The sequence below is a fragment of the Schistocerca nitens genome, chromosome 3 (assembly GCF_023898315.1).
Source record: "Schistocerca nitens isolate TAMUIC-IGC-003100 chromosome 3, iqSchNite1.1, whole genome shotgun sequence".
Classification (NCBI taxonomy): domain Eukaryota; kingdom Metazoa; phylum Arthropoda; class Insecta; order Orthoptera; family Acrididae; genus Schistocerca; species Schistocerca nitens.
In genome coordinates, this window is record NC_064616.1 from 723,062,490 (window position 1) to 723,134,578 (window position 72,089).

A 72,089-nucleotide genomic window follows, 5' to 3' on the forward strand; every position below is an offset into this window, starting at 1 on the left:
AAACATCCATGCCCGAGGCAGGATTCGAACCGGCGACCGTAGCGGTCTTGCGGTTCCAGACTGCAGCGCCTTTAACCGCACGGCTACTTCGGCCGGCTATAGGTCTATAGTTTTGCGCATCTGCTCGACGATCCTTCTTGAAGACTGGGACTACCTGTGCTCTTTTCCAATCATTTGCAGCCCTCCGTTCCTCTAGAGACTTGCGGTACACGGCAGTTAGAAGGGGGGCAAGTTCTTTCGCGTACTCTGTGTAGAATCGAATTGGTATCCCGTCAGGTCCAGTGGACTTTCCTCTGTTGAGTGATTCCAGTTGCTTTTCTATTCCTTGGACACTTATTTCGATGTCAGCCATTTTTTCGTTTGTGCGAGGATTTAGAGAAGGAACTGCAGTGCGGTCTTCCTCTGTGAAACAGCTTTGGAAAAAGGTGTTTAGTATTTCAGCTTTACGCGTGACATCCTCTGTTTCAAAGCCATCATCATCCCGGAGTGTCTGGATATGCTGTTTCAAGCCACTTACTGATCTAACGTAAGACCAGAACTTCCTAGGATTTTCTGTCAAGTCGATACATAGAATTTTACTTTCGAATTCACTGAACGCTTGACGCATAGCCCTCCTTACGCTAACTTTGACATCGTTTAGCTTCTGTTTGTCTGAGAGGTTTTGGCTGCGTTTAAACTTGGAGTGAAGCTCTCTTTGCTTTCGCAGTAGTTTCCTAACTTTGTTGTTGTACCACGGTGGGTTTTTCCCGTCCCTCACAATTTTACTCGGCACGTACCTGTCTAAAAAGCATTTTACGATTGCCTTGAACTTTTTCCATAAACACTCAACATTGTCAGTGTCGGAATAGAAATTTTCGTTTTGATCTGTTAGGTAGTCTGAAATCTGCCTTCTATTACTCTTGCTAAACAGATAAACCTTCCTCCCTTTTTTTATATTCCTATTAACTTCCATATTCAGGGATGCTGCAACGGCCTTATGATCACTGATTCCCTGTTCTGCACATACAGAGTGGAAAAGTTCGGGTCTGTTTGTTATCAGTAGGTCCAAGATGTTATCTCCACGAGTCGGTTCTCTGTTTAATTGCTCGAGATAATTTTCGGATAGTGCACTCAGTATAATGTCACTCGATGCTCTGTCCCTACCACCCGTCCTAAACATCTGAGTGTCCCAGTCTATATATGGTAAATTGAAATCTCCACCTAAGACTATAACATGCTGAGAAAATTTATGTGAAATGTATTCCAAATTTTCTCTCAGTTGTTCTGCCACTAATGCTGCTGAGTCGGGCGGTCGGTAAAAGGAGCCAATTATTAACCTAGCTCGGTTGTTGAGTGTAACCTCCACCCATAATAATTCACAGGAACTATCCACTTCAACTTCACTACTGGATAAACTACTACTAACAGCGACGAACACTCCACCACCGGTTGCATGCAATCTATCCTTTCTAAACGCCGTCTGTACGTTTGTAAAAATTTCGGCAGAATTTATCTCTGGCTTCAGCCAGCTTTCTGTACCTATAACGATTTCAGCTTCGGTGCTTTCTATCAGCGCTTGAAGTTCCGGTACTTTACCAACGCAGCTTCGACAGTTGACAATTACAATACCGATTGCTGCTTGGTCCCCGCGTGTCCTGACTTTGCCCCGCACCCGTTGAGGCTGTTGCCCTTTCGGTACTTGCCCAAGGCCATCAAACCTAAAAACCGCCCAGCCCACGCCACACAACCCCTGCTACCCGTGTAGCCGCTTGTTGCGTGTAGTGGACTCCTGACCTATCCAGCGGAACCCGAAACCCCACCACCCTATGGCGCAAGTCGAGGAATCTGCAGCCCACATGGTCGCAGAACCGTCTCAGCCTCTGATTCAGACCCTCCACTCGGCTCTCTACCAAAGGTCCGCAGTCAGTCCTGTCGACGATGCTGCAGATGGTGAGCTCTGCTTTCATCCCGCTAGCGAGACTGGCAGTCTTCACCAAATCAGATAGCCGCCGGAAGCCAGAGAGGATTTCCTCCGATCCATAGCGACATGAGCGACCACCTACAGATGGGTGCACCCTGTACCCTTCATGGCATCCGGAAGGACCCTTTCCACATCTGGAATGACTCCCCCCGGTATGCACACGGAGTGCACATTGGTTTTCTTCCCCTCTCTTGCTGCCATTTCCCTGCTGGTAGGCCCATCACGACAGTATGCCCTCACTACGAAAAAGGAGGACAATTAAAGTTTAATGTCTCTCTCTGACAACGAGGTCATTACAAAAACAGCACTAGCTGCTTTTCAAAGAAATCAACCTGTCATTTGCCTTAGGTGATTTATGGAAATCATAGGAAACATCTGGATAACTAGAGAGAGATTTAAATCGTCGTCCACCTAAAGGCTAGTCAAATGTGCTAACCACTCCGCCACCTTGCTCCGGACGTGACATGATGGACCTATGTTTGTTATTATTTATTCAGTAGATGCTACTCAAGTTGCACTTGCATATCAGTAATTTTGTTATGATGAATGATCGCGAATGTGTAAGCTATTCTGTGTGCAATAACATCAGGAGCTCTAACATCTATGCCTATTCAGGTAAGCACATAGCTCATGACGTGTACTGCCCCCCCCTCCGCTCCTTCCACCCCCCCCCCCCCAGATGTCCCAACGAGCGATGATGCGGCAAACTCAGTATCACCGTTGAGCTGTGCATGTGGATGTGTATGAGCTGTAGGGCGCGTATATGCATCCTTCTATTGAAATAGCAATGCATTATACAATTTGTACATTATACAGCAAAATTAATAACTTTTTAACGTTGTTTCTTTTCGCTGATGTAAAAAAATGTTTCATTCCCTACTTCACCCTCTTTGGGGTCGATTTTTTTTGTAAGTTTTTTTTTTAAGTATCTTCTGCTCTTTCTCAGCATTTAAGGATTCAAGGTATCTCCATACCATATTTAAGCAAAACTTTTTCAGCAGTTAAGTCGTGAAAAGATAACAGACACACACACATTAGCATTTATAATATTAGTATAGATTTGCTAATACTGAGTTTTGACCTACTGTCTAGGTACTATGGCAGGCAATGCTACATCTGTTATTACGAACTTTTAACTGATTTTACATGTATTCTGTTCAACAGATTGAGACTTTTATGTCATATTAATGTTCGTGTTATGTTAATGTGTTAGTGAACTACAACTATGTTTTTCATATGGTGATGTGTGAATCTGTTGGTGTATTATAACAAAGTTAAAATGCAGTATAAGCTGTCCTGTGTTAATATAAATAAACCTTCCGTGATCAGTTATGATGCCTACACAGTGCATAACAAAAAAAAAAGTGAAGGGCCTAGAAAACACTGCTTCGTAAATATGCACACCATCGACAGGTTGTAAATAATTGGAGTTGCAATTCTATGTGACAGGTAGAACTCCCACCAGAGTGCATTATTCTTATTCACGGTTAGTGTTGTTACCAGACCTGGTGGGGTGTATAATGAGTGTGAACAGTGCCAGATGTTGAATGATCAGTGAAGGGCATGGAGATGTTGCGTACTGATATGAGACAGCGTTATCAGCACCTTACAGAAGTGAAAGGGGCCTCATTGGGGTCTTCATTTGGCCAGACGGTCGAATCGTGGAATACCCAGATTTGTGTCGCGTTTGAATGTGACAGCGGATTGATGTTGGATTGCATGCGAATGTGAGGGCAGGCATACTCGTCATCAACGTTCTGGTCGATCAAGTCTGACTACCACAAGGGATAATCGCTGTACTGTGCACCAAAGCACATCCTAACCCCTTCACATCTGCTCCTGCTGTCCGAGAACAATTAATAGACTCCCTGTGTCGTCCAGCACCATTGGTTGGGGACTAACAGCAGCCACATTAGAAAATTACCATCCCCACATGTAGGCTGCCAATAATACACCACTTTAAACGGCTGCGGCTGTTTATGAGTGGTGTTGCATCGTATTCCACGCGGTTTAGCACTACCATTTACGACCATCTTCGGCGAGTATGGTGGCGACACGGAGAGAGGTCCCATTCTCCTATTTTTCTGGTGGAGCACAGCTGTGTTATTCCTGGAGTCATGGTGTAGGGAGGCGTAGGTTATAACTTCATGTCACCGCTGATTGTGACTGAGGGGGCGCTGACATTACAATGGTACTTCACGAACAGCCTACGTCCTTACATCCATATGTGTTACCTCTCATGCAACTGTACTGAGGTGCCATTTTCTATAGGACAATACCCCTCCACACATAGCCCGTATCTCCATATTGTTATGTTTGAAATACTCCCGTGGCCCGTAAGATCCCAAGATCTGTCCCTGATAAAACGTATGTGGGACCAGCTCAGACAACTCTGTTACAGTGCCAGTCTCCGGGATATCAACGACCATCCACGATAGTTGTGGGCCAGCTTGCCTCAGGGGAGGATACGAAGTCTTTATGATATATTTCCCAGCCAAATCAGTGCATGCATCCAGAACAGAGGGGGTACAACGTCATACTGATAACTGGGCTTATACAGCTAATTTCTTCGTAAATTTAAATCAATTTTGTAATCACTGAAATAACATCAGACACTTCTCAACCAGTAAAGCTTCATTTCGTTTGTTTCTAACCTTCTGGGTGCTTCGCTTTTTTTGTAAGACAGTGTATGTTTAGGACGTTGTAAAAATCCTTTATCATTTATTTTCTACAGTTATACCACATTTCTACGCTTATGTGATTGTGCCTCTCGCAGACGAGGGGGCTTGAAAAGATATAACCAAGTTACTATAACTGTCAGTCACTTTCAGCCCCATATCTGGGAGAGATGGACTTGGTCTCTAACCGCTGGAGCCAGTGGAAGTAGAGTTACATTCAACTTCGAGGCGATCAGATGAGCATATGTACATGTGACACATACCTGCAATCTCCATGCACACCTTCTCTCCTCTCAGCTTTCCGCTTCATTGGCAGTCTGACACAAGCTACCTCCCTTTGTTTCCATGATCTCCGTCACCTTAGTATTCGGGGACAGAATCCCCGGAATTATTTTCGACAGATCTCCACGATCATCAGGGGTCGATTCCTGATATAACCCAGAGAGATCACATTTTGCTTTAGGTCTTATGGTTGTACTTGCATGAGACCTGGACAATTAGGGGACTGCTGTCGGCGGTGGCTGTATCGCATACTTGCATTGTCAAGCATTCGAATTTCCAGCTGCCGTCGGACATCATTGTTCAAATTGTTCAAATGGCTCTGACCACTATGGGACTTAACATCTGTGGTCACCAGTCCCCTAGAACTTAGAACTACTTAAACCTAACTAACCTAAGGACATCACACACATCCATGCCCGAGGCAGGATTCGAATCTGCGACCGTAGCGGCCACGCGGTTCAAGACTGAAGCGCCTAGAACCGCACGGGCACACCGGCCGGTGACATCATTGTCCTGAGAGTATCGCGCTAAGCAGCCTGCAGTGATCTATGGCTACAGTTCCTTTTGCGAGTAAATACACTCCTGGAAATGGAAAAAAGAACACATTGACACCGGTGTGTCAGACCCACCATACTTGCTCCGGACACTGCGAGAGGGCTGTACAAGCAATGATCACACGCACGGCACAGCGGACACACCAGGAACCGCGGTGTTGGCCGTCGAATGGCGCTAGCTGCGCAGCATTTGTGCACCGCCGCCGTCAGTGTCAGCCAGTTTGCCGTGGCATACGGAGCTCCATCGCAGTCTTTAACACTGGTAGCATGCCGCGACAGCGTGGACGTGAACCGTATGTGCAGTTGACGGACTTTGAGCGAGGGCGTATAGTGGGCATGCGGGAGGCCGGCTGGACGTACCGCCGAATTGCTCAACACGTGGGGCGTGAGGTCTCCACAGTACATCGATGTTGTCGCCAGTGGTCGGCGGAAGGTGCACGTGCCCGTCGACCTGGGACCGGACCGCAGCGACGCACGGATGCACGCCAAGACCGTAGGATCCTACGCAGTGCCGTAGGGGACCGCACCGCCACTTCCCAGCAAATTAGGGACACTGTTGCTCCTGGGGTATCGGCGAGGACCATTCGCAACCGTCTCCATGAAGCTGGGCTACGGTCCCACACACCGTTAGGCCGTCTTCCGCTCGCGCCCCAACATCGTGCAGCCCGCCTCCAGTGGTGTCGCGACAGGCGTGAATGGAGGGACGAATGGAGACGTGTCGTCTTCAGCGATGAGAGTCGCTTCTGCCTTGGTGCCAATGATGGTCGTATGCGTGTTTGGCGCCGTGCAGGTGAGCGCCACAATCAGGACTGCATACGACCGAGGCACACAGGGCCAACACCCGGCATCATGGTGTGGGGAGCGATCTCCTACACTGGCCGTACACCACTGGTGATCGTCGAGGGGACACTGAATAGTGCACGGTACATCCAAACCGTCATCGAACCCATCGTTCTACCATTCCTAGACCGGCAAGGGATCTTGCTGTTCCAACAGGACAATGTACGTCCGCATGTATCCCGTGCCACCCAACGTGCTCTAGAAGGTGTAAGTCAACTACCCTGGCCAGCAAGATCTCTGGATCTGTCCCCCATTGAGCATGTTTGGGACTGGATGAAGCGTCGTCTCACGCGGTCTGCACGTCCAGCACGAACGCTGGTCCAACTGAGGCGCCAGGTGGAAATGGCATGGCAAGCCGTTCCACAGGACTACATCCAGCATCTCTACGATCGTCTCCATGGGAGAATAGCAGCCTGCATTGCTGCGAAAGGTGGATATACACTGTACTAGTGCCGACATTGTGCATGCTCTGTTGCCTGTGTCTATGTGCCTGTGGTTCTGTCAGTGTGATCATGTGATGTATCTGACCCCAGGAATGTGTCAATAAAGTTTCCCCTTCCTGGGACAATGAATTCACGGTGTTCTTATTTCAGTTTCCAGGAGTGTATGTTGAGGATGCCGCAAAGCGTCTTACTGGATTGCAGCATTTCGCACGTAGCCACTGATCAGGCAACACATGTGCAGCGTTCAGTATCGTGATCTGTGCTGCAACAAGATGAGATCTGTGCTCCTGCAATGAAGAATGACGTCTCCCGCGGGTCCTGTGTCAAAACACACTCACACATAAACAAGCGCGAACGCATCGTCATCTCCTTGACACTTAAATCTGTATAGATTTGAGGGACAAAGTCTATATCCATAGGAGAAGTGCAAAAGACGTCTTGTGGCAACTAAATGCTTCATTCTGCTCCGCTTTTTTACATTTGGCATAAGTGATGGACCAATGAAAGCGTGCACTCTTCACCAAACATAAAAAAGTTTATAAGGTATTCAGAATTACCAGCGTAGGAATACTAGGGGACTTCAGAATTAAGTTACATATTATTATAGCATTATTATAGCATCTTTTATTAAATGTTGCATTACATTTCAAACTGACACAGGTACGTCGTCACCAAGTCTCTGTAAACAATGGTCGGAACGTTCTACCAATCGCTCCATTCCTCGACAATAGAAATCCGTTCCCGGGTCACGGTGTCACTCGAGAACTGCTGCGTGAACGTCCTTAGCGTTTAAAAATCTCGTTCCGCATATTTTCTTTCATTTTTCCGAAAAGATGGAAATCGCATGGCGCAAGATATGTAGTTCCCAATCAGCATCACCCAGACCTGTGTGGCATTCGTCAAATTGTTGGCACCATTTCACTACGGTTGGACGCGTCATTGAATTTAGTCCATATATCGCCAGAATGTAATGGTGAATTTGTGTGCAGTCCAGAAGTTTTGCCCTCAAGAATCGTACTGTCCTGCATATTTCAACTTTTAGTACATTTCCCCTTTTATTACATTTCCAGTTGTCGAGGCATTTAAATCGCATACTGTGATGCACTTGTTATCCATACCGTAATATCGCGGCAAAACTGTCTCTGCAGGAAACCCGGAACATGTACTCTCTTCTGACAGTACACTTGTCTTGTTGCGCAATGGTCTTAGCGTGGGACGAAATGTATAACTTACTTCCTGAAAACACTACGTGTAAATCGTAACTCTGCCTATAACATCAACAAAAGTACATGCACCTAGCCTATTCAGCCCAAAGTCTAAGCCCTAAAGAGGGTTCGTAAGTACGTATATTTCAGAACACGTAGTGGCTAAATCTGAACAAGAACTGGGTACATATTTTAATTCATTACAATTCAGAACAGTTAAATCCATTTGTCTTCATTATTAAAGTAGGGTCGGGTGAGTCGCTTCGGGAGGTTTGCTTTGGAAAACGACTGTCGCATTTACGCCAGTGTAGACCTGCAAGTATGGCTGCCTAACGACAAGACGACTGGTCCTTCTGCCACTTCCAAGTTCCTCGCTGGTACCATGAAACGAATGAAAGACCATACATTTCTTACAGTATCATTTATAACAAACAATTTACACATTATTTTCATTTTCAATAATGTTATAAAAGTTAGAACTACTTAGGGCCCATGTGACGGAGACTGATCAATAGTACAATCTGCCAATCACGGTATCATCCCAACACGTGATATAACTGCTACACAATTCTCCTTTAGAAACTCGGTAGTAGCAACTCGCTCCGACATAATGTGGCACTACTGCTCTCTGGAGAGGAGAACTGGACTGGTGCTAAGCGACGTGCTTACTCGTACGTTTCATGCAGTAAATCGAATGCAGCACACGTGCTGCTGTTTACTCTTGGGAAGCGCAGGCGCCTTGAGAATGCTGGCGGAGTCTCCCCTCTTTTCTCAAGAGAGCACTCTGAAAGGAACATTACGTTGACGAGACATACAATGTAACATCATCACATTACCATGTGTAGCGAACGAGTGTTTGGGGAAGTCGCCCTGCTATACCCCTACTCTTACTCGTATCTAAGTAATTTCCACAACTCTAAAAATTCATTTCAAGTTCTCGTTATACAAGCTAAAGTTACTGCTATTAATGTTTTCTGTTCTCGCATTCACTGCAAATACAGAACAAATGACCGAAACCGAAGAGCAAACAATAAAAGTATCAGCAATTACAATGAAATACGCTGTACAGTTCACAGTTCATCTACATCTACAGCGATACTCCGAATGACAACTTCCCGTGTGTGGCAGAGGGTACGTGTGATGTGGTATTATTTCGTCCTTTCCCTGTTCCATTCGCGGATGGCACGTGGGAACAAGAATTGACTGTGAACCACCGTATGAGATCTAATTTCTCCGATTTTCTTGCTGGCGGAATTTCGCGAGGCATATTTGGTAGGAAGTAATATGTTGCCCGACTCTTCGCGGAACGTATTCTCACGGAATTTCAATACTTAGCCTCTCCTTTATGCACAATGCCTCTCCTGCAACGTCTCCCACTGTAGTTTGTTATGCACTTCCATAATGCACCTGCGCCGACTAAACGGTACCGTGACGAAACGTACCAATCTTCGTTGGAGCTCCTCTACCCATTATATTAATTCATCCTGGTGGGGATACCAGGCTGATGAGCAATACTCACGAACCGGCTGAACAATTTCTTTTGTATGCGACTTCTTCCGTAGATAAATTACATTTCCATCACATTCTCCCAATGAATCTCAGCCTGGAACCAGCTCTGCTACAATTTGGTTTATATTACTGTCTCGGTACGATTATCTGGCAGAACAATACTCACAAACCTGCTGAACAAGTTCTTTTGTATGCCACTTCTTTCGTAGATAAATTACGTTTCCATAACATTCTCCCAACGAATCTCAGTCTGGAACCCGCTTTGCTACAATTTGTTTTATGTCACTGTCTCGGTAGAATTATTAGGCAGTAAAGGAACTAAGAAGAGCATGGGAAATTGAATTAAGATTCAGGAAGAAAGAAATAAAAACTACAAGGTTCGTCGATGATGTTAATAGTGTCAAAGAGGAGAAAGACATTCAAGATCAATTAAACGGAATGGATAGTGTATTGAAAAAAATTAGAAGATGAGTGTCAATAAAATAAAAGCAGGGTGATGTAGTGTAGCACAATTAAGTCAGGTGATATTTCTGGAATTAGATTAGGAAATGAGACGCTGAGAGTAGTATATGCGTTTTGCTGATGGGGATTCAAATGGTTCAAATGGCAGCACTATAGGACTCAACATCTGAGGTCATCAGTCCCCTAGACTTAGAAATACTTAAACCTAACTAACCTAAGGACATGACACACATCCATGCCCGAGGCAGGATTCGAACCTGCGGCCGTAGCAGTCGCGCGGTTCAGGACTGAAGCGCCTAGAACAGCTCGGCCACTCCGGCCGGCTTAGAGAAAAATATGACAGTTTCTCGTGCTTGTTTCTAGTGATTAAGCCTCAGATAGCGAAATGCATTGTGCATGTTGTTTACGTCTCGTCATCGTCTGTCAGAAGACTGGCATAATGGTGCTCTCCACCAAGGTCTATCAAGTCTTTTTTATATGTACATAATTTCTGGATCTTGCTTCCATTTGAAGCTACTTACTGTTCCGAAGCCTCTGTTCCCCTGCTACAATTTTTTATCCCTACACTTCCCTCTATTACCAAATTCATGGTTTCTTGATGCTCAGGTTATGTTCAATAACCTATCCCTTCTTCTAGTCAAATAGTTACATACAGCCCTTCTCTCTCTAATTATATTCAATATTACTCCATCATTTACTCAATCTACACATCTAATCTTCATAATGACCTCAGATGTTAAGTCCCATAGTGCTCAGAGCCATTTGAACCATTTCTTTTCTCTAAAAGGAAAAAAGCCAGCTCACGTCGGATGATTAGATATGGTTAGTTGCTTGTTGTGACCAAATTATTTACTGTTCATGGTGAAGAAGTACATTTTGTGCATGTCATCCGCGAGTATATTACACAGACATCACGAGATCATGCGTGAAAACCAACTCAAAACTTATTACGTGCAAACTATTCATCTAGAAAACAACATTGGTACACAACGTGGAATCTACAGAACAATCTGGATTTAATCATAAATGATGTGTTTCCTCAAACGACGAATGATTTAAGTACTGGATTTAAACACTTATATATATATATATATATATATATATATATATATATATATATGTGTGTGTGTGTGTGTGTGTGTGTGTGGAGCCACCAAACAAGCGTTGCTGCAGCTTATATGCAACGTAGATCGACTCCGATGAGGGTATACAAGCACCGACATGTAGACAAGGGGCCGGCCGAAGTGGCCGTGCGGTTAAAGGCGCTGCAGTCTGGAACCGCAAGACCGCTACGGTCGCAGGTTCGAATCCTGCCTTGGGCATGGATGTTTGTGATGTCCTTAGGTTAGTTAGGTTTAACTAGTTCTAAGTTCTAGGGGACTAATGACCTCAGCAGTTGAGTCCCATAGTGCTCAGAGCCATTTTTTTTTTTTTTTGTAGGCAAGGGATTACTGCGGTATTCGTGTCTTTCGGACGTGCATGCGGTAAATGCGGAAACTGCGGCGACGTTATTACCAAATGTGTCCAAACAGATCCAAAGTCTTGTTAACCTTTGCTTAGCTGCCGATGGACGAACACAGGTAGATATACATCGGAGAATGAAGAATTCGTGTGGAGCAGCAAGCCTGTGGAAAACCATCGTTTTGGAATGGTGGATAACGGGTGCTGATTCATGATAACGCACGTCCCCATATCGCAAATGTCGTAACGTAGAAGTTACGCCTACTCAAGTGGGAGACAATCAAGCATCCACCCTATAGTGCTGATCTCTCTCCATGCTTCTTCACGCAGCAGGGCACGTTGTTTTACAAATGAGTATCTTTAACCTGGTGCGTCGGTGTGATGATTGCCTCAATGCTCACGGCGATTTAGCCTGATTGGCATACCGATTACGGCCTTCGAATTACTCACATTGATTTCAGTTTCAGTGTAGTGAGGTGATCGCCTATGTATCTTTTGTGCTGCTTGATATAAATGTGATAATCAATTGCTGATTTTTTATTATGGTCGGGCTGCATGGAGTGGACGCGCGGTTTGAGGCGCCATGTCACGGATTGCGCGGCACCTTACGCCGGAGGTTCGAGTCCTCCCTCGGACATTGGTGCGTGTGTTGCTCTTAGCATACATTAGTTTAAGTTAGTTTAATGTATTGTATTGTATGGTAACCGGGGACCTAGAAACGACAGAGAGGCTCCGTCCCCGCAGCAGCCGCAGTGGTCCACAACCCCACGACGACTACCGCAGTCCACTTCACCCCTCTGCCGCCCTACACCAAACCCAGGGTTATTGCGCGGTTCGGCCCCCAGTGGATCTCCCAAGGAACGTCTCACACCAGACGAGTGTAACCCCTATGTTTGCGTGGTAGACTAATGGTGGTGTACGCGTACGTGGAGAACTTGTTTTGCGCAGCAATCGCCGACATAGTGCAACTGAGGCGGAATAAGGGGAACCAGCCCGCATTCGCCGAGGCAGATGGAAAACCGCCAAAAACCATCCACACACTGGCCGGTTCACCGGACCTCGACACAAATCCGCCGGGCGGTTTCGTGCCGGGGACCAGGCGCTCCTTCCCGCCCGGAAAGCCGTGCGTTAGACCGCACGGCCAACCGGGCGGGCTAAGTTAGCTTAAGTATTGTGTAAGTCTAGAGATCGATGACCTCAGCAGTATGGTCCCTTAAAGATTCACACACATTTTTATAATGGTCGAGGCTAAGTATGTGTTTTCTCAAGAAATATATGTTGGCGTTTTACCCTGTTTTTTGTAAGTAAAACGGTTTGCAACAGTTATCGATCAGTTTGTATATCCTACGGCGCTTTGTGTGCTTTGTAGCCGGCCGCAGTGGTCTAGTGGTTCTAGGCGCGCAGTCTGGAACCGCGCGACTGCTACGGTCGCAGGTTCGAATCCTGCCTCGGGCATGGATGTGTGTGATATCCTTAGGTTAGTTAGGTTTAAGTAGTTCTAAGTTCTAGGGGACTGATGACCACAGATGTTAAGTCCTATAGTGCTCAGAACCATTTGAACCATTTTTTTTATTTTGTTGTGCTTTGTAGTGGCTTAGTATTTTGCTTGTAACGAAAGAAATTCTGACATTTACTTTTCTAAATGTGGATGCAATTTTTGTGATATGGATCCTAAACAGAATACACGGCTGGTGATAAAATTTTCAACATCAGGATATACAAAAAAATGGCTCTGAACACTATGGGACTTAACATCTAAGGTCATCAGTCCCCTAGAAAAAATGGTTCAAATGGCTCTGAGCACTATGGGACTCAACTGCTGAGGTCATAAGTCCCCTAGAACTTAGAACTAGTTAAACCTAACTAACCTAAGGACATCACACACATCGATGCCCGAGGCAGGATTTGAACCTGCGACCGTTGCGGTCGCGCGGTTCCCGACTGAAGCGCCTAGAACCGCTCGGCTACAACGGCCGGCAGGATATACAAAACATAAATTAACGTGCATGTACGGTATAGTAGAAAGAATACATGGAAACATTATTAGGTGATTTGGGTGTGTGCAGGCTGCAAAATTTGGCACTCAGAGCTGCCAACTCTGGCAGCAACAGTGGCCCTAACACAGCTGGACACTGAATCGAACAAAGATTGCATGGCAGATACAGTTACGTCATCGCATGCTACTCGAGGCCCACGAGAAATATGGGCCCCGCAACGAACTATTCACACCGCACTAGTCGCTTTATCCGCTATACTTCGCAAACGCTCGGCTTCGTGCAGGGCCCACAGGAAATCAGTATATTGGTGTAAAGGTACCAACTAAAAATTTTAACTTTGTAGGGTGCTATAGAGAGCTTGAATGAATTTAAACGTGCAGTTAAGAATTATTTAACTCGTCTGAAATAGTTCCTCGCTCTCCACTGGTGACTGCTGCTGCAGTGTCACGCGCTATGACGTAAGCGCCGCGGCCTGTCTTTGTCGTGGGTCTCGAAGCTACACTACACTACACTAAAGAGCCAAAGAAACTGGTACACCTGCCTAATATCGTGTAGGGCCCCCGCGAGCACGCAGAAGTGCCGCAACACGACGTGGCATGGACTCGACTAATGTCTGTAGTAGCCCATTTCTGGAAGGAATTGACACCATGAATCCTGCAGGGCTGTCCATAAATCCGTAAGAGGACGAGGGCGGGGACATCTCTTCTGAACAACAAGCGGCCGGCCGGAGTGGCCGTGCGGTTCTAGGCGTTACAGTCAGGAACCGAGTGACCGCTCCGGTCGCAGGTTCGAATCCTGCCTCGGGCATGGATGTGTGTGATGTCCTTAGGTTAGTTAGGTTTAATTAGTTCTAAGTTCTAGGCGACTGATGACCTCAGAAGTTAAGTCGCATAGTGCTCAGAGCCATTTGAACCATTTGAACAACAAGGGGGCTGGAGATCTCTTCTGAATAGCACGTTGCAAGGCATCCCAGATATGCTCAATAATATTTATGTCTGGGGAGGTTGGAGGCCATTGGAAGTGTTTAAACTCAGAAGAGTGTTCCTGAAGCCACGCTGTAGCAATTATGAAAGTGTGGGGTGTCGCATTGTCCTACTGGAATTCCCCAAGTCCATCGGAATGCACAATTGACATGAATGGATACAGGTGATCAGACAGGAAGCTTACGTGCGTGTCACCTGTCAGAGTCGTATTTAGACGTATCAGGGGTCCCATATCACTCCAACTGCACACGCCCCACTCCATTACAGAGCCTCCACCAGTTTTAACAGTCCCCTGCTGACATGCAAGGTCCATGGAATGATGGGTTTGTCTCCATATCCGTACAAGTCCATCCTCTCGACACAATTTGAAATGAGACTCGTACGACCAGGCGACATGCTTCCAGTCATCAACAGTCCAGTGTCGGTGCTGACGGGCCGAGGCGAGGCGAGGCGAGGCGTAAAGCTTGGTGTCGTGCTGCCGTCAAGGGTATACGAGTGGACCTTCGGCTCCGAAAGCCCATATCGATTATGTTTCGTTGAATGGTTCGCACGCTGACACTTGTTGATGGACCAGCATTAAAATCTGCTGCAATTTGCGGAAGGGTTACACTTCTGTCACGTCGAACGATTCTCTTCATTCGTCGTTGGTCCCGTTCTTGCAGGATCTTATTCCGGCAGCAGCGATGTCGGAGATTTGATGTTTTACGTGATTCCTGATATCCAACGTACACTCGTGAAATGATCGTACGAGAAAATCCCCACTTCATCGCTACCTCGGCGATGCTGTGTCCCATCACTAGTGCGCCGACTATTACACCAGGTTCAAACTGACTTAAATCTTGACAAGCTGCCATTGTAGCAGCAGCAACCGATCTAGCAACTACGCCAGGCACTTGTTGCCTTCTATATGCGTTGCCGACCGCAGCACAGTATTCTGCCTGTTTACACATCTCTGTATTTCAGTACGCATGCCTATACCAGTTTCTTTGGTGCTTCAGTGTACTTCAGCTCTACACCAGAGTTCGTCAAAGTGGCTGGCGAGTGGTGACCTGACACCCTCTCGGTAACCAATGGCCATATGTTTTCAGTGGGTGAAAAACTTGGAAAAAATGCTGGTCATGGGAACACTCGACTACCCTCTGCATCGAGGTAGATCAGGACAACACGGGAAACATACAATTTTCCATTATCTCTTTGACACATAATGTAAAGGAGAAAAAATGGTTCAAATGGCTCTGAGCACTATGGGACTCAACATCTTAGGTCATAAGTCCCCTAGAACTTAGAACTACTTAAACCTAACTAACCTAAGGACATTACACACACCCATGCCCGAGGCAGGATTCGAACCTGCGACCGTAGCAGTCCCGCGGTTCCGGACTGCAGCGCCAGAACCGCTAGACCACCGCGGCCGGCTGTAAAGGAGACCTCTAAGGTAGTGCTTAACTTCCTGTCTTTACATGCCAAAAATGTAATGGCTGCTGTTCAGTTTACTTCTATGCGAACGGGAGGTGATCTTGTTGTGTATCCAGTGGCAGCCCAAGCTATTACACGAGGGGCTGGCCCCATAGAATTGTGCGAGTGTATACCTGTCTTGCTGCAAACAAGCCAATTTCCTGACTCGAGGTACGTGACGTTGCTGTATGATTCTGCACGATCGAACGGACAATATGTCTGACGACTAGGGCACTAGTCCCTTGGGGTCGTTAACATCCTGCATGGCATTGAATATAACCCTCCTTGACAATCGATTCCATATTTAAATGACAGTGTTGGGATCGCCACCAATGCGAAGAGGGATATCGCGGATTGCATTCTCGATTGTCGACAATATGCCGCTATCGAATTCCAGCTCGTAGTGGTAGATGTTTCTCCTTCTCTGAGGAGGCAGAACACAATCTTCTCATAAACAAACAACATTCAGATAGAATTTTTATTGCGTAATCTTTCCTTATAGAAAGCGTTACTCTTATTTGCGGGGAACCCCGTAAGATAACGAGATTTCAAACAAAGCCTCAACTTGACGATGCCCAGAAAACTGCGGAATCGGCCCGAAAATTTGTAGATGAGATAAGCAAACATCTATAATTAAGGAATTTGTTTTCAACTCCGACAATCGGGATTTGAAGAAGAAACATATGGGAAAGGAACCCTGGAAATTAGAAGTACCAAGAGAGTTGTATCAAAATTAACTAACATCAACGCCTCAAATCGTTCGTATACAATTACGCCCACTGTTAATCTGGCTGGTAAATTGGCTGGAAAGTTATTTATTGTGGCCGGCCGGAGTGGCCGAGCGGTTCTAGGCGCTACAGTCTGGAACCGCGCGACTGCTACGGTCGCAGGTTCGAATCCTGCGTGATGTCCTTAGGTTAGTTAGGTTTAAGTAGTTCTAAGTTCTAGGGGACTGATGACATTAGAAGTTAAGTTCCATAGTGCTGAGAGACATTTGAACCATTTATATTTATTGTGCTGCGAAAAGTTGAAGGTGCTCTGCTCCCTACGATTTTTGTGTGTGTGTGTGTGTGTGATCTTGCATGGGTGGCAGGGAATATTTACGTCACAGGAAACAAGAGTGAGAAAATGGGCGTAAGAGAACTCGAACTATGGTATAAACACTGCTTTTGGCCAATAGCTGGTCAAAATAATTGGGTTTCACTTGCTTCCTGGTCTGCGTATAAAAATCGCACTTCTTTAGAGCAAACTATCCCTCCTGGTAAGTGTGTGACATTTCCGTTCATACCAGGTGGAACAACTGTACATATTCAGTCTCTGGATGTTTGTTTTTTCCGTGCCTATAAAAGATATTATCGGATCGCAGCTACGCCTTAAGCGATAGCTAGTTTCACGATAAACTCCCCTACAGACTGGTTTTTCTCAGTCAGCTGCAAGCCGTCACATTCCATCAGTTCTCATCACCCCATTACACCAATATGATTCCACATGCAATTTTTAAAAGTGGGTATCTAGCTGAATGTCTTGCACGGTTTTTAGCTGCCAAAGAGTTCGCCATGGTGCAAGTTAATGGTTTGTTTTGAACATTTTTTGAATGTCGACGATTTCAATTTCGTGAAGTTTAATACATACATCCCATAAAGGATGATCCCTGCACCTCCCGGACACTCATTTTCTGTCGCCCTCCTGATGCACATGGTGAGTCATTAGCAGCTAATATTTTTCCTATCTTAAAAGTTAACATATCACTTTAAAAGGAGCTTTACTAAAGATTGAACTTGTGACCTCGCACTCAAGGCGTTCCTTGTTAGTGCTATTATGCTGAAATGCTAAACGTTTTTGCATATCCAAATATGTAGCACACTTCACGCGAAATTGACGTTTGTTGTATGCTGACTCCGTGGTGTTTCAGTTTTAATGCCCAGTAGTGGGTAAGGTAGAGCTGAAGTTTGATTTGAGGAGAGCAGTGCTTTAATAGACATAGCCCGCTCGGGTATGGTTTATCATTACCTTTCTCTGACATTTGAACTGACTTACCCAGCTTGATATGTAGAGATGTAGAGTTTAACATGGACTCTGAATCACAGAGTAGTTAGGCTTTTTCACATTAACAAATCATTCCCAAATGTGAAAGAAGCGATAAATGACAGAATAAATCCTAGGCCCGACAGATTAGATCCCAGACCTTTGCTTTTATAGTCTGATTCTTACCAGTTAACCCACAATTTTTGTTTTTATTTTATTTTACTCCGACGTTACTCTCGCCAATTTCCCCTAAATGGCTACAGTTCTTTAACCTACACTCCAGGCCTTCACAGACTCTTTCCACTAAAATGAATAGAAAAAAGAGATAGTTTACTGTTGCCATGGCTGTGAATGCTGGATGTCATGTGCGATCTGCAAGCTGTGCGTGAGCTGTGTCACAACAGCTGAACATTCCACTGTCCATCGTTCAAAAAATGCTGCGAACAAATGTGAAATTGTATCTTTAATGTGTTTCCAGGTTGTCGTGGACGCAGATGGTCGCCACAAGCAGCAACGTTTGCTGTCTGGAATGTAAACGAGTCTTACTCACGGTTTCGTTGAGACCACTCACACCGGCCTAACCCCAACCACACTCACTGCTGCTGAGCCGTCTCGTAGCGCCGACTGCAGACTGAACGCCGCTGTCCAGGGATGCGACCCAAAGCGGAATGTGCCGCCGAGCCTAGTCGCGTAATTACGTGTTAGTCATGCTGTGTCTTCAGTTGTGCGTCATCACATACAATTTTCGGAAGATGAAAACCGAAATTCGGTAGCCATTTTCGGCAGGTCATGTTTACATGTAAGGTCTGAAGCGTTTTCGCTAGACCGGTCAAATATCAATTTTTCAACCGTCGGTTGTTTTACACAAATAGCTTCTGGAAATCAGCTGTTCCGGTTTCTGGTTTAGTGAGCACAATGGCCGATTCTCTTCACTGAAATGCTGGAGTTAGACAACTTCATGCTCAGTCTAATATTTCAACTTCATCTTCGGTGCACAAAACAAGATGTATCCTGACAACCCAAGCACTTTTCAAAAGCGCATGTGCGTTTACATGGGAGCAAAAATCGATGGAGGAAGAGCAAATCCGGCAGTTGGAATCGCATTGCAAGGATCGATATCCGGTTGTTTACATGACCAACCAACAAAGGCACTGGGAAATCGGCTAAAGGAATACGGTTATGAGAGCCCTAAGCAAACGGGTGGACTCGAACTCCTTAATCAGAAAAAGTCGAGGAAGGATCCACTAATCCTGCTACACGGATTATGCAATTGCACTTTAGGTAGAAAAGTGCATGCATATGTTTGGGCGCTACGGTCGCAGGTTCGAATCCTGCCTCGGGCATGGATGTGTGTGATGTCCTTAGATTAGTTAGGTTTAAGTAGTTCTAAGTTCTAGGGGACTGATGACCTCAAAAGTTAAGTCCCATAGTGCTCAGAACCATTTGAACCATATGTTTGGGCAAACGAGTCCCTTGCACTTTGGAGAACGACAAACGCGCGCCGCCTATTTCATTCGCGTTGTAACTCTTGTTTCATTCAGCTCACCCTTATATTTTTGTAATCTGTGATGTATATTGACTCTTGCATTCCGTTAAATAGTGACAGCTCTGGTTCTATATCATTAACTGATAAGAAGACCAAAGACAGACAAGTGTTAATCTAGAACAAAGTGGACAGATTGTACTTTTTGAAGTGTGTGTCGTATTAAATATAAATGTTATCCTTAGCATACAAATATGTTCTTAATAAAAATGTTTACGATTGAAGCTCGTCATTGTATACACTGAAGCGCCAAAGAAATTGGAACAGGCATGCGTATTTAAACACAGAGATATGTAAACAGGCAAAATACGGCGCTGCGGCCGGCAACGCCTATATGAGACAACAAGTGTCTGGCGCAGTTGTTAGATCGGTTTTTGCTGCTACAATGGCAGCTAAAATGTTGTGTGAGGGTCTCCCGTCAGGTAGACCGTTCGGCGACTTGAGAATCGATGGGGATGAAATGATGATGATTAGTACAACACAACATCCAGTCCCTGGGCGGATAAAATCTCCGACCAAGTCGGGAATCGAACCCGCGCCCTTACGATTGACATTCTGTCTCGCTGACAGTTCGTCGTTGATCCATTAACTCAGTTTTTCTTATTACAGAGGGCAGCTAACTCTCTGACCGAACACGCTGAGCTACCGCGCCGGCTTGCCACTCAGCTAACGGGGGCGGGCACAATAGCAGCTTATCAACATTTAAGTGAGTCTGAACGTGATGTTATAGTCGGCGCACGAGCGATGGGACACAGCATCACCGAGGTAGCGGCGAAGTGGGGATTTTCCGGTACGAAGCTTTTACGAGTATACCATGAATATAAGGAATCTGATAAAAAAATCAGATCTCCGACATTGCTGCGGCCGGAAAAAGATCCTGCAAGAATGGGACCATCGACGACTTAAGAGAATAGTTCAGTGTGACTGAAGTGCAACTCTCCCGCAAACTGCTGCAGATTTCAATGCTGCACCATCAAGTATCAGCGTACAAACCATTCAACGAAACATCATCGATATGGGGTTTTGGAACCGAAGGCCCACCCGTGTACCCTTGATGATTGCACGACACAAAGCTTTACCCCTCGCCTGGACTCGTCATCACTGACATTGGACTGTTGATGACTAAAATCATGTTGCCTGGTCGGACGAGTGTCGTTTCAAATTGTATCGAACGGATGGACGTGTACTGGTATGAAGACAACCTTATGAATCCATGAACCTTGCATGTCAGCAGAGGACTATTCAAGTTGTCAGATGCTCTGCAAAGGTGTGAGGCGTGTGCAGTTGGAATGATATGCGACCCCTGATACGTCTAGATAGACTCTGACAGGTGACACGTACGTAAGCATCCTGTCTGATCACCTACATCGATTCATACCCATTGTGGATTCTGACGGACTTGGGCAATTCCAGCAGGTCAATGTGATACCCCACACGTCCAGAATTGTTACAGACGTGTTCCAGGGACACTCTTCTGTGTTTAAACACTTCCGCTGGCCCCAGATATGAACATTATTGAGCATATCTGAGATGCCTTGCAACGTGCTGTTAAGAGATCTCCATCCCCTCGTACTCTTACGGATTAATGGACAGCCCTGCAAGATTCATTGTGTCAGTTCCCCCCAGCACTACTTCAGACGTTAGTCGAGTCCATGCTACGTCGTGTTGCGGCACTCCTGCATGCTGGCGGGGGCCCTACACGATATTAGGCAGGTGTACCAGTTTCTTTGACTCTTCAGTGTGTTTTATATTAGGAAAGACCTAATCATAAATAAAATATTTAAAGATGCCTCTTAATAGTAAAACATCAATTTCAGATACAAGCCGGCCGCGGTGGTCTCGCGGTTCTAGGCGCGCAGTCCGGAACCGTGCGACTGCTACGGTCGCAGGTTCGAATCCTGCCTCGGGCATGGATGTGTGTGATGTCCTTAGGTTAGTTAGGTTTAAGTAGTTCTAAGTTCTAGGGGACTAATGACCACAGCAGTTGAGTCCCATAGTGCTCAGAGCCATTTGAACCATTTTTTTCAGATACAAATGAGCTGATTGCAAAGTTGCTTAATTTTATATCATTCTATTCCCACCCCTGCTGCATCAGTAGATGCGAAATGTCACGAGGGCAGTCGCCATTCAACCAATGACCCAAACATCCTCTGGATATGACACAGATCTAAGTAACTTTGATTTTTTTACATGTCACCTGCTTTCCATCACCAGTCACACCCTACGCTTGGGTGCTAGGCAAGTCTTACCTTCAGTGTTTTTGAGATGAGTCATAGGTGTACCAAGAGCTGAAAATGTTCGAGATGTTTTACATTTCTGCTCTACATGCCACCCATTTCCCCTCATCCCCACCAATACTTTAGTGCTGAAATGTCATCAGAGCTCTCACCAATCAACTCAGCAACACCGAACAATATACACTCCTGGAAATTGAAATAAGAACACCATGAATTCATTGTCCCAGGAAGGGGAAACTTTATTGACACATTCCTGGGGTCAGATACATCACATGATCACACTGACAGAACCACAGGCACATAGACACAGGCAACAGAGCATGCACAATGTCGGCACTAGTACAGTGTATATCCACCTTTCGCAGCAATGCAGGCTGCTATTCTCCCATGGAGACGATCGTAGAGATGCTGGATGTAGTCCTGTGGAACGGCTTGCCATGCCATTTCCACCTGGCGCCTCAGTTGGACCAGCGTTCGTGCTGGACGTGCAGACCGCGTGAGACGACGCTTCATCCAGTCCCAAACATGCTCAATGGGGGACAGATCCGGAGATCTTGCTGGCCAGGGTAGTTGACTTACACCTTCTAGAGCACGTTGGGTGGCACGGGATACATGCGGACGTGCATTGTCCTGTTGGAACAGCAAGTTCCCTTGCCGGTCTAGGAATGGTAGAACGATGGGTTCGATGACGGTTTGGATGTACCGTGCACTATTCAGTGTCCCCTCGACGATCACCAGTGGTGTACGGCCAGTGTAGGAGATCGCTCCCCACACCATGATGCCGGGTGTTGGCCCTGTGTGCCTCGGTCGTATGCAGTCCTGATTGTGGCGCTCACCTGCACGGCGCCAAACACGCATACGACCATCATTGGCACCAAGGCAGAAGCGACTCTCATCGCTGAAGACGACACGTCTCCATTCGTCCCTCCATTCACGCCTGTCGCGACACCACTGGAGGCGGGCTGCACGATGTTGGGGCGTGAGCGGAAGACGGCCTAACGGTGTGCGGGACCGTAGCCCAGCTTCATGGAGACGGTTGCGAATGGTCCTCGCCGATACCCCAGGAGCAACAGTGTCCCTAATTTGCTGGGAAGTGGCGGTGCGGTCCCCTACGGCACTGCGTACGATCCTACGGTCTTGGCGTGCATCCGTGCGTCGCTGCGGTCCGTTCCCAGGTCGACGGGCACGTGCACCTTCCGCCGACTACTGGCGACAACATCGATGTACTGTGGAGACCTCACGCCCCACGTGTTGAGCAATTCGGCGGTACGTCCACCCGGCCTCCCGCATGCCCACTATACGCCCTCGCTCAAAGTCCGTCAACTGCACATACGGTTCACGTCCACGCTGTCGCGGCATGCTACCAGTGTTAAAGACTGCGATGGAGCTCCGTATGCCACGGCAAACTGGCTGACACTGACGGCGGCGGTGCACAAATGCTGCGCAGCTAGCGCCATTCGACGGCCAACACCGCGGTTCCTGGTGTGTCCGCTGTGCCGTGCGTGTGATCATTGCTTGTACAGCCCTCTCGCAGTGTCCGGAGCAAGTATGGTGGGTCTGACACACCGGTGTCAATGTGTTCTTTTTTCCATTTCCAGGAGTGTAGATTCGACACTCAGATCGGTTGTTTCTGATTATATTAATATGTACTGTACCTCCCACCCGACTACTACTGCCAGCGATGTTAGACTGCCTTATTATCTCCACTCTCCCAATACGTCTTCCAAATAGAGTGTCATATTTGTATCAAGTTTGATTGAAACCGATCTAGGCGTTCCGGAGTTGAGGGTACATGTCACAACTTTCCCACCCTGAGCACCATGAGTACGTGTGCTTGCGGTTTCTTTCACCACACTGTTTTTTTCTTTTAATTAAACTTTTCGCGCCTTAAGTTTATTTGAAATTTCTTCATGTGTTCCGACGTTTTACTGACATCTCACCCCATTTTCTCTCCTATCTCCGTCCCTAGTAATGTTGGAGATTATCTAGTCCCATTATGTACACACACACACCTGTATCTATGTAGATTTCAACATTCTCCAAGAATCTGTATACCGAATTTTACAAACAAATTGGGCATAATCATAATGTTTTTAGTTATTTTACATTATTTTGATTTACTGTAAAGCTTATGTTTTGGTTGCAATAGTGTTACTTAACAAATTTGTTTCATGTATCCATTCAACTCTAGTGAAAAAAATCTCTTCTTATAAACAGGTCAGTACCAAATGGTTCAAATGGCTCTGAGCACTATGGGACTTAACTGCTGTGGTCATCAGTCCCCTAGAACTTAGAACTACTTAAGCCTAACTAACCTAAGGGCATCACAGACACCCATACCCGAGGCAAAATTCGAACCTGCGACCGCAGCGGTCGCGCGGTTCCGGACTGTAGCGCCTAGAACCGCTCGGCCACTCTGTCCGGCAGGTCAGTACCATCCTAATCGATGTATTAGTCACTACAGTTTCTTATAATACGGTCAGTATGATCCTTATCAAAGTATTAGTTACTGCAGTTTATTAGATATTTTGATAATTTGGGTGATAATTTGCTTAAAGACGATCCCATGGATCTTAATGTATCGTTATACTACAACTTCATACTTTCGGTTAGTTCTGCAGAATATGTAATTCTTAATTATTTGGAATTAAATGAATAGGTAAATTATCATATCAGTATTCACTACAATCGAATCTCAGTTCATGGGTAAAAACAGCTTATTCAGTGAAAAGAAATGATAATTAAATGAACACCCTAGCTGCAAGCAGGCGTTGATACACTTCATTGCGGACATGTTGAAAATGTGTGCCCCGACCGGGACTCGAACCCGGGATCTCCTGCTTACATGGCAGACGCTCTATCCATCTGAGCCACCGCGGGCACAGAGGATAGTGTGTCTGCAGGGACTTATCCCTTGCACGCTCCCCGTGAGATCCACATTCCCAACATGTCCACAACACTACATTCGTAGTGCGCCTATTAGATGTTTGCCCATCATACTCATTACTCGTGGCAGATTAATCTACCAAGTCCCGTACGAGTTCGGGCATAGCGTGTGCGTTCGCACACAAGAAGGTCAAAGGCCGGGAACCCATATTTATTTTAACTATATATGACCATGCAGCTTTGCTAGAATTGAAATGATAATTAAATGAACACCCTAGCTGCAAGCAGGCGTTGATACACTTCATTGCGGACATGTTGAAAATGTGTGCCCCGACCGGGACTCGAACCCGGGATCTCCTGCTTACATGGCAGACGCTCTATCCATCTGAGCCACCGCGGGCACAGAGGATAGTGTGTCTGCAGGGACTTATCCCTTGCACGCTCCCCGTGAGATCCACATTCCCAACATGTCCACAACACTACATTCGTAGTGCGCCTATTAGATGTTTGCCCATCATACTCATTACTCGTGGCAGATTAATCTACCAAGTCCCGTACGAGTTCGGGCATAGCGTGTGCGTTCGCACACAAGAAGGTCAAAGGCCGGGAACCCATATTTATTTTAACTATATATGACCATGCAGCTTTGCTAGAATTGAAATGATAATTAAATGAACACCCTAGCTGCAAGCAGGCGTTGATACACTTCATTGCGGACATGTTGAAAATGTGTGCCCCGACCGGGACTCGAACCCGGGATCTCCTGCTTACATGGCAGACGCTCTATCCATCTGAGCCACCGCGGGCACAGAGGATAGTGTGTCTGCAGGGACTTATCCCTTGCATGCTCCCCGTGAGATCCACATTCCCAACATGTCCACAACACTACATTCGTAGTGCGCCTATTAGATGTTTGCCCATCATACTCATTACTCGTGGCAGATTAATCTACCAAGTCCCGTACGAGTTCGGGCATAGCGTGTGCGTTCGCACACAAGAAGGTCAAAGGCCGGGAACCCATATTTATTTTAACTATATATGACCATGCAGCTTTGCTAGAATTGAAATGATAATTAAATGAACACCCTAGCTGCAAGCAGGCGTTGATACACTTCATTGCGGACATGTTGAAAATGTGTGCCCCGACCGGGACTCGAACCCGGGATCTCCTGCTTACATGGCAGACGCTCTATCCATCTGAGCCACCGCGGGCACAGAGGATAGTGTGTCTGCAGGGACTTATCCCTTGCACGCTCCCCGTGAGATCCACATTCCCAACATGTCCACAACACGGGGAGCGTGCAAGGGATAAGTCCCTGCAGACACACTATCCTCTGTGCCCGCGGTGGCTCAGATGGATAGAGCGTCTGCCATGTAAGCAGGAGATCCCGGGTTCGAGTCCCGGTCGGGGCACACATTTTCAACATGTCCGCAATGAAGTGTATCAACGCCTGCTTGCAGCTAGGGTGTTCATTTAATTATCATTTCCATTCTAGCAAAGCTGCATGGTCATATATAGTTAAAATAAATATGGGTTCCCGGCCTTTGACCTTCTTGTGTGCGAACGCACACGCTATGCCCGAACTCGTACGGGACTTGGTAGATTAATCTGCCACGAGTAATGAGTATGATGGGCAAACATCTAATAGGCGCACTACGAATGTAGTGTTGTGGACATGTTGGGAATGTGGATCTCACGGGGAGCGTGCAAGGGATAAGTCCCTGCAGACACACTATCCTCTGTGCCCGCGGTGGCTCAGATGGATAGAGCGTCTGCCATGTAAGCAGGAGATCCCGGGTTCGAGTCCCGGTCGGGGCACACATTTTCAACATGTCCGCAATGAAGTGTATCAACGCCTGCTTGCAGCTAGGGTGTTCATTTAATTATCATTTCAATTCTAGCAAAGCTGCATGGTCATATATAGTTAAAATAAATATGGGTTCCCGGCCTTTGACCTTCTTGTGTGCGAACGCACACGCTATGCCCGAACTCGTACGGGACTTGGTAGATTAATCTGCCACGAGTAATGAGTATGATGGGCAAACATCTAATAGGCGCACTACGAATGTAGTGTTGTGGACATGTTGGGAATGTGGATCTCACGGGGAGCGTGCAAGGGATAAGTCCCTGCAGACACACTATCCTCTGTGCCCGCGGTGGCTCAGATGGATAGAGCGTCTGCCATGTAAGCAGGAGATCCCGGGTTCGAGTCCCGGTCGGGGCACACATTTTCAACATGTCCGCAATGAAGTGTATCAACGCCTGCTTGCAGCTAGGGTGTTCATTTAATTATCATTTCAATTCTAGCAAAGCTGCATGGTCATATATAGTTAAAATAAATATGGGTTCCCGGCCTTTGACCTTCTTGTGTGCGAACGCACACGCTATGCCCGAACTCGTACGGGACTTGGTAGATTAATCTGCCACGAGTAATGAGTATGATGGGCAAACATCTAATAGGCGCACTACGAATGTAGTGTTGTGGACATGTTGGGAATGTGGATCTCACGGGGAGCGTGCAAGGGATAAGTCCCTGCAGACACACTATCCTCTGTGCCCGCGGTGGCTCAGATGGATAGAGCGTCTGCCATGTAAGCAGGAGATCCCGGGTTCGAGTCCCGGTCGGGGCACACATTTTCAACATGTCCGCAATGAAGTGTATCAACGCCTGCTTGCAGCTAGGGTGTTCATTTAATTATCATTTCAATTCTAGCAAAGCTGCATGGTCATATATAGTTAAAATAAATATGGGTTCCCGGCCTTTGACCTTCTTGTGTGCGAACGCACACGCTATGCCCGAACTCGTACGGGACTTGGTAGATTAATCTGCCACGAGTAATGAGTATGATGGGCAAACATCTAATAGGCGCACTACGAATGTAGTGTTGTGGACATGTTGGGAATGTGGATCTCACGGGGAGCGTGCAAGGGATAAGTCCCTGCAGACACACTATCCTCTGTGCCCGCGGTGGCTCAGATGGATAGAGCGTCTGCCATGTAAGCAGGAGATCCCGGGTTCGAGTCCCGGTCGGGGCACACATTTTCAACATGTCCGCAATGAAGTGTATCAACGCCTGCTTGCAGCTAGGGTGTTCATTTAATTATCATTTCAATTCTAGCAAAGCTGCATGGTCATATATAGTTAAAATAAAAAAAAATCAGTGAAAAGAATTTACAAAATTATTCCGCCCCTGTCAGTTGTCTGTTTCCTCACAACATTCCACTCGTCTATCTAATCCTTCTTCATGAAGATGCTGTATGCTTGGCTTCAAACAATTGTAAGTACCGTTTCTTCCAATTATTTCTTTTTTATGTCTTATATCGTGGTAAATATGAAATGAAAAACGTGCACTCAAGTTTTAACCGTTATATCTCACATGTACTGTGATATAATACAGCACAAATCACAGGTAGCCGAAAGCAGTTTACATGGTATATCAACGTAAAAAAATATGTACCCACGTATTGTTAAAAGCTCAATATTGTATTGGTACTAACAATTTAATTCTAAGCTTTTCACACACCAAACTTGAGAAATAATTCGACTAACACTGCTCCACACCAGTAGTACGAAATATTTGGTAAAGCGAATTCCTTCGTTGCTTTTATATTTATCTTTCTCAGAAATAAGAATTTATAAAACATGTGTTCGCAGTTGGACCCACAAGTATCGTTTTCTACACCTCATTACCACTTTGACAACTGACGTCTTTCAGTGTGCGGTACATTTGCGAATTTTGTATGTCGGAAGAACATCATACGTTGTACCATCTCCACTGCAATTCATACTCATGTGAGCGAAGCAAATTTGCTCCAGCAGGTATCAGACCTCATTTAAAGCTGTCCGCGTTCCCGGAGGAGGAACAAAGACACGGAATGCCGCGCTGGAAATCTATTCACTCACTACCGGCGAGTTTGGAAACTGCACGAGCGTCACGCAGGAGACAAGACAATTCACATTTATGTCTGCTACGCTCATAACGACTGTTCATATCGCTTTCACAGACTCATGACACAAACCTTACTTCCGCTGTTCTATTTGCGCTACCTTCATCGTGTTTCGTATATTACAGTAACGCTAGTATGTTGAAAGTTTTACTGAAACTGGATAGGTAAGGGGTTAACTTATAGTGTTTACAGATGCCGCGAAATGGGTTTTAAATTGGTATCGAAATGGTGAACTACTCTTAGTATGAGTATAATTTTATATCAGCAAGGAACCAAAAAATTCCGCGCTCGAAATTCTACTCTTGGTGGAGGAACCAGCACTACCGAAACCATTACTGAGTTTATGTGCAGTTTCCATCAGCCCTAAACATTTATGATTCAGTTAACGCGGCCGTGAGTTCTCGTAGTTATTGAGCGCCTGAGTAATGGGTTTCTCTTTCGGCCCCTCGCGGTATAGTCGCGAGAAAAGTATTCCGCAGTGAGATTCTCGGCTGTGTTGCCACTCACACACAGGGAATATGCTTTATATTACAGAACGCGCAGGCTTCACGATTTTTTACGTCGTTTATGACAGTGTAAATGATGACTACTTCAACAATACCTGGAGTGCTGATACATATCATTTATGAGGTTTGTAGAAGTTAGTATAGTTTAATGCCGACACTAAAGACATTCATATATAGCATGGGGTGCAATTTTCTTTTAATTAGGGGAGTAGGGGCTTCTTTTGGTTATCTGAAAGACATGGTAGGACAACTTCTCGTTTCCTTTGGCACCCATTCTATGCTAATGAACTTGGTTTTACGATGACGTCATTGAAACTGCACTGAATATTAGGACAGTTAATGGCAGATTAAGCATATCCATCACGGGTACTTAACAACCCGTGACCATTTATGTATACTACTGTATACAGACAAGTCGTTGTTTAATGTTGTTGCTAAAAATCTCGCAAAGTTCTTGATCGATTTACTTCAAAGTTTTACACGATACCCTAATAAACGTTAGGAGGAACATAGACTAAACATATTTAATACATACGGTTAATAAATACATATATGGTATATAAAGGGGAAACGTTGTTACCAAAAATCTTTTTTGTTCGCTTAACATCAAATTTTTGCACCATACCCTAATGAACGTTCGGACTCACATCGGGCATGCTTTTTAATGTTTATGGTATATGAATCAATATATAAAATCTATACTATTATATAAACACGGTATTATGTTACCTCATTTTGTTACCAAAACCTCGAAAAATTCTTGACCTATTTACTTCAAATTTTACGCAATACTCCAATAAACGTTCGGACGGACATAGGGTACACATGAATATATATTCATGTGGGAGGGACAGACGGGTATGAGGGTGGGGGAGGGGCGAGGAAATGGGACAGAGATGGTGAAGGAGGAGATGGTAGACGGAGATGAGGAGGTGGTGGAGAGAGATATGCGGGAGGACGAGATGGGCAGAGGGAGGTGGAGGAAGAGATGGACAGAGAGAGGAGGGAGAACGACATTAAAACGTATAACCAATTCCCATATGTATTTCGCAATTTCTAAGCATTGTCGGGTTCGCTAATTCAATATAAATACAAAAAACTGCAACCAGTCACTTTTCCGAAATACTTATTCATTCCATAAACCGGTTTTCGAACATTTTCAGACTCATCTTCAGATGGTGTACAGGAGGTTACAAGACTATTTCACAGCGTAGTACTGGTGGCTGGCTCTGTGACAAGAAGATGGAACATAATGTAATGTATAGCCGAGAGTATTCATTATATGGCGATTTGGACTCGAAAATGAAAGTCTGTACTTACTGCGACAGTATGGTCGGTTTCATTGTTGGCATCCATCTATCAGCTTTCATTGTGACTGGCAGCTGGTAACACAACACTCACATTTCACAGGATATTTATATTCATACCGACAGTCACGAAACTTTGCCAGCATCCAGCATGTTCTGTACAACTGATGCTTGCCACAAAGACCTTCACACGAAGATATTGCATACTTTGTTTGCTCAGAGACATTTGTTCTTTTTGCATATAATACAGTTGATAATGTAAAGGTCATCTACATAAAACAGCTACAATCCTCTGCAAATATTAGAACTTTATTTTTAGGCATTCATGTCAACGCCAGTTTTGATTAAGTATTATCCCATAAATCTATAGTGTTATATGCAAAGAAAAACAAATAATGTCTTACAGCAAAGTATACTATATCTTCGTGTGAAGGTCTTTGTAATTTGCACCAGCTGTACAGCAAATACTGGATGCTGGCAAAGTTTCGTATATACTCGTATATATCCCGTGAGAAGTGTGTTATATGGTACCAGTTGTCAGTCACAATGGAAGCTGATAGACGAACAGTAGTAATGAAGCAGCCCTTGCTGTCGCAGTAAGTACAGAATTCATTTTTGGATTCAAATTGCCATATAAACAATACTCATGGCGATACATTAAAGCATGGTTCATCTTCTTGTTACAGAGCCAGCACCCAGCACTACGCTATGAGATAGTCATGTAACCTTCTGTGCACAATCTGAAGATGAGCCTGAAAAGGTTCGTAAATCGGTTTATGGAATAACAAGTATGTCAAAAAGGTGACTGGTTGTAGTTTTCTGTTTCATACAGTTTCTGGCACTGCTCGTGTGAAAGTGGGGCAAATACAATGGGAATGCAAGTGACGGGTGCAAAATCTAGTGAGGACGTGTTTCCAGCGCTGACTGACTGAAAAGATAAAGACTTAATGTATCCCGGAATCACTCGGTATAAACGTTGAGACGGAGCTGAGCGCGGGTTTCCGCAAAGTGAACTTGTGAGTTTTCTTGGGCCTCCTGCGGAGCCCGGAGTAGAAACGGAAGTTATTCGGCAGTTTTCGTAAGTGGCAGCCGTAGTCCGGAGGGACCGGCGGATTTACGACCTGAGTGTATGGAGGAAGTGTGTTGCACAGTTACGGCTCTTTCCGCGGGCGCAAGAGTTTTCGGCAGCTGACCAGTGTAAGCAGAGAACGGTAAAAACGAGCTTGCGGAGTATGTGGTTGCAAACAACGGACTTCGGGGCTTTGATTTACACGAGTAAACTATGCAGTTCCAGGCAACGAGAACAGTTTCACTCGATACGAAATGACGCTTGTGTATTAAGTTTTGCTCACGGATTATTTCTCGATGAAGGTGTTTTTGTAGGGTACTAATAGGAGGGTGAGTGGAGATCGCGCACTATTTTACCTTACGGTCCACTGGTCTGATCTGCTGGATTTCTGAGTAGCAATCAGCGTGCTACAGGGCGCTTAATAGTGGAGTGGGAGGTATATCAACTCACCTTTGTCTCGTAAAGGCGTTGACTGTCATGTAGACACCATAAGTCACTTAAAAGAGTGTGGCACATTGATACCGGTAAGACGAATTATGTCGCATAGCGAACTCATTCGCGCCTCATCTCGGTTGGAACACTTTGATGGATACGGATGCTTCAACGTGGAAGAATGAAATATTTCTGAGCCTATTGCAAAACTGGTGAAATGAAACTATTTTTACAGCGATTAATGTGCTTCACATAGTTTTTCCTGAAACGCAGAAATAGATCTAAGCACTAACCACGAAAAACATACCCATACCATTACCTCCGCAGGCAAAGTAAAACCGGATTTAGAAGTGGTCATCAACTAGAAAAAACTAAAAAACTCCTCCCGAACAGGTCATGAAGGCCCAACGGTACCGACCGGCCGCCGTGTCATCCTTAGCCCACAGGCGTCACTGGATATGGATATGGATATGGATGGACATGTGGTCAGCACACCGCTCTCCCGGTCGTATGTCAGTTTACGAGGCCGGAGCCGCTACTTCTCAGTCAAGTAGCCCCTCAGTTTGCCTCACAAGGGCTGAGTGCACCCCGCTTGCCAACAGCGCTCATCCAAGTGCTAGCCCAGCCCGCCAGCGCTTAACTCCGGTGATCTGGCGGGAACCGGTGTTACCACTGCGGCAAGGCCGTTGGCCTTCAACTAGAAAGCTGATCTCAATATACTACCTGATCAAAAGTCTACTAACACGCCTGGATAGTGTGGAACTGACCACTATATGTCACGAGAGCGGACGCAAGGAGAATTGGCCACTCTTCGGGGGCAGGTGGAGGCTTTGTCTGTTAGGCTCATCGAGCTCGAGGCGCAGGCGTCGGCTCGTAGTGGCGTTGGGGCAACTGTGGTGAGACCTATGCCTACTTCGGTGGCCTTGGAATCGCATGGAACCCCTGATGTCGCTGCGTCTTCCGGCAGTGAGCATCTTACCGGTCAGCCATCACTCCAGGGTGAATGGCGGACAGTGGTGGGCTCGCGCGTGCCTGGCCGAAAGGCGAAGGTGGGATCTGGCCGCGTGGCAGCTGCCTTACCCCTTTCCAACAGGTACGGGGTGCTTCCTAGTGGTGATGACATCGTTTCCGAGCCACCACAGGATGCCTCGCCTGTTGGGCCAGTGGCCGATTCTCCGGCAAGGTCCCGACAGTCACAGAGGGCGGGCCTATTAGTTATAGGGAGCTCCAACGTTAGGCGGGTTATGGAGCCCCTCAGGAAAATAGCGGGTAGGTCGGGGAAGAATGCCAGTGTGCACTCGGTGTGCTTGCCGGGGGGTCTCGTCCGTAATGTGGAGGAGGCCCTTCCGGCAGCTATTGAACGCACTGGGTGTGACCGGCTGCAGATAGTAGCACATGTCGGAACGAATGACGCCTGCCGCTTGGGTTCTGAGGCCATCCTTGGTTCCTTCCGGCGGCTGGCTGATTTGGTGAAGACAACCAGCATCGCACGCGGAGTGCAAGCTGAGCTTAATATCTGCAGCATAGTGCCCAGAGTCGATCGCGGTCCTCTGGTTTGGAGCCGTGTGGAGGGTCTAAACCAGAGGCTCAGACGACTCTGCGACTATAATGGTTGCAAATTCATCGACCTCCGTTATTGGGTGGAGAACTGTAGGGCCCCCCTAGACAGGTCAGGCGTGCACTACACACCGGAAGCAGCTACTAGGGTAGCAGAGTACGTGTGGCGTGAACACGGGGGTTTTTTAGGTTAGAGGGACCCCCCCTTGGGCGAAACGATAAAATACCTGACGGCTTACCAGAGAGAACATCAGCATCGTTGATAAAGAACGTCCGTCCTCAGAGACCAAAAACAGGAAAAGTTAACGTAATATTGGTAAACTGCAGGAGTATCCAGGGCAAGGTTCCTGAATTAGTATCGCTTATTGAAGGAAATAGTGCGCATATAGTATTAGGAACGGAAAGTTGGTTAAAACCGGAAGTGAACAGTAACGAAATCCTAGACACAGAATGGAATATATACCGCAAGGATAGGATAAACGCCAATGGTGGAGGAGTATTTATAGCAGTAAAGAATTCAATAATATCCAGTGAAGTTATTAGCGAATGCGAATGTGAAATAATCTGGGTTAAGTTAAGTATCAAAGGTGGGTCAGATATGATAGTCGGATGCTTCTATAGACCACCTGCATCAGCAACCGTAGTAGTTGAGCGCCTCAGAGAGAACCTGCAGAACGTCGTGAAGAAGTTTCGTGATCATACTATTGTAATAGGGGGAGACTTCAATCTACTAGGTATAGAATGGGATAGTCACACAATCAGAACTGGAGCCAGGGACAGAGACTCTTGTGACATTATCCTGACTGCCTTGTCCGAGAATTACTTCGAGCAGATAGTTAGAGAACCAACTCGTGAAGCTAACGTTTTAGACCTCATAGCAACAAATAGACCGGAACTTTTCGACTCCGTGAATGTAGAAGAGGGTATCAGTGATCATAAGTCAGTGGTTGCATCAATGACTACAAGTGTAATAAGAAATGCCAAGAAAGGAAGGAAAATATATTTGCTTAACAAGAGTGATAGGGCACAAATCGCAGAATATCTGAGTGACTACCATCAAACGTTCATTTCTGAGGAAGAGGATGTGGAACAAAAATGGAAAAAATTCAGAAACATCGTCCAGTACGCCTTAGATAAGTTCGTACCGACTAAGGTCCAAAGCGAGGGGAAAGATCCACCGTGGTATAACAATCATGTACGAAAGGTACTACGGAAACAAAGAAAGCTTCATCATAGGTTTAAGAGTAGTCGAATCATAGCTGATAAGGAAAAGCTGAACGAAGCGAAAAAGAGCGTAAAGAGAGCAATGAGAGAAGCATTCAACGAATTCGAACATAAAACATTGGCAAACAATCTAAACAAGAACCCTAAAAAGTTTTGGTCATATGTAAAATCGGTAAGCGGATCTAAATCCCCTATTCAGTCACTCGTTGACCACGATGGCACCGAAACAGAGGACGACCGAAGAAAGGCAGAAATACTGAATTCAGTGTTCCGAAACTGTTTCACTGCGGAAAATCGTAACACGGTCCCTGACTTCAGCCGTCGCACGGACGCCAAAATGGAAAATATTGAAATAAACGATATCGGAATTGAAAAACGACTGCTATCACTTAGTAGCGGAAAAGCATCCGGACCAGACGAGATACCCGTAAGATTCTACAGTGATTATGCTAAAGAACTTGCCCCCTTTCTATCAGCAATTTATCGTAGATCTCTGGAAGAACGTAAAGTACCTAGCGACTGGAAGAAAGCGCAGGTCGTTCCCATTTTCAAGAAGGGTCATAAATCAGATGCGAATAATTATAGGCCCATTTCGCTTACGTCAATCTGTTGTAGAATAATGGAACATGTTTTATGTTCTCGTATTATGACGTTCTTAGATAATACAAATCTCCTTCATCATAACCAACATGGATTCCGCAAACAGAGATCATGTGAAACTCAGCTCGCCCTATTTGTCCAAGAAATTCACAGTGCCGTAGACACTGGCGAGCAGATTGATGCCGTATTCCTGGACTTCAGGAAGGCATTTGATACGGTTCCGCACTTACGTTTAGTGAAAAAAATACGAGCTTACGGAATATCGGACCAGGTTTGTGATTGGATTCAGGATTTCCTAGAAGAAAGAACACAACATGTCATTCTTAACGGTTCAAAATCTGCAGATGTAGAGGTAATTTCGGGAGTACCGCAAGGAAGCGTGATAGGACCTTTATTGTTTACAATATACATAAATGACTTAGTTGACAACATCGGTAGCTCCGTGAGGCTATTTGCAGATGACACGGTTGTCTACAAGAAAGTAGCAACATCAGAAGACTCGTACGTACTCCAGGAAGACCTGCAGAGGATTAATGAATGGTGCGACAGCTGGCAGCTTTCCCTAAACGTAGATAAATGTAATATAATGCGCATACATAGGGGCAGAAATCCATTCCAGTACGATTATGCCATAGGTGGTAAATCATTGGAAGCGGTAACGACCGTAAAATACTTAGGAGTTACTATCCGGAGCGATCTGAAGTGGAATGATCACATAAAACAAATAGTGGGAAAAGCAGGCGCCAGGTTGAGATTCATAGGAAGAATTCTAAGAAAATGTGACTCATCGACGAAAGAAGTAGCTTACAAAACGCTTGTTCGTCCGATTCTTGAGTATTGCTCATCAGTATGGGACCCTTACCAGGTTGGATTAATAGAAGAGATAGACATGATCCAGCGAAAAGCAGCGCGATTCGTCATGGGGACATTTAGTCAGCGCGAGAGCGTTACGGAGATGCTGAACAAGCTCCAGTGGCGGACACTTCAAGAAAGGCGTTACGCAATACGGAGAGGTTTATTATCGAAATTACGAGAGAGCACATTCCGGGAAGAGATGGGCAACATATTACTACCGCCCACATATATCTCGCGTAATGATCACAACGAAAAGATCCGAGAAATTAGAGCAAATACGGAGACTTACAAGCAGTCGTTCTTCCCACGCACAATTCGTGAATGGAACAGGGAAGGGGGGGGGGGGGATCAGATAGTGGTACAATAAGTACCCTCCGCCACACACCGTAAGGTGGCTCGCGGAGTATAGATGTAGATGTAGATGTATAAAAGGAGGCGGGGAGTATAGTGTTGTAGGTAAGCTCGTCAATGGAGGGACAGCAGCAACAGTATGTTGTAGGTAGAAAAGTAGTAACAGCCGAATGGGTCGCCGGGAGAGCTCAGTGACTAAAAACGTGGAGTAGTCATTGGAAGTCACCTAAGCAAGAAATCCGCCAGGGACAATTGAAGCTGCATAAGGCGACTGTTGGATGTAATTGTGAAATCGGAAAACAAAGGAACAATCACAGCTAAACAAAGATCAGTTATACATCATGAAGTGACGGACAGCGATTGTTGAGGATAGCGGAGGATGGTTGTAGAAATCGCATGAAATAAGCGGAAGGAATCACTCATGAGTCCCAGTGTGCTACCAGTAGCCCAGCTAGCACTATGGCTGTGCGTCTGCAGTTAAAAAGAATAGGGTACAACGGTTGATCAGCATCTCATAAGCCACACATTTCTACAGGGTGCATCATACTTAATGGCGTAAACTCATATAGTTGAAAATGCACAATACTAGAAGCAAAAAAATCTCAGTAAACATAGATCCGTAAACGAACCTTTTGCGAAGGAATTGCGACTTCGTGCTTACCAGCTACCACTGACTTGATGCTGAATAATCGTAATTCCAGTTGGGAAAAGTTAACAATACCGTGCGTCATTATGAAAAGATATTAGAGATACTTTGATGTGTCGTCCTTGTACCTGGATTCAGGGCAGGACCCGTCGCCGCAATGAGTTCCGAATCCTTTCAAACTCGCCTGAATCATTTGGAAATTTTTGACTAGCATTGACAGGTCTCTGCCCCATGTCTTTAATCGTGTCAACTGGAGTGGTGTACAAGACACCTTTAAGGTGAACCCAAACACAGAAATCCATGAGGTTCAGGTGGTCTTGGAGATCACAGTACAGGTCCTCCTCACCCCATCCAGCTTCGGCCATATCGGCGCGTTGGATGTCGGCTCAACATAGCAGCTTGCATGTACCACATCCTCTGTCGTTGCTCTAACGGAACATCCTCAAGCATTCCTGCAACATATATGGTCCAATAAGATGATCATCTGGTACTCCTAACCACAGATTCAATGAGAAACGTTGCTGATATGGAGACGCATGCACAGCATGTGGGTTGGAGCCTAGATGACTTTAAACGTCAGAATTGTGATGTTTAAACACACCCTCACGAGTGAATCCTGCTTCATCTGTAAAATAATGTTATCGTCAAACGTAGGATTGCCTACAGCTTTTTGTCGCATCCACTGGCAGAATTTTAGTGTAGGACCAATGTCCGCCTCACTAAGACACTGAACTCGCTGAAAGTGGTACAGGTACGTTGCATTGCGATGCACTGTGCTGCGAACACTACTGTGACTCATTCCAGGAATTTGTATGGCAAGTCTCCATGTCAAGATTCGTGGAGACTGTTCGACTGCTTCCAGTACCACATCTTCACGCACAGGTGTAATTCGCGCAGACCTAACCACTCCCGCAGCATGTGCACAGCTACCAGCTTCTCGGAGGCATTGAAGCGCCCTTGAAAACGTTCGACTCCCGAGGTACCTTTGGGTAGTGTGTGCATCTTTGTAGAAACGCGCGGCCTCCCGTGCTTACCGTTAGATCTACCATATATGAAATGTGTATCCACATACTCCTCGTTACGGTATTGTTCCATGATATTACCAACACTTGTACAATACAACTAACGCTCCGCAAATAACTAACATGAGTCTGACGGTATATTTTACTGTGGTATCCATTCTGATTTCATGTCCGCGTCTCGCAAATGTAAACAAAGACCACGTCACTAACCGGCATGCGGTGTTTACACTGAATCACGTCAGTAATGGCTGGTAACCACAAAGTCGCATAATCTCGCAAACGGTTCGTTTGCCGACCTATGTTTTCTGAGGCTTCTTTGCGTCTAGTATCGCGTACTTTCAACTGTAGGCGTTTACGCCGATAATTATGGTACGTCCTCTATAGTCAATACCAAGCAACGCTTGAGGTGTGTTAAGAGTGACGCCGCTGGACAATGGAAGACCGCAAATGAGTGATTTGGAGTAGTGAATCACGCTGTACCCTGTGGTAAACCGATGGAAGGGTTTCGACTTCGCGAATGCCTTGAGAATGTTAACAGCCATCATGTTTGTTGCCAGCAGTGAAGTACAGAGGTGGTGTTACGGTATGCGGGTGTTTCTCGTGGTTAGTGTTTGGTCCCTTATTGAGAGTAAGAAAAGCTATATGCGGAAGGATACGAATATATTTTACAGCATTGGGTGCTGCGTACGGTAGAGGAACTGTTCGGAGACGAAAATTATTTGCATTAGCATGTCAAGCACCCCGTCACAAAGCAATAGTTTGTGGACAAAAACATTTCTGAAATGGGATGGTCTGTCCAGACTATCAGCTTGAACCTTATGGCGCATCGTTGGGATCAGTTAGAAAGTCGACTTCGCTCCAGACCCCAGTGCCAAACATCACTACGTTCTTTGGTCTTGGCTTTTGATGTATAACGGACTGCCATACCTCTACAGTTATTCGGACACCTCACTGACAGTGTCCCCAATGGAGCTCAAGCCGTCACAAAGCAGAAGGGTAAATACATTCCATATTAATGTCCACTAATAATCGTCCGGATACTTTTGATCATGCAGTCTATAACAGTGCTTTAGGGCATATCGTCATATTGGAGGTGACACTCCCCTGCTTTCACCGAGTTGAGAAGTGTCCTTTAAGCGACAGATTGTGAGACATACAGTCTCAACTGAACTATGAATGGACAAAATGTTTGAGTACCTTCGACGTCATTAGAGACGAAGCGTAATCTCGGACTTAACAAGGACGGGAAACTAAGTCAGCTTTGGTCTTATCTATAGAACTGTCTTGGTTCTGTGTTGAGGTGACTGAAGGAGGATGCTAAAATCCTAATTCGGGATGGCTGGGAAGCACTAGGATCTACACCCGTCGGGAAGAATACGAAAAGGCGGGAGGGAAGATAATGGTTTAATGTCCCGTGATGACAAGCTCATTGGAGACAAAGTACAGTCTCCAATTTCAGAAAATATGCTGAAAAAATGAACCTTGGCCTATTCAAGGGAACCATAGTGAAACTTGCCTTAGGCGATTTACGGAATTCAAGCGAAACCTCAATCTCTTTGGGTAGACGAGAGTCTGAACCGTCGTCCTCTCGAATGCGAATCCTGTTCCTTACATCTACATCTACATGTTTACTCTGCAGATCACTGTGAAGTGTCTCATTGTACCAGTTATCAGTTTTACTTCCCGTTCCACTCACGTATAGAGCGGGGGAAGAATGATTGTTTAAATGCCTCTATGCGTGTTGTAATTAATCTAATCTTGTCCTCATAATCTCTATTTGAGCGATACGTAGGGGGTTGTAGAATGTTCCTAGAGTCATCATTTAAAGCCGGTTCTTGAAACTTCGTAAGCAATTTATGTCTGTCTGCCAGAGTCTGCAAGTTCAGTTTCTTCGGCATCTGTGTGACACTCTACCACTGGTCAAACGAACCTGTGACCATTCGTGCTGCCCTTGTCTGTATACGTTTTAATATCCCCTGCTAGTTCTATTTGGTACCGGTCCCAAACACTTGAGCAGGATTCTAGGCTGGGTGGCACGAGTGATTTGTAAGCCATCTCCTTTGTAGATAGATTACCATTGCCTTACCTCGTGTCTTAACCACTGCGCCTCCTCATTTTCTGTGTATTACCAAAGCCGCGTAGCAAATAAGATAAATACTGCTTGAAGTAAAAGAAAAAGAAAGATAGTAGAAATTTCCATGGATGGAAGATCCATATTTAACATTTCTTTTCACTTTCTCGTTACTTTTATATGTGTCTGTCTCATTTTTCTTCTTCGTGTTACTCCCTTCTAGTACTAGGTCCTCTGTAAACAAGGTTTGGCGAAACTATTCTACTTAACTTCGCGGCCGGATGCAATTCCTGTCGCCGCAGTCCTCAGTTACCTACCCTTATTTTTTTTTCATGTGCCTTTGTCCCGAATCGGCGCAGGGGCGGCATGGCTGTGCACGGATTTGTAATGATTCATTTAATGAGTGGCCGGATGCCCTTCCTGTCGTCAACTGATTACCCCTCGGGACGTAATACGCGTACACAAAGTGTCTACTTGTAGTGTTACTGATGTGAAAGTGAGACACAATCATTCTAATTGTTTGCAAATCGTGTAAGTGAGGTGGGAATGGGGTAACAGGCCTGTGTTCACTTACTGGGATATTGGAAACCGCCTAAAAACCACATCCGGGCTGGCTAGGATACAGCACGTTGTTTTCAATCATCCGGGCGGATCTGATCCGGGCCTGGCGCTTCTCCCCATCCCGGATGCGGCGCTTTAACACACGCGGCTATCCGGGCGAGTGTCGTCTGTTCCCTATAATAATTGGTTTCAGCTATAGACCATAAATTACTGCTTTTAAAATGAGCAGAACAGTATCAACTTACCAAATTCGTGTTTTCCGACTAATAACGCGTAGAAAACTATTTTTGGCTTAATTTTACACAACACAAATTTCACTAGCGCTGATCTGAAATAACAAATTGTTCTGAAATCGCGAAAAACTGTCTAATGCTAATCACGTAGTATGTTTAAACAACATATACAGTTCAAAATTTGTTACTTGTATAAGTAGCTTACCTTAATGTAACGAACAGTCTTACTTCAATTCTTATGGACTGCTGAATGTTGGTAGTCTAAAGGGAAACACTTTTCTTGATCCCCGTAATTAGATAGTCGAAAGTATCTCCGCTCATTCTTGTGTCTTCAAAGCGTTGTGTATTTCTTGTACAGAGCTACCTTTTCCGCTTTACCTACGTATTGAACGCTGTAACTTCTAGCAACAACATTCATAGCTTTCGTGTCGCCAAGTCAGCTGTCAGCTGTATATGGCTCAAGTTTGTCGCTCGCGCAAAGGACACCCGTGCATGTCGCCTGACGCTGCGCTTGTAGCTCGAAAGAAGCACATCCAGATGTCGCGTGCCGTCGGTCGCGTTTATCGCTCGCGTAGGACACGGCATAAAAGAGTGAAGTTGTGTGCATCACCAATCTGTCGATTGTGTGACGCTCTCTCTGTGTGTGATCGTATTTTAACTGTTTATATATCAATATAAATACAGAAAGCTGCTACCAGTAACTTTTTTAAAAATTGTTATTTATTCCATGAACCGATTTTCGAACCATTTCAGGCTCATCTTCAAATGGTGTACAAGAGGCTACATAGCTATTTCAAACCTAATGCTGAGTGCTGGCTCTGTAATAAGAAGATGTAATATACTTTAATGCATCGCCATGAGTATTGTTTATACGTCGATTTAGATCCAAAACTTGAATTTGTACTTACTGCGACAGTATGGGCGGATTTTGTTGTTAATATCCACCTGTCTGCTTCCATTGTGATGGACAGTTGGTGCCACATCACTCACTTTTACAGAATTTGTATACATATACACTCTAGTAACTAAATTTCGCCTGCATCCAGCATGTGTTGTACAACTGCTGCCTGTTGCAAGATCTTCACACGAAGATACGACATAGGCCTACTTTGCTCAGAGATATTTGTTTTTGTTTGTGTGTATCAAGGTCGAAGTATGGGCAAATACTTCAATCAAAACTGGTGTTCTTCAGAACAACGGTTCATCGTATGACTAAAATCGCAATGGATACAAGTAAAAGACAAAAAGAAACAAAAATTGTTAAAACAGTTTCCTCAAGCAATGGGTAGTCTTGCTGTAATATATAAACTAATCCATACAACAAAATTAAACTAACCATTGCTGAACAACCATCCACAAACAATTACATTACATTTGTAAGCCTGCATGTCCTACGGAAGATTTCTCACCAAATAGACAACCCCTTCAAGACATACGACAAAAAATAAGTTTCTTCGCCAACTATAAAATGCAGAATAAAATCATTCACATTACCAAAACCACTATACAACAGTATCAAAAGTCAGGAGTATACAAACTCATTTGCACCTCATGTCGAAGCTTCTAGAGAGGAGGAGGAGGAGGTTACTATGTAACGTCTCGTCGACAACGAGGTCGCCGGCCGCGGTGGTCTAGCGGTTCTAGGCGCTCAGTCCGGAACCGCGCGACTGCTACGGTCGCAGGTTCGAATCCTGCCTCGGGCATGGATGTGTGTGATGTCCTTAGGTTAGTTAGGTTTAAGTAGTTCTAAGTTCTAGGGGACTGATGACCACAGATGTTAAGTCCCATAGTGTTCAGAGCCATTTGACAACGAGGTCATTAGAGGTGGAGCACAAGCTCGGGTTAGGGAAGGACGCAGAAGGAAATCGGCCATGCCCTTTCAAAGGAACCATCCCGGCGTTTGTTCAAATGGTTCAATTGGCTCTGAGCATTATGGGACTTAACTTCTAAGGTCATCAGTCCCCTAGAACTTTGAACTACTTAAACCTAACTAACCTAAGGACATCACACACATCCATGCCCGAGGCAGGATTCGAACCTGCGACCGGAGCGATCGCGCGGTTCCAGACTGCAGCGCCTAGAACCGCTTGGCCACTCCGGCCGGCCCGCCGTTTGCCTAAAGCGATTTAGGGAAATGACGGTAAACCTAATTCAGGATGGCTGCACCCGGGCTTGAATCGTCGTCCTTCCGGATGCGAGTCCGATGTGCTAACCACTGCGTTACGTCGCTCGGTTCTCCAAGCTTCTATGCTGGACAAACAGGTAGGAACTTCATAACAAGATTTAAAGAGCACATGCATGCATTCCGTCTTAACAACCAGAACAAATCCAGTTTTGCTACACATCTCGCCCAAAACAATCATTCTGCAAACAACATAGAACAGGACGTCCAAATACTTCATCTTGCCTACAAAGGCATGATACTTGACCTTCTTGAAGAAATCGAAATCCATATCAACATAAATACTGTTCCTGACGACTACTCAATGACCATACTGAACTAAGAAATAAATTTTTGCTTCAGAATTTCGAAGACTTACTAATTCAAAACAGCAACCAACCCTGCCCTCCACCTCCAATACCCCCCGCGTTACCCCACTCTTTACGCCCTATCTACATTGGTGTCAACGTAAATAGCCTACCACACAATAAACCCTGTACCATATATGTGAATATATATTCAAGTCCACTACTGTTAAAATAAATCAATATTTTTATACATATTGCCTTTAGCTGAAACAGGCAGGATCTACCTTTATGAGTATTCCGCACCATGTTAATGTAAGAACAGAAATAAGTCAGCAGTTCATTTGAAGTTTTTTCATGTTGTTTTTTAAATATAAAGTTCATAGTCCTACAAACAGCTGCAGTTAATTGCACATACTATAACATTATGTTATTTTATTCCTTGACGTTCAAGCTAATGCCCGTCTTGATCAAAGTATTTGCTCATAAATTGACTGTATGTTAAAATAAGAATAGAAATAAGACATCAGATCACATTTTGAAGTTTGTTCTTGTAGTAATTTATGTATTTACTTTATTTTGGGCATTCATATTGACATCAGTTTTGATTAAAGTACTTCACTATACATCGATCTTAGTACATGCAAACAAAAACAAATAATATCTCTGAGTAAAGTAGGCCAATGGTATATCTTAGTGTGAAGATCTTGTAATAAGGAACAGTTGTATAACACATGCTGGATACTGACAAAGTTTCGTTTCTACAATGTATATGTATACATATTCTCTAAAAATAAGTGATGTAACAACTGTACATCTCAATGGAAGCAGACGTGTGGATGTTAACAAAAAAAACACCAATACTGTCGCAGTAAGAACAAAATTAAATTTTGGATCCAAATCGGCATATGAACAATACTCATGGCTATGCATGAAAGCATGTTCCATCTTCTTGTCAAAGAACCAGCACCGAGCATTACACTTAGATACTGCTATGTAATCTATTGTACACCATTTGAAGATGAGCCTGAAAAAGTTTGAAAAGCCGGTTTATGGAATAAATAACAATTTCAAAAAAGTGACTGGATGCGGCTTCCTGTATTTATACTTATTAAACAGTCACTGGTTCTTAAACATCCGTAATGGACAAGCTTCATCTGTTTATGTATCATATTCTCTCAGGCGTAAACTGGTAGCCAGCCTAGTATTTGCCTAAATGAGGGTGGGAAACCGCTCAAAAATCACAGAAATAATGCTGCACAGGCAAAAGTCTTCAATTCGTCGCACGTTTTCGGTAAGACTGTGTTCCATATTCCTGTCTCACGAACTAGCGCGATGCGGGTTACGTTATACCAGCATCTGATTTATATGTCTGCTTCCTCTCATGCAGTATTCCTTTCGCACATTACCAATGTCGTTCAAGGATTTATATTTTCATTAATTTACGATTAATACTTGCGAAATCTCTTTTTCTGTACTTGCCTTAAGGCATAGGGAACAAATAAATATGAAAATACATTAAAATATGGCTGATTCAAATGGCTCTGAGCACTATGGGACTTAACTTCTCAGGTCATCAGTCCCCTAGAACTCAGAACTACTTAAACATAACTAACCTAAGGACATCACACACATCCATGCCCGAGGCAGGATTCGAACCTGCGGCCGTAGCGGTCGCGCGGTTCCAGACTGTAGCACCTAGAATCGCTCGGCCACTCCGGCCGGCATTCAAATATGAAAAGCAGTTTTATAAAGTTATTGTTTTCCGATATATGTTCTCAGTATGGAATTATTGTTAGTAAAGTTGTCGAAATGATGATTTTTCTTTAGATTTTTCAATAATTTATTGCACTACACTGAAGGCAATACGCACAATTGCTCAGTCATTTTTCTGTTCTACTACGTGTCACATTTATTCGAATATCCTTTTCTATCGTTTGAGTTGATACAGCTTCATAAATAGTCGTGTTTTGCAATAGTTACTATCGGAATATGTTTGGTTAAATTTGTGAAAGATACCTGTTTATTAAAAAATACTTATACAAGCGCAGGAAATTATGTATATTGTTACTTTAGGAAGGTGCCTGTACATCAGAAGGTAGTTCAACTATTGCGACTTTATAGTTTTCCCCTGACTTATTGTAAGTTTTACGCGTTACAACTGCCTATATTGTGCATTGAAAATTGCAGTGGGAACACGATAACATGCTAATTTTATTTCTGTCGTATAAAGAACGTTAGCGTTGTAACTACCGTGGCAGCTTGAACTAACAACTATAAACAATAGATGGGCATTCGACCAGTCAGCTTTTACCAGGCAGTGTTAAGTAATGGACGTGCGGCCATAATGCGCCAGCGTTGTTATGCCACAAATCGCGATGGACGAACGGACTGAACATCTCCAAATCAAGTTCGAATGGCTCTGAGCTCTATGGGACTTAACATCTGAGGTCATCAGTCCGCTAGACTTAGAAGTACTTAAACCTGACTAATCTAAGGACATCACACACATCCATGTCCGAGGCAGGATTCGAACCTGCGACCGTAGCAGCAGCGCGGTTCCGGACTGAAGCGCCTAGAACCGCTCAGCCACAGGGCCGGCTCCAAATCAAGTACAGTATGCAAGACATTCTGCAGAATATTTTGAGGAAGACAAAAGTATGTGCAGAGTTTGTACCGCACACGTTGACTCTCGAAAAAAACGGCGCGTGGGCAGTAGAGATCAGATATGAGCTCCGTATACCCGTTTTAAACTTACCGTATCCGTGTGCCCGTAGACTAGACTCATAGACTCATGAGTCTCCGCTGCAGCCCACTCGTCGTCTGAGGCTGTTATTGCTTCCAAGCTCCAGAGGAGCATAAATTCTCCTTCCAGCTTGTCTGGCCCTGTCGCCGCCGCAACCATTAAGGCAGCTGAACCTGCCGTGACGGAGACACAAGAGTGCATGCGTACTGAAGCACAGTGGTTACAGCAGGTTAACTTGGGTTTCCAAAAGCCTGGCAAGCTTCATGGGACCCGTTCAGCCTGCTGCACCGGACAATAAGTTGCGCTGTCAATGCCGCGCGGGGTAGCCGCGCGATCTGAGGCGCCTTGTCACGGTTCGCGCGGCTCCCCCGTCGGAGATTCGAGTCCTCCCTCGGGCATGAGTGCGTGTGTTGTCCTTAGCGTAAGTTAGTTTAAGTTATATTAAGTAGTGTGTAAGCCTAGGGAACGATGACCTCAGCAGTTTGGACCTATAGGAACCTCCCACAAATTTCCAAAATTTTTACGCTGTCAGTCCAACGTGACTATAGAATAGCCTAGTATGTGTTTGTGTAAGTAGTTTGACTGCAGATCAGCTATCTTAACGGTTGGAAAACCAAATGAACAAACGAAACTTAAAGGGGAATTAAGGAAAAATTAAGAAGTGGAGCTATATATCAGTCACGAAACGGAGCCCAAGTTTTCGTGTGTTTATAAGGCAGCTTCAAATAAATCGGTAGGTGTCTCGCAATGCAAATTGCGAAGAAAGTTACTGAACGCTCATTTGGGAACCTCGAATATGTTACGACATGTTTGTAAATTTGACCAGCAATCTCTTCACTTCATTTTTTTTTTAAGGGCAAAGAGTTACTGTCTGACAAGTATGTGGAAAAATGTACTAAGGACTTGGCCATTTTAGCAGTATATAGGCTTTCTGAATTTAGAGCAAATAGAGACTGAAATAGGAAAATATACATCGCTCAGTGGATATTAAAAACCAAATTCTGGTGGTATGCAACGTAGTGCGAAGAAAGCTTTGTATGGTAGAAAACCTTTTTCTTTTAGACATGTTCTTCTTAGATTAACATAACAAGAAAAACGATCATCGTGTCTGCTAAAAAGCATTTAACAAATTTAGAATCAATTGTTTTGGCCACTTAAAATGAATTCAGCGAACTCGCAATACAACTCCTGGAAAAATTAATTAAAACTTTTATAACTGTGTTCACGGTTGACTGAAAGACACTAAGGTTACATAAAGTGGACTTTCAGAACCTTACTTTAATTGAAGTAAAAAGGATCTCGGCTCTCAGAGATGGTTCTGCTTACTATAAAAAACATGTATTAGAGCATGATGGTTTGAATTGAGAATAGCCAATACTAGTCGAAAGAAACTAAAGTTTCAGAGAGAATCCTTCACATCGAAATAAATAAATAAGTCTAACATACACCGAAAAGGAAAAAAAAACAACATATAAAGAGCACAATTTTCTGGACTAAAATGACCAAAGGCGAGAGTATCTACAGGGCGAGTCACGTAAGACGCAAAACACCTTTTATTTCGTAAACGGTTACACATATCGAAACGCGGTTTTCGGCAATTTTTAGAGCGTCGAGGGGCACGTATTGTTTTGTTTGGCTATGTTTTCAGCGCTGGCATCAATGGAGATATTGAACTAAGTACTTTTTTAAAAAAAAGGAACCACATAATTTTTATAACTGTATTCGAGAGCTGTTGAGAAGACAAACACAGTGATATATACGTTGAAACCTGTCGTAGAAAAATTCGAGAAATGCCCTAGAAATTGAGAGCAAGGTAGTCGGAATCGGCTTCAGCGATGCAAACACCGCCAAGTAGAGCTCTCGTGCTATGCTGTGTCAGAATGTCAACACATTTGCCTGTTTACTTGTCTGCACTGTAGGCCAATCATTTGTGCCTTAACATTCGTTGCGTGCAGACATGTACACCAATAAGGAGAAGTTGGATATACTACTTTTATATGATGAATGTAAAAGAAATGCCGTAAAATCAGTACAGCGGTGAAGGGCTATCTACCCGGATCGCCAATGTCCGACGCGCCAGACAATTGCACGAATTATCAAGACGCTTGTGCGGCTAGACTCCATGAACGTCAAAAAGAGGACAAGAGAGGAGACTGAAACTGACAGAGACCGCGAAGAAGCTGTTCTAGCTACGACCTAAATAATCCGCACAGTTATACGAGACATATTTTCAAGGATTTTGGAATCAGCCAGGCGGGTGTCATTCGCATCCTGAATCGACAGAATATCTACCCCTGTCATTTGTCACTACATCAGACACTTTACAACCATGATTTCTAACATCATACACAATTTTGTCGGCCTTCCTTCAGCAACTGAGAGACACCATATGTTTTTCCAGTGTGTGCTCTTTACCTATGAAGCAACGTTTACTAACCAAGCTAATGTAAATTTCCATAACATGCACTACTGGGCAGCCGAAAATCCACACTAGCATCGTCAGGTGTTACATCAACAGCCGTGGAGCGTAAATGTATAGTGTGGCATCATAGTAAATTACGTTGTGACACCCTACTTCATCTCAGGTGTTCTAAGTGGACATCTGTACACACACATTCTGACGAACATTGCCGGCCGCGGTGGTCTAGCGGTTCTAGGTGCTCAGTCCGGAACCACGCGACTGCTACGGTCGCAGGTTCGAATCCTGCCTCGGGCATGGATGTGTGTGATGTTAGTTAGGTTTAAGTAGTTCTAAGTTCTAGGGGACTGATGACCACAGATGTTAAGTCCCATAGTGCTCAGAGCCATTTGACGAACATTCAGCCGATTCTTATAGAATAGATAACACTGGATATTCGACAGTGTATATGCCCAGCTCACTCCTCCCGTGTTTCAGCGCAAATACTGAATGAAAACTTTCCTGGACGTTGGATATGACGAAATTCTGTTGTCAAATGGCCTGCAAGGTCCCCCGATTTGACTCCTCTTGATTTCTTTGCTTGGATATCACTCAAAGATGCAGTCTATGAACGAAACCCCAACTACGCCAGACGATATGTGTCGTCGAATCACTAGTGCATGCTCTACCATATCATCCACTGTAATTACATCTGTTCATCGTTCTTCCGAAAGGCGATTACAAATGTGCCTTTCAGTCCATAGTCAACGGTTTGAACACTTGCTTAAATTAAGGATAAAGTTATTTATTTGGAAGGAAAAATTTATGTTATCTGATTTTAGTGTTTACGAAATCATTGTTCAAAAATGTTCAAATATGTGTGAAATCTTATGGGACTTAACTGCTAAGGTCATCAGTCCCTAAGCTTACACACTACTTAACCTAAATTATCCTAAGGACAAAACCACACACTCATGCCCGAGGAAGGACTCGAATCTCCGCCGGGACCAGCCGCACAGCCCATGACTGCAGCGCCTTATACCGCTCGGCTAATCCCGCGCGGCGAATCATTGTTAGCAAATTGTTTATTTCATTTATGTGTGTACGAAATTGCACTGCAATGCCAAATAAGTCGACAGCGTGTATTGCACGTAGCTGGTAACACTGTCATTACGATCTTACGTTCAGAATGAAAAGAGGTTTCATTAAGAAGAATATTTGTTTTGCAATAAATAATGACTAACTGAAACCCTCAGCTGCCGACAGGTGTTGTTGATATACCTCGATGTGGACAGCTGAAAATGTGTGGCCCGACCGGGACTCGAACCCGGGATCTCCTGCTTACATGGCAGACGCTCTATCCATCTGAACAACTGAGGACACAGATGAATAGCGCGACTGCAGGGACTTATCCCGTGCACGCTTCCCGTGAGACTCACATTCCCAACTGTCCACAATTCTACATATGTAATGTACCTTATAGACATTTACCCATTCACTCATTACTCGCGCACGCTTTGGCGATTCCCGTAAGAGTTTGGGCAACCTGTACGCATTCGCACAGACGAAGGTCAATGGCTGGGTAGCCTTTAACTATATATATGAAGACAGTAACTGTTCTCGAAAGAACAGAATACTGTTGATGACCATGCATCTTTTCCCTGGAATAAATGATGACTAACTGAAACCCTCAGCTGCCGACAGGTGTTGTTGATATGCTGAGCGTTTCAGTTAGTCATCATTTATTCCAGGGAAAAGCTGCACGGTCATCAACAGTATTCTGTTCTTTCGAGAACAGTTACTGTCTTCATATACACTCCTGGAAATTGAAATAAGAACACCGTGAATTCATTGTCCCAGGAAGGGGAAACTTTATTGACACATTCCTGGGGTCAGATACATCACATGATCACACTGACAGAACCACAGGCACATAGACACAGGCAACAGAGCATGCACAATGTCGGCACTAGTACAGTGTATATCCACCTTTCGCAGCAATGCAGGCTGCTATTCTCCCATGGAGACGATCGTAGAGATGCTGGATGTAGTCCTGTGGAACGGCTTGCCATGCCATTTCCACCTGGCGCCTCAGTTGGACCAGCGTTCGTGCTGGACGTGCAGACCGCGTGAGACGACGCTTCATCCAGTCCCAAACATGCTCAATGGGGGACAGATCCGGAGATCTTGCTGGCCAGGGTAGTTGACTTACACCTTCTAGAGCACGTTGGGTGGCACGGGATACATGCGGACGTGCATTGTCCTGTTGGAACAGCAAGTTCCCTTGCCGGTCTAGGAATGGTAGAACGATGGGTTCGATGACGGTTTGGATGTACCGTGCACTATTCAGTGTCCCCTCGACGATCACCAGTGGTGTACGGCCAGTGTAGGAGATCGCTCCCCACACCATGATGCCGGGTGTTGGCCCTGTGTGCCTCGGTCGTATGCAGTCCTGATTGTGGCGCTCACCTGCACGGCGCCAAACACGCATACGACCTTCATTGGCACCAAGGCAGAAGCGACTCTCGTCGCTGAAGACGACACGTCTCCATTCGTCCCTCCATTCACGCCTGTCGCGACACCACTGGAGGCGGGCTGCACGATGTTGGGGCGTGAGCGGAAGACGGCCTAACGGTGTGCGGGACCGTAGCCCAGCTTCATGGAGACGGTTGCGAATGGTCCTCGCCGATACCCCAGGAGCAACAGTGTCCCTAATTTGCTGGGAAGTGGCGGTGCGGTCCCCTACGGCACTGCGTAGGATCCTACGGTCTTGGCGTGCATCCGTGCGTCGCTGCGGTCCGGTCCCAGGTCGACGGGCACGTGCACCTTCCGCCGACCACTGGCGACAACATCGATGTACTGTGGAGACCTCACGCCCCACGTGTTGAGCAATTCGGCGGTACGTCCACCCGGCCTCCCGCATGCCCACTATACGCCCTCGCTCAAAGTCCGTCAGCTGCACATACGGTTCACGTCCACGCTGTCGCGGCATGCTACCAGTGTTAAAGACTGCGATGGAGCTCCGTATGCCACGGCAAACTGGCTGACACTGACGGCGGCGGTGCACAAATGCTGCGCAGCTAGCGCCATTCGACGGCCAACACCGCGGTTCCTGGTGTGTCCGCTGTGCCGTGCGTGTGATCATTGCTTGTACAGCCCTCTCGCAGTGTCCGGAGCAAGTATGGTGGGTCTGACACACCGGTGTCAATGTGTTCTTTTTTCAATTTACAGGAGTGTATATTTGTTTTGGGATGTACAGATGCTCCATAAAGTACTTCTAATAAAATATTTAGCTCAATTGATGTATCCCATATGACACGATTTAACCACTCTGCCAAAGCCTTCTGTACGCCGTTTGTCTCGATGTAACACGCCCAGTGGATGCTGCGAGATCGGATGCCAGTTGCAGTGCAGTGCCAAGGCGGTATCATCGTGCCTATACAGCCAAATAACAGTCCTGTGTTTCTGACGTCACACGTGGTCGGCCGCTCCCTCGTCTTCGGGATACAGTTTCGGTCTCTACAAACTGTCGCCATATTCTAGACACAACAGAACGATTCACATTAATCCATCGGGCCACATGAGTTTGTGACTCTCATGCTTCCATTCCATGGCCCTCCACCGCAGAGAATCTTCTAGGTGTCTTCTCTGTGCCATACTGCAGTATGACTGTGTACACAGCGATTGTGGGCGTGGGTCTACCCGGCGAACACTACCCCGTTTGGTAGGTGCCATGACGTCATCGTTGGCGTGATTGTCCGTTGATCGGAATGCCATCTTCCGTGCAGAACACGATCGTACGGACATTTGTTACCGTTTGTACAATTATATCATGAAATAGACACTGGACGAGGTAATAGCGGTTTTTTGCTTTAATTTTGGACACCAGTGTACGAAGTCCAGCAGCAATCCTTGGCAGACAATTCGTATGTTTAATTTAACTGATGACAAAAGAAAATACTAGAATGAGGAAGATGAAACAGGCGAAAGGGAATATAGATGCCTAAAAATGAAAGACAAAGCAAGAATTGCTATAGGAGAAATACAAAGTTGCAGAAATATGCACGACTACAGAAAAAATAAACATGGTACTAAAGAAATGTTTGGAGAAAAGCAGCTGTATCAACATGAAGAGCTCATATGGCAAGTCAGCGTTAATCAAAGAAGAAAAAATTGATATATATGTGGGATAATGGGTCCCACTAGCCTCCTATACGCGGTCTCCTTCACAGATGAGCCACACCTTCCTAGAACTCTCCCAATAAGCCGAAGTCGACTATTCGCCTTTCCTACCACAGTCCCCGCGTGCTCGTTCCATTTCATGTCACTTTACAACGTTACGCCCAGATACTTAAACGAAGTGACTGTATCAAGCCGTACACTACTAAGGCTCTACCCGAACACTTCGAGTTTGTTTTTCATACTTATCCGCATTAACTTACATATTTCTACATTTAGAGCTACCTGCCATTCAACACACCAACTAGACAGTTTGTCTAGGTCATCTTGTATCCAAGTCCTGCTGCAGTAAAGATAACAGGGAGACGTACTGCAACACTAAAGTACGTAGCACGTTACGATTCTTGTGCGCAAAACGTCTAAATTGTACACAGTTTCACCTTGAAATTCTGGTGTATGTGGAGCAAATGCAATTTCACGTCCATCCGTAACGAAATAGTGCCAACCACTTGAACAAGGACGCACACATGTGGGTGGCGCTCATCGGGAAGTCCACATCTTGCACAAAGCGATTTCCGTCTTTTCAGCAAGCTGAAAGAACATCTGGGCCAAAAGAGATTTTCCAACGATGGGGACATTTACACAGAGGTTCTCCGATGGCTCCGTGAGCAAGGAGCAGATTTCTGTCGTCGAGGAATTGAACGATTGGTTGAACATTCCGACCATTGTATTGACACATTGGGACTACATGAAATGTATTCGCAGTTGCGAATATGGACAACCATCAGCTGTGTAATGGGATGACGACAATGAAAATTTGTGCCGGCCGGGACTCAAACCCGTACTTCCCGCTTATCGCGAGCGGTCGCTTCACCATTTTTTTTCTTGTCTCATTTTGTTCAGTATTGTTCGTTGCATTTGTTCGGGGCGGATGTCCTATGACGCCCGTTGAAGTTCGTCTTTGATCAATTCACTCAGTCTTTTTGTTACAGAGGGCAGCTAACCTTCTGTCCGAACACGCTGAGTTACCGTGCCGTGACCATTAGCCTATCCGACCACGACTCATGCCCAGACCCAAACTTCCAAATGTCGTCAACCATGTGTCTACAACCTGTACCCGTACATCTATTGTGTATATTTCCCCCTCCCGCCGGAGGTTCGAGTCCTCCCTCGAGCATGGGTGTGCGTGTTGTTCTTAGCATAAGTTAGATTAAGTAGTGTGTAAGACTAGGGACCGATGACCTCAGCAGTTTGGTCCCTTAGAAATTCACACATTTGAACATTTTGTATATTTCCGGGCAGGGGAGACAGTGTAATTGAAAGTCGATAGCCCAGTGACGGTCCATTAATATGTCGACACCGAGACAGCGACTTTCAATTACAATGTCTCCCCTGTACGAAAATATACACATTGGATGTACGAGTACATTCGAACACTTTTGCCAAAAGTTAATGAAAGCACGAAATGGACGAATGGGAAGAGGGTGAAGACAGCGGTCTTAACTGATTCGCCATAATAAACGAGTTATAAGCTACTCTGAAGGAAAAGGGGAAAATTAATTTGCCAAATAAGAAACAGTAAGGAAAAAGCTATTTAAGAACGACAATAAAATTAGAAATGTAAGAAGCAAAAGTAAGAGCCTTACGATGAATTCAAAACAAAAGAGAGAACCCATAACTAATTACAGTAATTCTGAGGATTGTTCTGACTGTGAATGTTTACACTCGTGATTTTTATTCAAAGTCAGTTGAACGCTCGGTCGCTTGTTCCATGTGCAAAAAGTGGGCACGCAACTCATGAACAGAACTAGACAACGAAGATGGTGAAGCTCTCCTAGTGCATGAATTACGTGAACAGGCTTTTAAAAAAAGAAGATACTGACAATTAATGCTGTAACTAAAACTTTATAGTCTCTTAATATGAAATAAATGTAGACCAAAAATATTTGCATTTCTGGTAGTTTTGTATGTTTTTATGACTCGTTGTCCTTACCGCTCCATTCTGTCCAATGCTCGTGGTAGAACGGGGCACGTGACATCCTGTCCTGTTTTGCAACAAAAAAGATTGTTCTTTGGTTTTCCTATGATGTTATTGTATTTTTGAGATTATTAAATCATAATGAATTCACAGAAAACTTTGCAGCTGAGTTAAGTAATCCTTTTGTATTAAAAAAAAATTTTCAGCTTTGTTCCCCATTATACGCCAGATTCCCCTATAACTTACGTTTTGAATCGCAGACGTATTACTTGTACAAAGTGCAGACTGCAGTCACAGGAACAGAAAAATATTAAGGAGAGGAGGTAGCCGAAAACGGAGTCACAGTAAAGCAAGCTGAGGAAAATGAATTAGACTTCAGGCAGGAGCACTAAAAATTTTAAGTTTTGCCACTGACATTGTAATACTGTCAGACACGGCAAGTGACTTGGAAGATCAGTTAACCGAAATGGGTAGTGTTTTGAAAGCAGGCCAGAAAGTGAACACCAGAATATGTGAAAAACTGTAATCGAATGTAGTAGAATTAAGTTGTATTAATCGATCCTTGGTAAAACAATTTCATATATAAGGTTGAAAAACAAATGAACTGCATTTTTGTTTATTTCGAAACGATTTTCGGCTTATTGGTAGACTATCAAGAAACAACAGAAACTGGGTGATGCTGGAAATTAGATTAGGAAGTGAAACACAAAAAGACAACAGAAAAAATTGTTCCAATCTGACTTTGCACAGCTTTAGTTCCTTCGTTTAACATTATGGTAATGTAGGCAATACGACAAATCTGTCATGCAGCGGCGAGAAGAAAATATTTGTAAACTTTACTTGTGTGCGCAAGTTCACGAATAACTATCATTCTCGTCCAGTGATAGTACCTTAATCGTCGTTAATGATTGAAATGGTTCAAATGGCTCCGAGCACTATGGGACTCAACTTCTGAGGTCATTAGTCCCCTAGAACTTAGAACTAGTTAAACCTAACTAACCTAGGGACATCACACACATTCATGCCCGAGGCAGGATTCGAACCTGCGACCGTAGCGGTCTCTCGGTTCCAGACTGCAGCGCCTAGAACCGCACGGCCACTTCAGCCGGCTAATGATTGAATATATACTGTCTGTAATAATATTAGGTCTACCTAGAAATCAGGAAAAGAAGCACTCGACTGTAGCAGTCAATTAAGTGTTTCCCCACACGCTTTCTGATGAAGTAATAGCCACTTTAGAACCAACAAACTGTCGGTTACAGAAGCGAGCGATCGCTTATGTAGAACAAGTAGCAACGGTTGTGCACAAGACGAACTAGAAACTCCCCAAACCAGGGCTGGCCACAGCGTGCCAAACCACACACGAGCTTTCTGCTGTGTTCGGATGCAGGATGAGTTGGCATCCCTTCGCTCCCAGCTTCATGCAGTGTTGACTTCAGTCACACAGCTTGAGGCTGTTGCCAATGGGCATCACTGTGGGGGTCCGGACAGGGGTTTGTTGGGGACGGCCAGCTCGTCCCACTCATCACCCAATCGGTCTAAGGCAGTGGCTGCCCAGGATACTGCCCACATTGAGGCTGATCCCTCACCTGTGGTAGAGTGGGAGGTCGTCTCGAGGTGTGGCAGGGGACGAAAGACATTCCGGAGGGCTGAATGGAAGGCCTCTCCAGTTAGTCTAACGAACCGGTTTCAGGCTCTGTCTCCGGCTGATGCTGATCTTCGGCCGGACATGGCTGCTTGTCCTGTTCCAGAGGTTGCCTCTCAGTCTGCAAGATCCGGGCGGTCGCAGAGGATGTGCTTACTGGTAGTTGGGAGCACCAACGTCAGGTGCGTAATGGGGCCCCTTAGAGATATGGCTGCAAGGGAGTGGAAGAAAACCAAAGTGCACTCAGTGTGCATACCGGGGGGAGTCATTCCAGATGTGGAAAGGATCCTTCCAGATGCCATGAATGGTACAGGGTGCACCCATCTGTAGGTGGTCGCTCATGTCGGCACCAGTGATGTGTGTCGCTACGGATCGGAGGAAATCCTCTCTGGCTTCCAGCGGCTGTCTGATTTGGTGAAGACTGCCAGTTCGCTTGCGGGATGAAAGCAGAGCTCACGATCTGCAGCATCATCGACAGGACTGACTGCGGACCTTTGGTACAGAGCCGAGTGGAGGGTCTGAATCAGAGGCTGAGACGGTTCTGCGACCGTGTGGGCTGCACATTCCTCGACTTGCGCAATAGGGTGGTGGGATTTAGGGTTCCGCTGGATAGGTCAGGAGTCCACTACACACAGCAGGCGGCTACAAGGCTGGCAGGGGTTGTGTGGCGTGGACTGGGCGGTTTTTTAGGTTAAAGGGCAACAGCCTCAAAGTGCGCGGGGCAAAGTCAGGACATGCGGGGACCAAGCAACAATCGGTATTGTAATTAAAACTGTCGAAGCTGCGTTGGTAAAGTACCGGAACTTCAAGCGTTGATTGAAAGCACCGAAGCTGAAATCGATATGGCTACGGAAACCTGGCTGAAGCCAGAGATAAATTCTGCCGAAATTTTTACAAAGGCACATACGGTGTTTAGAAAGGATAGATTGCATGCAACCGGTTGTGGCGTTTTTGTCGCTGTTAGTAGTAGTTTATCCTGTAGTGAAATAGAAGTCGATAGTTCCAGTGAATTATTATGGGTGAAGGTTTTACACAACAACAGAGTTAGGTTAATAATTGGCTCCTTTTACCGACCTCCCGACTCAGCAGCATTAGTGGCAGAACAACTGAGAGAAAATCTGGAATACATTTCACATAAATTTCCTCAGCATGTTATAGTCTTAGGTGGTGATTTCAGTTTACCAGATATAGACTGGGACACTCAGATGTTTAGGACGGGTGGTAGGGACAGAGCATCGAATGACATTATACTGAGTGCACTACCCGATAATTACCTCGAGCAGTTAAACAGAGAACCGACTCGTGGAGATAACATCTTGGACCTACTGATAACAAACAGACCCGAACTTTTCAACTCTGTAAGCGCAGAAAGGGGAATCAGTGATCATAAGGCCGTTGCAGCATCCCTGAATATGGAAGTAAATAGGAATGTAAAAAAAAGGAGGAAGGTTTATCTGTTTAGCAAGAGTAATAGGAGACAGATTTCAGACTACCTAACAGTTCAAAACGAAAATTTCTGTTCCGACACTGACAATGTTGAGTGTTTATGGAAGAAGTTCAACGCAATAGTAAACTGCGTTTTAGACATTTACGTGCCGAGTAAAACTGTGAGGGACAGGAAAAACCCACCGCGGTTCAACAACAAAGTTAGGAAACTACTGTGAAAGCAAAGAGAGCTTCACGCAAATTTAAACGCAGCCAAAACCTCTCAGACAAACAGAAGCTAAACGATGTCAAAGTTAGCGTAAGGAGGGCTATGCGTGAAGCGTTCAGTGAATTCGAAAGTAAAATTCTATGTACCGACTTGACAGAAAATCCTAGGAAGTTCTGGTCTTACGTTAAATCAGTAAGTGGATCGAAACAGCATATACAGACACTCTGGGATGATAATGGCATTGAAACAGAGGATGTCACGCGTAAAGCTGAAATACTAAACACCTTTTTCCAAAGCTGTTTCACAGAGGAAGACCGCACTGCAGTTCCTTCTCTAAATCCTCGCACAAACGAAATAAGCAACTGAAATCACTCAACAGAGGAAAGTCCACTGGACCTGACGGGATACCAGTTCGATTCTACACAGAGTACGCGAAAGAAATTGTCCCCCTTCTAACACCCGTGTACCGTAAGTCTCTAGAGGGATGGAACGTTTCAAATGATTGGAAAAGAGCACAGGTAATTTCAGTTTTCAAGAAGGGTCGTCGAGCAGATGCGCAAAACTATAGGCCTATATCTCTGACATCGATCTGTTGTAGAACTATAGAACATGTTTTTTGCTCGCATATCATGTCATTTCTGGAAACCCAGAATCTACTCTGTAGGAATCAACATGGATTCAGGAAACAGCGATCGTGTGAGACCCAACTCGCTTTATTTGTTCATGAGACACAGAAAATACTAGATACAGGCTCCCAGGTAGATGCTATTTTCCTTGACTTCCGGAAGGCATTCCATACAGTTTCACACTGTCGCTTGATAAACAAAGTAAGAGCCTACGGAATATCAGACCAGTTGTGTGGCTGGATTGAAGAGTTTTTAGCAAACAGAACACAGCATGTTGTTATCAATGGAGAGGCGTCTACAGACGTTAAAGTAACCTCTGGCGTGCCACACGGGAGTGTTATGGGACCATTGCTTTTCACAATATATATAAATGACCTAGTAGATAGTGTCGGAAGTTCCATGCGGCTTTTCGCGGATGATGCTGTAGTATACAGAGAAGTTGCAGCATTAGAAAATTGTAGCGAAATGCAGGAAGATCTGCAGCGGATAGGCACTTGGTGCAGGGAGTGGCAACTGTCCCTTAACATAGACAAATGTAATGTATTGCGAATACATAGAAAGAAGGATACTTTATTGTATGATTATATGAAAGTGGAACAAACGCTGGTAGCAGTTACTTCTGTAAAATATCTGGGAGTATGGGTATGGAACGATTTGAAGTGGATTGATCATATAAAATTAATTGTTGGTAAGGCGGGTGCCAGGTTGAGATTCATTGGGAGAGTCCTTAGAAAATGTAGTCCATCAACAAAGGAGGTGGCTTACAAAACACTCGTTCGACCTATACTTGAGTATTGCTCATCAGTGTGGGATCCGTATGAGGTCGGGTTGACAGAGGAGATAGAGAAGATCCAAAGAAGAGCGGCGCGTTTCGTCACAGGGTTATTTGGTAAGCGTGATAGCGTTAAGGAGATGTTTAGCAAACTCAAGTGGCAGACTCTGCAAGAGAGGCGCTCAGCATCGCAGTGTAACTTGCTGTCCAGGTTTCGAGAGGGTGCGTTTCTGGATGAGGTACAGAATATATTGTTTCCCCATACTTATACCTCCCGAGGCGATCACGAATGTAAAATTAGAGAGATTCGAGCGCGCACGGAGGCTTTCCGGCAGTCGTTCTTCCCGCGAACCACACGCGACTGGAACAGGAAAGGGAGGTAATGACAGTGGCACGTAAAGTGCCCTCCGCCATACACCGTTGGGTGGCTTGCGGAGTATGAATGTAGATGTAGATGTAGATGGATGCGCGGGCAGCGAGCTAGCAGAGGCCGTTTACAGGTCCACCGGTTGTTTGCACAAAAGAAACAGTTTAGAAATATATCGTCACAAGCTTTTAAAACTGAATGGGAATGACAGACAAGAGGAATCCCAAGTCTCAATATCTATTAGAGAGCCACATATTCGACCGGTACTGCAAATTCGTTCTAAAACGTCTTCAAAATACCATGCAGAAAGAAATAGAAGATTTAGTTGAGAATCAAAGAGCAAAAAATTTATTTTTCTGTCCATCAAGAAACATTTTGTGCTAAATTTGCAGGCATGGAGCACGTGAAGAAATTGGTGATATGAAATTTCTGAAGTCGAAGGCAGTATTGAGCTGTCAGTTGAATAGTTTTTGATGGAACTGAACGAAGAGTCTGTAGACGTTAGCTACGTCAACGGGTGTGCCTGGAACTATTTTTGACTTAAAACTCTCTATTATTGAATTTATAAAGGAAAAAAGAGTGCAGGAAGGAGAATTAGAACATTCGGAATGGATTGCAAACCTCGCATTTTAAGTGGGCTTGACAGCGGACTACTCTCAGTAAAACATTGAAGGTGAGAAACAATTTCTTTCTGGTTTGATGGGGCTGCATTTAATCAAAAATCGCGCTGTAGAAGGAACACATTCTGACCAACACAGTCCAATTCCTCAAACTCACTGTCGTTATTGGAAACACAAGGGCCGGCCGCGGTGGTCTAGCGGTTCTGGCGCTGCAGTCCGGAACCGCGGGACTGCTACGGTCGCAGGTTCGAATCCTGCCTCGGGCATGGGTGTGTGTGGTGTCCTTAGGTTAGTTAGGTTTAAGTGGTTCTAAGTTCTAGGGGACTTATGACCTAAGATGTTGAGTTCCATAGTGCTCAGAGCCATTTGAACCATTTTTGAAACACAAGGTCGGAAGAATCCATCGTGACCTTGAAAGAATTACAAGGTTAGTTTCCGAAACGTTTTGAGGACACTGTCGATCTTACATCTGTTTTCGAGACCGTTTGTCGTTTCCATTGAAAGCTCCTCTGAGCATGTGCAGATGTAACTGATTGATCTGCAAGGTAATTCTTATTTTTAAGATAAATCGTTTTACATTAAAACAGTCGAGGACGTCTACGTTGTTTTCCTCACGTGGAGTTTCCATGTCTCCATAATGAAGCAGCAGAAGTGCGACAATACTTCGATCAACTTACATGTGTGAAAGACATTTTTCGATAAGTCACAGTTACGTGGCAACATGAGTGCGAACATCTGTGAAATTGTCTGCATCTGTCTGTAATCCGCTCACAGTTCTTCTTCCGCTTCCTCTTGCTCAGATAGCATGCTATGGCGGTGTGGGAAACGGGCAGCCAGGCTGAGTGCTATCGCACTCGTGCAAAAGCATGGCTTGCGAGACGAATTCTTGGCCATCCCTGCTCTAAACCTACACAGTTTACTTTAGGTGTGATATGTGGCTAAACGACATATGCCTGTCCATTACCCCACTTCTCTTGGGTCCTGTCTTGTGCTGCGGATTTCATATTCAATTCTCAGATGTTGACTTTCTGTCTTCTTCATTACCCCCACAATATTTCGATCTTTGTATGATATCCATTGTTCTTAGTTTATCCATATTCTCCAATCCCACAATAGGTCCTACATTTTTTTCTTTGCATTTTTCTTGCATACACAAGTAGTTTCTTATCTTTTTTTTTACGAAAGTTAGAGTCTGATATTCATATGAGTGACTGGTAGAGACAAATGTTAGTATTTGACCAGGTTGCTCTTCCACCAAGAACGTCCAAAAAGCTGGTGATTGTTTTGTTTGTAGCTGCTAAGCAAGCATTCGTTGTTGTTCTCTTTGCTAAAAGTACTTCCGAGATATTTAAAACACATTGTTCTTTTGGAAGTGAAATTTTCTCAGTCAAGGAAGTATTTGTTCAGTTTATTTCACCAATCACGAATAATTCTGATATTTTTTCATTGAAATATAGAACAATTTTCATGGCAGTTATCTAATACTTTTGTATAATTTTCGTCAGGCTTTCCCTTCAGGTGCTTACTCGGGCTGTATAATTTGCATGAGCAAGACTAGCAATTTTATGTAAGTAGGCTGTTTAGGTTTTTATTTTGGTAACACCACGTAGCGCTCTGTATGAAAATCACTGACTGTGCCGTGTGCAGTCTGTGGCTGGTTGGCATTGTTGAAATATTCGCTATTGTAGTGGTGGACAGTTGGATATATATATATATATATATATATATATATATATATATATATATATATATATATATAATGACTTTTGAACACTATTAAGGTAAATACATTGTTTGTTCTCTATCAAAATCTTTCATTTGCTAACTATGCCTATCAGTAGTTAGTGCCTTCAGTAGTTAGAATCTTTTATTTAGCTGGCAGTAGTGGCGCTCGCTGTATTGCAGTAGTTCGAGTAACGAAGATTTTTGTGAGGTAAGTGATTCATGAAAGGTATAGGTTATTGTTAGTCAGGGCCATTCTTTTGTAGGGGTTTTTGAAAGTCAGATTGCGTTGCGCTAAAAATATTGTGTGTCAGTTTAGTGTTGATCAGAATAAGTAAAGAGAGTAATGTCTGAGTACTTTTAGTTTTGCTCAGTTGTTTGAAAATCAAATAACGTAGAGGTTTATCAGCACAGTAATTCATAAATTCTTAGGGGACGTTTCAAACTCCCTCAAGCTAAATCTCTGTAGTATTTATTTTCATATATGTTGTATCTGTTCTATTTAAGACGGTATTAAATAGAAAAATCTAAATAGCATCTCCTTGTCTTCCTACCGAGTGTACTGTATTCTTACAAGTCTTCCCTTCGGTTGACTTGATTCTGCAGAACGTTTCTCCTATGCCTGTCAATACCAATTGGGATAATTTAGTGGAGAACTCGAATGCTCTCTTAATATTTACCAGTGTCTGCTAGCAAACGTTGTCATATAAAAAAAGGGAACATGAATTATAGGTCTGCTCTACAATTTCTCTTGGGGTAAATAAGTGGTCTACTTTAGACCTGTTTCTGTGAAATCCATAATAGTTGTCTCTAATTAGTTCGTACTGTTCATTCTGAAGACAAGAGCTAAATATTTCAAGTAACAGAGGTATTGTGCCTGTGTTTCTCCCTGACGAGGTATCTTATAAAAAAGGAAGTTCATTGAGAGGAGGAGAACGAAAAATAATGCGAAGCAAAGGAGTCAAGAATAAAGAGCGCTCTAAAGTGCATGAAATGAAGAAACAGTCTCACAAAAGCGGCATTATCTCCTGCAGTCAAAACAAAGATGGGAAAAATGATTAATGTTCGGACAATACGCTTTGCAGGACGCGGAAATTCCTAGTAAAAGTACCGAAAAAAGCTTGCTACACACGAGGCACATTAGAAGCAGTATTTTTCTTACAAGAATATACTTACAGATACTGCTGAATACCGATGGACTTTCTTTTCTTTTATGCCGAGAATTAAATTAATATACGTGGTCCTCATGAAACGAAATTTGTGTTAGTCAAATGCAGCAACGATATAAAATGGCGAAACCTAAATAACTCAATCTTGGATGAGGAAATATTCTGATTTGGAAATTCATTGCTACGTAAGTTGATTAAAATTTGTCGTTGATGGAGAGGAATCGAGATGCTGCAAAGTGCAATATGTAATATGTTTTTTTTTTTTAACCAGTGTAGACGACATGTAAAATGACGCAAGTAGATATGACAGAAAAACGAATCTTTAAAACAAATATCGTTTTCAGGATTTGGAGCAAATAGAAACGTATCATTTTATTAGAAATGCTTTTAAATCGAGGCTAACGAAAGAACACGAGAAATGCATGACAAAGATAGGCTTCTCATACAGCTCGGCAAAGCGTTTAAGTGCAATAAAATACATTAAATAACATAAAAATTTAACATATTGTAACATAATGTTTTCCAGGCTTCTAGCAGACTCTCATGAAATGAGGGAATGTGGTTGTTGACTAATACACCATACCTCCAATATATCTCTCCCATATTAATCGCGAAGACAGAATCAGACAAGTTACAGCGTGCACAGAGATATTTAAGTAATCATTCCTATGCGCTACAAACGTGAATAGAACGGAAAGAAGCTCTAATAACTAACTGCCTAGCACATCACAGCCGTTTAAAGAGCACAGATAAAGATGTACGTGTAGATGTAAATAGTGATTCGAGCAGTAGATGGGGATGCTGAGCTCGGTGACCTAATTGATGCAACTGTAGCGACGTAGGCGATGCAACTTGTTAGGTGTCGGTTGAGCTAAGATGCTTTAAGTCCGATCCTTGGTGACCTACAGGGAAGGGAATCACCCCATAAGATCATGCAAGTTTAAGAAAAACATTACCGTGCAACGGAAATGTGTATAGGAGTGGCCCAATCCATCATGAAAGTATGGGTGCCACACCACACATGCTTTTAAATCGAGGCTAACGAAAGAACACGAGAAATGCATGACAAAGATAGGCTTCTCATACAGCTCAGCAAAGCGTTTAAGTGCAATAAAATACATTAAATAACATAAAAATAACTGATGGGGCACAACTAAACTACAAAAGAAACTAGCGGTCACTATAACAATTTGGTTTATTACAATAACGCATCGAACAAATGAATTACCCACTGAAATAAGCATGTGAACATTTAAGAAGTGAACAATGGATTGTAATATGAAATCTATTCTTGTCGTAGGTTTGCGGACACATTAAAGCGTAACCATGAAACTATATTGCGGACATGGCCAATCACTGTAAAAATGGTTAGTAGTTTGAAGGAAGAACCGGGAAAAACAAGTATGAACACCAGCAGAATCTCCAAAGTGCATGCTGGAAGGAAATAACTGGTTATGAACATTAAGACTGTTTAGTTAAAACCCTCAACTAGCCACGCCCCCATCCCCACCCGATTCGGTGATTGCATCACTGGCTCATTCTTACCAGTCCTATACGGTGTGAACGTAGAAGACGGTAGCAGTAGTGACTGGAAATTCTGAAGCCAGCTCACACTCTGTACTCAGTTCTAACATGAAGACATTCTTCTGTGCGACGCCTCAGCAGCAAGCATGTAGTAATCGATCTGCAGTAAGTCTGATCTCTTCCGTCGTCTCCTACTATCGCGGATTTTGTTATGGTTAACCAGTGATGGTCCGGCGCGGGAAGAACGGCAGAAAATTGCTCCCACTCCATGACAGGTTTCTGACCCTGGCCAGCCTAAGGACTTACATGTTGACACGCTTGGAAAAGTGCGCCTTCTACAGAAATAATAATTATAGTGAGCAAATCAGAGTGTCCGTTACTAGGATATTAAATGAACATACTTTCATGGCGTGACGACAGAGAAACAGCTGGTCTCACGCATCCCTCGTTTTGGCTTCACGGGCTGTATTTCCAAATGGACTTCTTCTAGTGTGTCGCACAATAGAGTTTTACTGCAGACCGGTCTCCCCAAATCACCTACTGTGCTGAGATGGGATGTAGCGAATTCTGTATCTCATTATAAAATGGATGTATGTACACTCCTGGAAATGGAAAAAAGAACACATTGACACCGGTGTGTCAGACCCACCATACTTGCTCCGGACACTGCGAGAGGGCTGTACAAGCAATGATCACACGCACGGCACAGCGGACACACCAGGAACCGCGGTGTTGGCCGTCGAATGGCGCTAGCTGCGCAGCATTTGTGCACCGCCGCCGTCAGTGTCAGCCAGTTTGCCGTGGCATACGGAGCTCCATCGCAGTCTTTAACACTGGTAGCATGCCGCGACAGCGTGGACGTGAACCGTATGTGCAGTTGACGGACTTTGAGCGAGGGCGTATAGTGGGCATTCGGGAGGCCGGGTGGACGTACCGCCGAATTGCTCAACACGTGGGGCGTGAGGTCTCCACAGTACATCGATGTTGTCGCCAGTGGTCGGCGGAAGGTGCACGTGCCCGTCGACCTGGGACCGGACCGCAGCGACGCACGGATGCACGCCAAGACCGTAGGATCCTACGCAGTGCCGTAGGGGACCGCACCGCCACTTCCCAGCAAATTAGGGACACTGTTGCTCCTGGGGTATCGGCGAGGACCATTCGCAACCGTCTCCATGAAGCTGGGCTACGGTCCCGCACACCGTTAGGCCGTCTTCCGCTCACGCCCCAACATCGTGCAGCCCGCCTCCAGTGGTGTCGCGACAGGCGTGAATGGAGGGACGAATGGAGACGTGTCGTCTTCAGCGATGAGAGTCGCTTCTGCCTTGGTGCCAATGATGGTCGTATGCGTGTTTGGCGCCGTGCAGGTGAGCGCCACAATCAGGACTGCATACGACCGAGGCACACAGGGCCAACACCCGGCATCATGGTGTGGGGAGCGATCTCCTACACTGGCCGTACACCACTGGTGATCGTCGAGGGGACTCTGAATAGTGCACGGTACATCCAAACCGTCATCGAACCCATCGTTCTACCATTCCTAGACCGGCAAGGGAACTTGCTGTTCCAACAGGACAATGCACGTCCGCATGTATCCCATGCCACCCAACGTGCTCTAGAAGGTGTAAGTTAACTACCCTGGCCAGCAAGATCTCCGGATCTGTCCCCCATTGAGCATGTTTGGGACTGGATGAAGCGTCGTCTCACGCGGTCTGCACGTCCAGCACGAACGCTGGTCCAACTGAGGCGCCAGGTGGAAATGGCATGGCAAGCCGTTCCACAGGACTACATCCAGCATCTCTACGATCGTCTCCATGGGAGAATAGCAGCCTGCATTGCTGCGAAAGGTGGATATACACTGTACTAGTGCCGACATTGTGCATGCTCTGTTGCCTGTGTCTATGTGCCTGTGGTTCTGTCAGTGTGATCATGTGATGTATCTGACCCCAGGAATGTGTCAATAAAGTTTCCCCTTCCTGGGACAATGAATTCACGGTGTTCTTATTTCAATTTCCAGGAGTGTATATACACTGAGATGTCGAAAATCATGGGATACCTAATAATATCATGTCGTACCTCCTTTTCCCCAGTGTAGTGCAACAACTTGATGTAGCATGGACTCAGCAAGTCGTTGGAAGTCCCCTGCAGAAATATTGAGCCATGCTGGCTCTCTAGCAGTCCATAAGTGTTGCTAGTGCAGAGTTTTGTGCACGAAACGACCTCACGATTATTTTCCATAAATGTTCGATGGCATCCATGTCGAGCGATCTGGGTGGCCAAACCGTTCGCTCGAATTCTCGAAAATGTTCCTCAAACCAGTTGTGAACAATTACGTCCCGATGACATGGTGCACTGTCATCTATAAAAATTCAATCGTTGTTTGGGAAAGTAAAGCCTATCTATGGCTGCAAATGGCCTCCAAGTAGCCGAACCTAACTGAGGACGCCGACCATTCGCTGTAAACACATTATGGAGAGACCACCAGCCTGCACAATGCCTTGTTGACAACCTGGTCCCATGGCCTCGTGATGTCTGCTCCACTCTCGAACCCTACCATCAGCTCTTATCAACTGAAATCGGGACTCATCTGACCAAGCCACGGTTATCCAGTCGTCTAGAGTCCAACAGACATGGCCACGAACCCAGGAGAGGCGCTGCAGACGATGTTGTGCTGTTAGCAAAGGCACTCATCTCAATCTGTCTGTTGCCATAGCCAAATTTCGTCGCACTTGTCTAACTAATACGTTCGTCAAAAGTCCCACATTGATTTCTGCCATTATTTCAAGCAGTGTTGCTTATCTGTTACTACTGACAGCTCTTTGCAAATGCCGCTGCTCTCGATCGTTAAGTGATGGCCATCGGCCACCGCCTTGTTCGTGGTGAGAGGTAATGCCTGAAGTTTGGTATTCTCGGCACACTGTTGACACTGTGGATCTTCAAAATGGGGTGTACCACGTGTCCAGCTCCAATTACCATTCCGCGCTCAGTCTGTCAATCCCCGTCGTGCGGCTACACACACGTCGGTAAGCTTTTCACGTGACTCACCTGAGTACAAATGACAGCTCCGCCAGTGTTGTGCCCTTTTATGCCTAGTGTACGCGAAACTACCGTCACTTGTATATGGGCATATCGCTATCCCAAGACTTTTCTCACCTCCGTGTATTCATGTACGTTGCACATCTCCTCCTAAATCACTCGACAGATTTCAACCAAACTTGGTACACATATTACTTACACAATGGAAAAGAATCTCTATGGGGTAATAACCATATACCTATCAAAGGGAAGGGGGTGGAAGTGAAAAAGTAGTGTAGCTCACGACGCGCGAATTCGCAGATTTTATTCAAGCAGTATTTGAGATGAGAGCACTTAGTGACCTGCCACCAACTTTGTACATAATTTCGAGCCTTTACGAAACATTTTCTCGCTGACAACCCCATAAAATGGCGAAATAAAAAAGTTTATCGCTTATTTTCGATGTTTAAACAGTTCAAATGGTTCAAATGGCTCTGAGCACTATGGGACTTAACATCTGAGGTCATCAGTCCCCTAGAACTTAGAACTACTTAAACCTAACTAATGTAAGGACATCACACACATCCATGCCCGAGACAGGATTCGAACCTGCCACCGTAGCGGTCGCGCGGTTCCAGACTGAAGCGCCTAGAACCGCTCGGCCACACTGGCCGGCCGTTCAAACAGTATACCTGCCAAATCATGTGTGATGTTTAAATTTCTTACTTCTCTGCTACTAACTCGAGTCCAAACAAATTTTCAGACAGTATTCACACATGCCGCTGAATGTACCTGCAAAATTATATTATTATACGACACACAGTTCAGTAATATGACGTCGTAAACACTGAGAAGCGTGAAAAACTGTCGCATCATGCATGACGTTTTAATTTATTACTGTTTTACTACTAACATTATTCGGGACGCATTCTCCGGACATTATCCGCCTATATTGTTGAATGTACCTACAAATTTATTTCATTGTACGGCAAACAGTTCAGGAAATATGATGTCATAAACAATGATATCCGTAAAGAACCGTCGGATCAAGCAGGATGTTTAAATTTATTATTTCTCTGCTACTAAGTCTATATGCAACAAAATTTTCAGACAGTATCCACATATATCGCAGAATGTACCTACAAAATTATATCATTGTATGACGCATAGTTCAGAAGATGGAACGTCATAAACACTTACATTTGTGAAAGACTACAGCATCTTGCTTGACGTTTTAATTTATTATTTCTTTACTGCCAACTTTATTCACAACACGTTTCCGACTTATTTTGCGGACAGCATTCACCTCTATCGCTAAACGTACCTGCGACACATAATTCAGAAGATATCACGTCATGCACACTGCGATGCGAGATAAATTGCCGCATTATGCAAGACATTTTAATTCATTATTTCTTTACTATTAGCTCTATTCACAACACTTATCGCAAACAGTATCCACTTATGCAGTAGGATGTACCTGCGAATTATATCATTGTGCAACCCTTAATTCAGGAGGTATGAAGACATAGAGATTGAACTGCGTGAAAACGAAACTACAGGGCCAAATTAGCTACAGATACAGGTGAAATATGTCTGACACTTGTTAAAATGACATGAAATATATGTGAGGTGTGCGTACTCTGGCAAAGCCATGTATAAAAAGCTCCTCCTAAACCTCTGTATCGATTCCAACAAAACTTGATGCACATGTGACTTACTATCTACGAAGAGGTACTGTGGAGGTAAGAACCAGCAGCCTCGTGTTGGGGTGGGGGTGATAACGTGGAGAGGTAGGGTAGGAGAAAGAGATGGACAGGGAGAGAGGGGGAAGAATGACATGGACACAGATAGAGGCGAGGGGGGGGGGACAGAAGGAGATGGTCAGAGAGAGGAGGAAGAGGAGATGAATAGAGGAAGGAATGAGGAGATGATGGACAGAGAGGGGGAGAAGGAGTGTATGGACTGAGACAGGGTGGAGGATGAGATGGACAGAGATATGGGGAGAATGAAATAGAGAAAGGATACAGGAAATAGACAGAGAGGGAGAGAGATAGGAGGAGGAGGAGCTGGACAGAGGAAAGGGGAGGAGGGGATAAATGGAGTGGGGAGGAGATAGAGGGATGGGAGATACGGACTCAGATGGGGGACAAGGAGATAGACAGAGGGGGAAGTAACATATGGACAGAGGGGGGAGGAGCAGATGGGCAGAGCATGTGGGCAGAACCAGATGGGCTGACAGAGGGGAAGCAGCAGATGGGCACAGCAAGCGTAGGAGAAGATAGTGAATGGGGGGTGAAGGAGGTGGGCAGAAAGAAGGGGAGAAGGACAGAGATTGACAAAGAGATGAGGAAGGAAGAGGTGGGTTAACAGAATTTGAGTAAATACATACATATGTAACGGTAGGTATTCAGCTGGTTGCATTATAAAATACATCGTGTGACAATCTGGGGAGAAACTACCACATAACAACCTGTACTTCATTCCACTCTCTCTCTCTCTCTCTCTCACCGACACACACGAGGCAAACACACACACACACACACACACACACACACACACACACACACACACACACACACACTGTTCTCTCTCATTCTCCCTGAGCAACACAGCCATTACAAGCTACACTTCAACACTGGACTCGCATTCGGGAGGACGACGGTTCAATCCCGCATCAAGCCATCCTGATTTAGGTTTTCCGTGATTTCCCTAAATCCCTCCAGGCAAATGCCGGGATAGTTCCCCAAAGGGCACGGCCAACTTCCTTCCCCATCCTTCCCTAATCCGATGAGACAGATGACCTCGCTGTCTGGTTAAAAAAAAATGATTCAAATTGCTCTGAGCACTATGGGACTCAACATCTCAGGTCATCAGTCCCCTAGAACTTAGAACTATTTAAACCTAACTAACCTAAGGACATCTCACACAGCCATGCCCGAGGCAGGATTCGAACCTGCGACAGTAGCGGTTGCGCGGTTCCAGACTGCAGCGCCTAGAACCGCTCGGCCACCCTGGCCGGCTCGCTGTGTAGTCCCCTTCCCCAAACAACCCGAACCCACTACACTAGATCTGACATGTATGGGCCTTTGCATCTACCTCTGCGCTCTGCAAATCAGTGGAAGAGGCATTATATTCCATTTAAGACAAAATAAAAACGACGCACCGTGAAAGAATTATCCGAATGAGATGGAAATCGATAGATGTGATGCACAGTCGTGGACAAAACGAGCGAGACCCCTCGCCTTTTCGTTATGCTGATCCGCACAGCTTTAAAGTCTGCTAGACAGCATAACAGGAAAGGCGACCAAGTGCTACCAATATACCATGCACAGGCGTGAAATTGAAAAACCATCCGAAATTTGTCAGACTGTTTTCAATCATGTGCAAGACTATGTTAATGCTGATTAGTGTGTTAAACGCAACACGTAAATATAAGATATAAATGAAAGAAGAAACGCTAATTAGTATGAACTGTACTAATGAAAATGAATTTCGGCTTATCGAGATAACTGTTTTAGTAAGACAGAGTACCCCAGATCGTTACGAATTAACAAAATATTACACGCATTCGGCCGCGAAATGGTCTGTGTCAACGTTCAGGCCAGCCATACTGGATTACCATTGCTGACCTACCATGAAAGTGTGCAAATTTAGCAATGCGTGAAGATTCATAACGAAATTCAGTTAAAAATCGTTCAGTGCCACACTTAAGTCAATTCAGTTATTGACAGAAGCGGAAAATATAGGCAGTAACAAGTATGAAATTCTACAACAGTTTCATATCGACATCCACAGGGCGCCGGTACAGAATAAAGGTTGCAATAAAACCTATTGACGGCGCGAGAATTTCTGAAAATTACTTTACTGATAGTCTATGTGCCTCCTTCGAGATTAGAACTGAAAACAAACCAGGCCTCCCTTGCAGTAACAAACACCTTTCACTACGCTAGCAGACAACCCTGGCAAACAGCCCTCTATTGTTACCCCAGACATGAATAAGCCGGCAATTTCGCAATGAAAATGGTAAAATGATCTGCAGTTTCTGTTGCATAGAGCTTTCTGGACTCAAAAACATGAATTGTCTAACTTCATATCACCGCTTATGTGACAACCATTCGGGATGTTTATCGAAATAACAAAAAACTGTTATTAGAGAGTAAATTTAGTAGGATAATTCTGCACCACCCCAGAAAATAAACGGCGACGTAGCTGCCAAAGGTATTCTACAATGTTTCGAATTCTCCATTAGACGTGCCCCAGCCAGAAAACGTTCATTAGCCGGTGTTCCTTAAGGTAGCTGGCAAT

General features: G+C 44.8%; 9 non-coding genes across 9 annotated transcripts; 5 read left to right on the top strand and 4 right to left on the bottom strand.

The window, feature by feature from the left end:
* Positions 1–24,440: 24,440 nt before the first annotated feature.
* On the bottom strand, positions 24,441–24,515 carry Trnat-ugu (transfer RNA threonine (anticodon UGU)). Its single transcript has one exon. It is a non-coding gene; the product is annotated as a tRNA-Thr (tRNA).
* A 331-nt stretch (positions 24,516–24,846) lies between these two features.
* On the bottom strand, positions 24,847–24,921 carry Trnat-ugu (transfer RNA threonine (anticodon UGU)). The gene has a single exon. It is a non-coding gene; the product is annotated as a tRNA-Thr (tRNA).
* A 331-nt stretch (positions 24,922–25,252) lies between these two features.
* Positions 25,253–25,327, bottom strand: Trnat-ugu (transfer RNA threonine (anticodon UGU)). The gene has a single exon. It is a non-coding gene; the product is annotated as a tRNA-Thr (tRNA).
* Positions 25,328–25,658: 331 nt separating this feature from the next.
* Trnat-ugu (transfer RNA threonine (anticodon UGU)) lies at positions 25,659–25,733 on the bottom strand. Its single transcript has one exon. It is a non-coding gene; the product is annotated as a tRNA-Thr (tRNA).
* Positions 25,734–25,858: 125 nt separating this feature from the next.
* On the top strand, positions 25,859–25,933 carry Trnat-ugu (transfer RNA threonine (anticodon UGU)). Its single transcript has one exon. It is a non-coding gene; the product is annotated as a tRNA-Thr (tRNA).
* A 331-nt stretch (positions 25,934–26,264) lies between these two features.
* Trnat-ugu (transfer RNA threonine (anticodon UGU)) lies at positions 26,265–26,339 on the top strand. The gene has a single exon. It is a non-coding gene; the product is annotated as a tRNA-Thr (tRNA).
* Positions 26,340–26,670: 331 nt separating this feature from the next.
* On the top strand, positions 26,671–26,745 carry Trnat-ugu (transfer RNA threonine (anticodon UGU)). Its single transcript has one exon. It is a non-coding gene; the product is annotated as a tRNA-Thr (tRNA).
* A 331-nt stretch (positions 26,746–27,076) lies between these two features.
* Trnat-ugu (transfer RNA threonine (anticodon UGU)) lies at positions 27,077–27,151 on the top strand. The gene has a single exon. It is a non-coding gene; the product is annotated as a tRNA-Thr (tRNA).
* Positions 27,152–27,482: 331 nt separating this feature from the next.
* Trnat-ugu (transfer RNA threonine (anticodon UGU)) lies at positions 27,483–27,557 on the top strand. Its single transcript has one exon. It is a non-coding gene; the product is annotated as a tRNA-Thr (tRNA).
* The last annotated feature ends 44,532 nt before the right edge of the window (positions 27,558–72,089 follow it).